The 72089-nt window shown below is 40.2% G+C and overlaps 3 protein-coding genes across 4 annotated transcripts; all 3 read right to left on the reverse strand.

The window, feature by feature from the left end:
• Positions 1-426: 426 nt before the first annotated feature.
• Positions 427-2946, reverse strand: LOC107279698 (ethylene-responsive transcription factor ERF003-like). The gene is made up of 3 exons (XM_066306111.1): positions 2562-2946; positions 1564-1696; positions 427-547 (listed from the first exon to the last, which is right to left on the reverse strand). Exons 1-3 carry the CDS (start codon positions 2944-2946, stop codon positions 427-429), a joined length of 639 nt encoding a protein of 212 aa, XP_066162208.1.
• A 19772-nt stretch (positions 2947-22718) lies between these two features.
• Positions 22719-36164, reverse strand: LOC9270132 (ethylene-responsive transcription factor ERF023). 2 transcript variants are annotated; one of them, XM_066306160.1, is made up of 3 exons: positions 35694-36164; positions 32960-33636; positions 22719-22916 (listed from the first exon to the last, which is right to left on the reverse strand). In XM_066306160.1, the coding sequence occupies exons 1-2, from the start codon at positions 36001-36003 to the stop codon at positions 32975-32977; spliced, it is 972 nt and encodes a 323-aa protein (XP_066162257.1). In that variant the 5' UTR covers positions 36004-36164; the 3' UTR covers positions 22719-22916; positions 32960-32974. The 2 variants fall into 2 exon arrangements, with proteins under 2 accessions (XP_066162257.1, XP_015619473.1); XM_015763987.3 differs by lacking the exon at positions 22719-22916 and having other exon boundaries at positions 32826-33636.
• Positions 36165-62182: 26018 nt separating this feature from the next.
• Positions 62183-63885, reverse strand: LOC4352728 (CBL-interacting protein kinase 4). Its single transcript, XM_015763216.3, has one exon. It carries the CDS (start codon positions 63636-63638, stop codon positions 62274-62276), a length of 1365 nt encoding a protein of 454 aa, XP_015618702.1. The 5' UTR covers positions 63639-63885; the 3' UTR covers positions 62183-62273.
• Positions 63886-72089: the final 8204 nt, after the last annotated feature.

Below are 72089 nucleotides of genomic sequence, written 5' to 3' on the forward strand. Positions count from 1 at the left end.
CTGAGCTGTGACGCGGGCAACAGAATCGACCGCTCCCTCTCCGAACTCAGTCAATCGGAAGAAGGCAAGTTGCATTTTCGCGGAAAATTGATCCGAAGAACAATTCCCAATCCTTCTCTGGAAGGCTCTGATACCAGATCGTCGACTACTCGGAGAGCTAATTAGAGAAAATAGAAAGGGAAACAAGAACAAGAACGCACACAGATAATTCAGGCAACTATTTAGTAGATATATTGCTCCAATCCATCAGGATTGAGCCATCGCCGCCAAGTTGCCAAGCCTGAGTTCATCAAGCAGAGTACTCTCTTCTCTTCTTATATTACAGTCTCACCAACCATCGATCCTTCTCTCTCACGCTAGTGCCACAGCTAATGCAAGTCTGTAATATAATGGATCTATTATAAGGCCCATTCCGGCGTGGTGGCGCTAACTCTGATTCTTCTTGTTCATCATCTGGCACGCCTTGCTTCCCAGTCTCCCGCCCTTCTTCTTCAGATCAGCAGTTCTTGTCGCTCCTTGTCCATCATCAGTCTCCTTGGCATAGGCTCTGATTAGATGCAAAGAACAGATAAGTTACTGATCAAATGCAACGCCACTTTACATATTCGACAGCAAAGTAGAGACAACTGCAAATTAAAGCTGTCAGTTTGGATTCTCTTCTACAATCGATGGAAAAATGAAAGCTCTTAATTATTTTCTAGTGTTACGTTCACTTGTTGAATTTTCCTTTTGTTGCTTTAAACATAGTGCTAACAACAAGGCTGCGGTCAAATGCAATGGCAACACATGCATATTACGGGGGTGTTACCTACTGATGATGATGCATGCGCCCTGAATCTGATTGATTTTTTTTTATTTCTCTTCAGTCTATAAATAATTAAACTAGCTAGCTGATGAACTGAGGTTCTGATTATTTTTTTCCGTACGGCCAACTGAAGTTCTGATCATTTGATGGTTCTGATCGAATTGGAGTGAAGAGACGCAAGCTGCAAATTCAGTCGAAATTCCTCTGGTCGATCATTTGTTTATATAATATATTTCATGAGTCTGAAAGAAATTAAGAAACCAATTAATTACCCTTTAGCACACAGCTTATAGTATATATCTCTATCTCTACTATTATAAAAATTGAAAATGTTTTTTGCCGGTATTTTGGTACATCAGCCGTGTATGAGTCAGTTTTTACGTTCGTTTGCTTTTAGAAATATATATCCGTATTTGAGTCAGTTTTGAAGTTCGTTCGCTTTTGGAAATATAAAAGGAGAAAACTCTTAAAAAAAACTAGCATGCTAATTTAAGACGATCGGATTCTATCGACGTTTGAGATCGCGACTACCGTATTTGGATGGTATAGGGATCGTCGATACCATGGTTATACGAGATTGAGGTAAAAGAGATGGAGACAAGGATTTTTATACAGGTTTGAGCCCTTTATCTGACAGGTAATAGCCTTACTCCTGTTGGCCGAAGCAGTTGTTGCTCTATATTCATCTGAATCACACAAGTACAATATTGGGGATAATCTATCTAGCTGTCGTCGACTTAGCGGCATAGATAACCAACTCGTAGTCGATGGCAAGGTAGTCTTCCTCCTTGAATGCGAACTCGTCGAGATCAGAGATGGCACTAGATCCCTTTTGCCGACCTTCGCAGGCACCGGATTGGGTTTGTTTAGGCTTATCTCTGATGTCGATATCTAGTGATGTATTAGTTTGTGTATATGTTGTGTCTTGTGGCTCTGTTCCCTTTCCTCCTAGGGGGCTTGTACTTAAAATCATAAATGCCACTTTTCAAGTAGAGTTAGGGAGACCAATATGGATACAATAGGAGTAGTCCTTATCATTTCCATATAGAAATTTATTCGTCATTCCTTATCCAGAACTCCTTCTACACACGAGATATGATTCCGTATAAGACATGGTATGTGGTCGGTCATACCAAACTTAGTCAACTACTATTAAGTATGTGGTATCCATAACCATGATAGAATCTTAATTGCAGCTCATGATTTTTTTCTAAAAACAGAATATATATCCAAGCGAATTCCCACAATGTATTTCACCCTAACTAAACCGTATAATAACAATAATAAGATTAAAATATTGTTCAAGCGTTGCAATGCACGGGCATTTTTCTACTTATTATACATAAAAAGAGATAATATATACGTACGTGATGCATAAAAAAATATACTCCCTCTATTTTAAAATGTTTGACATCGTTGACTTTTTAAGTATATGTTTGACCATTCGTCTTATTCAACAAATTTAAGTAATTATTTGTTATTTTCATATCATTTGATTCATTGTTAAATATAATTTTATGTACACATATAGTTTTACATATTTCATAAATTTTTTTAATAAGACAAACAGTCAAACATGTAAAAAAAAAGTCAATGGTGTCAAACATTTTGAAACGGAGAGAGTACAACTGATGGTTTAATTAATTAATACACACGCGATGAGTAGATAATTAATCTGCAGGTAGCACGTTAATATATAATTAAATCACTTAACTTAATTAGTTGCACATCATCAAGAGGAGATGGTCAAGGCGACATCCGTGGTGGTGCTGGTGCTGGCCTCCGGCCTGATCATCGCCGACCTGGCTCTCCGGCGGCGTCTCCTGATCGCCGTCCAGCTCCACCTCGCTGAGGAACTTGATGTGCGCCTCGAGGTCCACATGGTCGTCGTGCACGGCGGTCGGCGGCGGCGGCGGGGGGAAGTTGGTCTTGGCCTTGGCGCCGTGCAACCTGCGGGCCTCGGCGTCGTAGGCCCGCGCCGCCTCCTCCGCCGTGTCGTACGTTCCGATCCACAGCCGGCGGCGGCGGCCCCACGCCCCTCTGGACCTGATCTCCGCCGACCACCGCCCGGACTTGCGCCACTGGACGCCGCGGAAGTGGGCCCGCACCCGCGCTCCGCCGCCGCTCGGCATCATCGTCATCACGCCGGCGATGAGATGATTTTAATTTGCTAGCTAGCTTAGCTACTGATTTATAAGCTCAGTGCTGCTGTAATTTCTTTCCCTCCTCCTGCCCATGTATTTATAGCCGCGCGCGGACATGACTACATCACGCTATCAACTTTATTTCTAAAAAAAGAAAGAATTAACGCTCTTTCCCCTATCTTTGTGTTGCCTTCCTAGAAAAGGAAGCGGCGTTTGAGTGTCCACCAAGCGCGACACAACATCATGTGCCTCCATGGTTGCTACTAGTACACTCAAATAGTGCATATCTTTTTTTTCTTCTTACATAATTTTATCTTCAATTACTTATCCGGTCTATAATCCGACTGTACAGTTGTGTTAGTTGCGATTAGATATTTATAACAAGATCTTACATAATTATATTCTGATAAAAAACATCTATGTTGCAAATTACTTTTATCATATATACAAATTACTTTTAGATTTATCCTCTTTAATAACTTATATCTTTTAAATCACATATTATTTTCAAATCTATTTGCATCATTGTACTCTACATAGAATATGTGACAAAACAAGATTCATGTTGAATATATTCAAATATTTTATCAATTTAAAAGTAATTTATTTAAATTATAGAAGTAACTTAGCTATATAATAGAAGTAGTAGAAGTAATTACATTGTAACTGAGTTGAAAAAAAAACTATGTAGAGTTAATTCACACGTAAAGTGTAGAGAAAGATTTTTAAGCAAATGCATTTATGAAAGTAAATTTAATAAAGTTTAAAATTAATTTACAGCAATCATAAAAGTAACTTAGCACACAGTGGAAGTACGTTTGTCAAGGATACGAATAAGAGAATTTGTTCTAGTGAGAAATATATGGTTTATCTAAAAATTAAATTTAAAATCCATAAATTATAGAATTGATTAAAAACAATAATAAAAATAATCAACTTAGAGCATTATGAATGTAAAATCTATAACAGTAATATATATATATATATATATATATATATATATATATATATATATATATATATATATATATATATATATATATGATAAAAGTAACTTACGTATATAATAAAATTAATTTACAAATATAAATATTTTTTCATCGTAATATAATCATGTAAGATCTCGTTATGAAGATTTAATTGTAACGAATACAATGGTATAATCGGATTGTAAATCGGATAAGTAATTTGAGAGAAAATTTTATAAGAAGAAGAAAAAGACATGCATGTCTAATAGAAAAATCGCATGCAGGCATCTTCACCGCTCCCCCGATCTAACAGCTATGACACAGGTGCACGATCGGACGAATCTAAGCAGCGTCGCATAATAAGATAATATCGAGAGGCCTCGCTGATTAGTACATACAATATACGCATAACATAAATTCCTATAATAGAGGTAGAGAGCATTCTATATATGGTACTACTCTACATGTACACTAATTAAGAAAGAAACAGGCACTACTACGTAGTACTAGTCCACAACAGTCCTCGCCAATATCCAAAAGATGTGCGACAGTTACTGCCGAATATATACTCACTCCGTTCTCGCCTCCATCCATAAGAGTTACGTATATTTCATATTTGAGTTTTTCTAAATAAGTTATTCCTGTTCGTAGTCTATATGGATCCAAAACCTAAATATAGAGGTAAATTAAATGTTTGATCATAACTTGATGAGTTATCTTAATATTCATTGGTTGCATGTATGTATGCACTCGTCGATCTTTGTCAAATACAAGATGAATTAATTTCTTCTTGATTTTGATGATAAAAGTAATAGGTACAACTTTTTTAAAATGAAGGAATACCAGATATAACATATTCCGTTCAATTTTATGCTATTAGAATATATCAATATTCAGAACGAATGATAGAAAGATCCGCAGCAGGTAGACAAGTTGAGCCTGCAGGCAACATCAATCGATCGTTTTAATGGGCAACTTGATCATCGGATCAAATGTTCCAAAAAAAAAAGGGAAATTTGGTTTTATAGTATCGAAAGTTCACAACTTTAAAAATATAGCACTCAAAGGTTCTGGTTCACTTTAATAGCACCGAAAGTTAACTTCCGTTACTCTATTTAGCATTCCGTTAAAACTGTGTCGTTATCTCTTGAAGTGTCACCCCTTTGCTTTCCTCCTTCTCACATCTCCTTTCTTCTTCCTCCGCCACACAAGCAGGAGGAAGCATCCTCGAGCACAAGATTGATGGAGGAGCTCAACTGCTAATACTGTGGTGAAGTTCGAGGGCATCATCAGGCAAACTCCAAGACAACTTAAGTGGCAGCCACAGGGGTAGGTCGACGGCGGCGGCCGTGCAGCTCGAAGCCGATGGCTGAGGGCAAGCTCGATGACCAAGGCAGCGGCGGAGCTCAAGGCCGGCGACAGAGGATAGCTCGAAGATCACGTCTTGATGGCATCCGAGCAGGCAAGTTTGGGATCGGTGGCTGACGGTGATTTACCCATGGGCGTACTGAAGCTACAGAGTGCTAGACACCATGGAAAGAATAATTCAGATTTTTTATGTGTATTTTCTGGAAAAAAAAAAGGGTAAAGTAAAGAAGTTAACAGAATTTTGGATGGAATGCTATATAGAGTAACGGATGGTAACTTTCGGTACGGTGCTATTAAAGTGAACTAGAACCTTTGAGTGCTATATTTCTAAAGTTGTGAACTTTCGATGTTATAGTACCAATTTTCCCAAAAAAGAAAAAATATTACCTCTCCCTTCCAAATTTTATAAACTTACTGTTTAAATAGCGAAAATGCTACTTACCGGCATCCCATCCGGATGGGACTAATCTTCTTGTTCCACCTGTGTACCGCTTTGCATCTATCTCATTTAAGGCACCGATACTGTTGGGAATTTTTTATTGTTTCAGACAAAACTTAGACAAGCTTTGGAAGGAAACACATGGCTGGCGTGGGGGAGGAATCGGCGATTCCTACGGCAGCAGCGACAGCGCCAGCGCCAGTGGTCATTTTTTCTTCCCACGGTGCACTCTAGGTTCTTCTTCTCGCTCTTATTTTGGTCCCCACGGATGCAACCTCCAACGACGAGCTCCGGCGTGGCCACTGGTGACCAGCTCCCGGCGTGGCATGGCTATAGACAGTGGAGGATGAAGCCTCCGGCGACGAGCTCCGGCGCGGCACGGCGCATGGACAACGGAGGACGTGGCCGCCGGCGAGACGAGCCCGGGGTGGCACGTGGTAGCGAAGGACGTGGTCGCCGGTGATGAGCTCTGACATGGGGCGTGGACGACGAAGGTCGCGGCCGCCGGCGACGACCTCCGACGTGAGGCGTGGACGACAGAGGACGCAGCCGCCTGCGACGACCTCCAACATGGGTCGTGGAGGGTGGGGTTGCTGGCGACGGTGCCTCGGTGCTCAACTCGTGATACCTAGTAGGAATCACCTGATATCTGGTAGGTATCATCTGATATCTCGCAAGTATATCACCCAATACGTGGTAGAAATCATTTGATACCTGATAGGTATCACATGATACCTCACGAGTATCACTTGATACATGGTAGAAATTATCTGATACTTATAGGTATCACTTGATACCGGTTAGGTTTCAGGACATGATACTTTAGAGTTATCATGAGCTGATACCTAATCGGTATCATCCCGTTCAAAAACGGGATTCCGTTGTATAGCAGCCCTCTTAAATAAGGTAGTTGTTACAAATAGGTCAAAGTAGGCAAGGAAAGCTAACTTGCTCTCTCCGAATTTCTACTTTTCAACTTTTATCCCATAAAAATTACATTTTTAATAATTTAGGACTCAACAAAATGGTTGCATTAAAATTAAAATACGTTTCCTCCCTTCATTTCATCCCATCTCTAACCTGTTGTCACAACCTTCTTTTTAATTAAGTTTATATATGCAATGTGTACATGTAATGTGTTTATTAAATATGATTATTTCGGTCATTTGTCTATCTTCCTAATTTATCTTTAAGTTCCTATTTTTTTGGACCAATGTAGTCTTTAATGATTAAGGAGAGGTATCGAATCAAATGGGAAAGACTGTGATTGACTGAGATAACAAATTCGGTGGATAAATTAAATGAAAAAAATGGTTGTGATTGGTTATAGACTTAGGGTAGGGGAGTAGGTAAAGATCAAAATAGTTGTAATTTGTGAGAAACTTTAAAGTTAAGAGCAATTAAGTTTAATATTATAGCTAACTACTAGCCATAAGTTCATATTAGATCTAACGTCACGTCGGTATGACCGGCGCGGGTATGACCGGTACACATGGGTGTTCGACATGGATGTGACGATAGAGGCACACAACATCGAGATATCGTTTCAGAACGATGAGCCCGGCTGCCGAGTCACCGGACGAGATGGCGTGATAGTGCTCCGCCCTGTATTATGCAAACTTTGCAGTAAGATTGTAATCCTATTGTCTAATCAATAAAGCTCTCTGTTCCTTAAAAAAAACTAAGGAGTAGGAAAGACAGACTTAAAAAAAAAACGTCCTCCTACTGGCTTGTTAATTTCATCGCTCGATCAGCTCCAGAGGTTGGTTCTTTTCGGTGCCGATTTAATTGAAAATAAATTTGCCACAGTACCTCCTATGTTAGTGTGGTTTTTAAATTAAATCACATCTAACAATATCGGTGTCTTTTTTTTAAGCAGCATTGATAAGATATATATTAAAAGTATCGGTTCTAAATTTAAATCATGCTCAGGGATCTTGTGTGGGCTTAAAAATGCCTCATATGCGCTGGATTTTGGAACCGGAACATACGAAGAGGGTGTCACATATTGAGGAATCTGTTCTCTAGTGATAGTCTTTCATGCTGCTGGCACGCTGAACATTAGATACTCCCTCCGTTTAAGTCATTCTAGTATTTTTTATATTCATATGTCTAGATTCATTAATATCAATATGAATGTGAGAAATGCTAGAATAACTTACATTGTGAAACGGAGGAAGTATTAAATTGCATGTTTGCCTCTCTGTTCTTTTTTTTTCATGATTTCACTAGTTTGTTATGAGTCGGTCGTCGCTATTTCCAGCATCGTGCTGCGTATACGATCAGGCCTTCCTTCTTCAAACGTCGCCAAGTTAGAACATAGATCGACGAGATCAGTTCTAATCGAATACGGAGGTCGCTCCGTTTCACAATGTAAGACGTACCTTTTATTTAGCATTGTCTATATTTATTATATAGGTGATAACGTATTTAGATGTATAGATACATTATCATCTATATAAATATAAGCAATGTTAGAAAGTTTTATACTGTGAAATGGAGGGAGTACTGATTAATTTAGCCAAATGTTATCGCTCTAGCGACCGGTCAGATATTGCAAAGGATCGATACTTGCAAGTGGCCAACCAAGAGATGCAATGCAAAGCAAAGCAAAGCATATGAGTGCCAAATTATTACAAATGCATAGATAGACGTACGGATATATACTAGCTATCTGATGGATCGACCGCCCGGCCATTGTTGGGGTTTAAGCAAAATGTTGTCGCTCAGCAGCGGTCGGTCAGATATAATCACTAATGGAGAAAGCATTTTTACACCCGGTTTGTAACCCTCCTATAGTCCCTATTTTACAACCGGAGTAAAAATCCAGTACTAAAGATAGGTATCTTTAGTCCCGATTGAAATAATCGAGGTTGAAAATCCTTTTTTAATCCCGGTTGGTGTTACCAACCGGGACTAAAGATAAAGTCCGGCCAAATACGGCTGATAGTGTTTTTTTTTCTTTTTTTATCCTTGAATATTGATTTCACTACATCCCCAAATCATCCAAATCATGAAATCCCCAAATCGATCATTACAGAACAAAAAGGATCATCTCCAAATATCCAAATCAATCATCTCCAAATACATCACAAATTCTAAAAAAAAAACCATCACAAATACATCACATATTCACATCACACACAGATCAAATACATCACAAATTCTCACAAAAAAATTCATCACAGATCTTTAAAAAAAAACAAATTTCCGGCCACCGTCGCTCCATTGCCGCTGCCGCCCGGCCACCGACCCCGCCTCCATCCGGCTGCCCTCCCTGCTTCCGATCTGCTGCACATTTGAGAGGAGAGGATGAGAGGAGGAAAAGGAGAGGATATGAGACAGAGGAGAGAGATAGAGGAGGAAAGGGATAAGGAGGAAGTAGTTGCGATTGTTGAGGATAGGATAAGTGCGAGGGATTATATACTACGTGTTGAACTAAAGATATAGATATTTTTTAGTCCCGGTTGATATTAACAACCGGGACTAAAGTGGTGATTTTTACTCCCGGTTGGTGGGACTAAAGATCCTTAGCCCTCTAACAGGCCACTGACAGGGGATGAACCGGGACTAAAGATGATTTTTAGTCTCGATTGGTGTTACCAACCGGGACTAAAGATCATAGAATGGCTGTAGGGTTTTCAATTGGAGCTAAAGATTATTTTTAGTCTCGGTTCTTTTTGGAACCGGGACCATTGTGGTTTTGCGTCGACCTAGTAAAGATCAGTTCTCCAGCAGTGAATTATATGTATGCAATGAAAACTCTTGCAAATTAGAATATGAGTGACAATTAAATCATATATTACAAACAGACACATGCAATGCATAGATAGACGGATACTAGCTAGCTTAATTAGAACATCCAAAGGCAGTCGTTGGCGGCGGCGGCGTTGCTCGTCGACCCCCCCAGGCCCAGCGGCTGGACGTCGCCGGCGTACGCGTAGTTCTCAAGCAGCTCCAGCCCCATGCTGTAGCCGTAGCCGTACGCCTCGTACTGCCAGCCGTTGGTGGCCTCCAGTTCATGACAAAGCACCACTGGACCCAACTCGCCGGCGCCGGGGTCTGCGGCTACTGTCTCTGCCGCCGTCGCCGCCGCCGGAGCTACCTGCTTGTCCATCTCCTCGCCGGCGAAGGCGGGAGCGGCAACGACGACGACGGCGGGTTCAGCAACCGGGAGGCCGTCGTCACCATCGCCGGTGGTGGTGGGGAAGTTGGTCACGGCCTTGCTGCCGTAGAGCCATCGCGCTGTGGCGTCGTAGGCCAGCGCCGCCTCCACCGCCGTGTCGAACGTCCCGATCTACACGCGGGTGCCTTGGACGACCGTGTCTCTTATCTCCGCCGCCCACCGCCCGTAGGGGCGCTGGCGGACGCCTCGGAAGCGGTGCCTGCTCGCCGGCCGCCGCCGTCCGGCTTTATTGCCCTTCTTCGTCACCACCTCATCATCTTTGTTCATCTCCCCGCGAGTTTTGCCACCACCTGATATTTTATTATTTTTTGTCGTTATACGAAAATGAAAAGAAAATACCACAAACTAAAAGAAATTTGATTATTTGACGAATAAAGAATTATAAGATAGTAAGATTAATCGAACTTTTTTTCCCTTATATACCGCATATGCCTGCTCAAATAAATAAAGAAATAAAAAAAGGGTAGAAAGAGCCGTCGATCCTTTCCTTCCAATAAGACTGGAAAAGGAGTCATATATAGCAATCATTACAACGAGTCTGTACAAAAACATAGTACTTCTGAATCATGCTGTCCGGGAAACTCAGGACACCACGTGATCCTTGCTACGTTTGTTTCTTTATGAAGAAAGAATGTGCAAATATTTTTTAAATAAAATAAAAGACACTCACACACTGGTGGAGAAACCATTTGTAGTCCCGGTTCGTAACCCCCCTTTAGTCCCGGGTGAAATAACCGGGAGTAAAGATCGATCTTTAGTCCCGGTTGGTAACACCAACCGGGACTAAAGATGGCTCAGCCACGTGGCCGGCTGAGCCATCTTTAGTCCCGGTTGGTAACACCAACCGGGACTAAAGATCGAGCTGACCTTTTTTTTTTGCATGGCCCTGTTGCTGCATGGTTTATTTATATATATATATATATATATATATATATATATATATATATATATATATATAAACCATGCATATATATGTATTTATACATATATATGTTATGCAAATGCATATGTATATAGATATATATATATGACCAAAATATATTTACATTATAGAAAATGTGTACACATGCATATAGAAACATATGTAGTCATGTATTAATTACAATCTATTATATGTCCTAGCTAGCTACGATTTCGACGTAGTAGTACTCGCTGCTAGCTCAGAAGCTAAGGACCGGTGAATTGTGTTTCCGTCGTAGTAGAATTCACCCTTGGGATCAAGGATTTCTTCGTTGATGAATCCCATGAGTTGTTCTTGAACCGCCGCGATAAATTCCTTGTGTGTGGTCAGGTTATCCCTCATGCGAATAAACTATATGAATGTATGAAATTGATTAGTAATTAAACAAGAAATCGCTACGTAATGAAATTTTGAATTTATTTGTACGTACATCGAGCTCTCTTGTGGTGATGATTTGGTCTGCAAGGCAGTGGCAATACTCGCACACGTAATAACCGCACAAGTTAGTTCCCTGCTTTTGCTTTGCGCACTATAAATAAATGACAAACAACGAGAGATCTAATTAATATACACTTGTATGTATTTGAATCGGAGAAATATAAATGTAGAGCATGTGTACTCACAGGAAATTTGAACTTCCGCCTAAGTCTTTCTCTCCATTTGCCGCGGACCACATGGAGTTTAAAGCTATGATTCGTAGTAGCAATTAACATAACAAGATTTTCTTAATTAACAAAGGAACTTATGACGGTACCTGTCTATAAGTTCGAAAACCTTGTCAAACGTAGACTCTTTTTTATCCATTGAGTCATATACGTTGACGGTGCAGGCCTCCAGGTCGATGAGTAAAAGCACCCAGTGGAATCTGCAATGTGCGTGGGATGCATTACATATGAAACACTTAGCAAGTTCGTACGGGAATGAAATTTGGTATGTAGGAAGACAGTAAAATTAAACTAACTCTGTGTTGTATGGCAACAGTATGAACGTCTTGTAATGCTGCGCCTTCAGGAGATGGACGAGATTGTCCTCTGTTTCTTGTGGATATTGGTCGAGCATTGCGACGTTTACTTTCCGAGGGTCGATGAATCCAGTATCGAAAACCCTCCGCCGTCGGGCCCTTTGAATCTCCATTCTACAACGATAAAAGGGAGTATATTATTTTCTATGGTCTACTTATATACAAGGACCTAATTAATTAAAGGAGACGTATAGTAAGAAATCTAACTGAACGATATACTTACAAAATCCAGCAACTCATAATAGAGACGTCGAGGGCGTCTAGCTGGTATAGTTCGTAGATTCCCCTGAAATTGATCCAGAGAATGTCATCTCCTTGCAAGAAGTCCGTGTCCCTGATCCTCACTCCGATCATCTCTCTACCGGTGGCGCTCATCTCCATGTACAGCTGATGGAACTTGTACATTTGTGTGGGTAGGGACTGCAGCAGCTCAGGCTTGACAAGCGGTTTACCGAGTTCGTACATGTATTTCACTTCCGCCTTTTCGATTGGTGCGACTCCTAGCAATTGATCCGTAGTTAGACCGGTGTCAGTAATAAATTGTTCTATCGTCATTTCTTTACCGGTCACCAACGGCTCGATCTCCTGGTTTGGTTGCTCTCCAAGCTGAGGGACTGGTTTGGACTTTCCAGAAGATGCTTTCTTCAGCGTTCGCTCATAGTCCGATAGCTTGATGGCCTCTTTGACAGATGCAGACATACCCCTGAAGAAGTTCCTGACACTGGGGTCTATAGGAATCTTCTTTTCTGGACTTCGAGGCTTGAATTGTCTCTTGATTTCTGATGCAACGTAAGCGTCAAGCTCCTCTTGCGTGCAATCGTACCCCGGGTCCTTGTTCTTGGCGGCGTCAACTTTCGCCTTCTTCGTTGCCCTTGTGTGGGCAGGCGGTGGAGCTGGGGGGGCCCTTGACTTTGAAGGTGCCGGAAGAGGAGCTTGCGGGGGAGTAGGTGTAGGAGCACGAGGAGGAGTCGGTGCAGGATCCTGAGGAGGAGTCGATGCTGGAGCCTGAGCTGGAGACGGTGCTGGCGGAGCATGAGGAGGAGACGGTGCAGGATCCTGAGGAGGAGATGGCGGAGCCGGAGGAGATAGTGCACGAGACGCCGCTTGTCGCCCAGGGAGGATGATGTACCGCCTGCGCCGTAGAATAATGGCATGGCATGTGTCTCGTAGATGCGTCTCACCGTCTCCTCCAGGGTAATCCAGCTCGAGGTCCTCGTACGCGCCTTCGACCAACTCAACTTCGACCTTCGAGTATCCTGCTGGAATCGGCCTGCAGTGGTAAGTACCTGAAGGGTCCGTTGGGATGGCCATGCCCGACGCCACCTTCATGTTGTGAGAGATTATTTATTAGTAATCAACATATATAAGCAGCAACTAGCGGAATGGCTAAATCTTACCTTTATTGATAAGTTCTTGAAAGGAATATGCAGCTCACATGGTGTCCGCTGAGTGATGTCATCAACGGGACGGGTCGATTCGTCCTGTGTTTGCATGGCGTCCATGCTCTGTGATCCTACCTGCCCCATTGAGGCGCAGCTGCTACGGTTTCCTAATGGGCTCACCATTGCAGGAGGAATGGTCGGCTGGGGATCATGGGACCGATGTGCGGCCATGCGTTCATCAACCTTCCTTGCCACCTCCTCTTGCATGTTGAGTTCGTAGCTCGATACCCGGAACTCTAGGTCTGCAATCTTCGCCTCGGTATCTCTCTTGCTCCTCATCCGACTCCTGTACGTGTAGATGTCCTCCTTGAAACCAATCTTCCAAGGAATCACCCCTTTCCCTCGTGTTCGTCCTGGATGCTCTGGAGTCTGCAGGGCGAGTGTCAGCTCGTCCCTATCTCTGTCTGGTCGGAACGTGCCCTGAGAGGAGGCTTCCACTGCATCTGTTAGTCGTCGCGCAGCCTCTCGCATCTGATCGCCGAAGACCAGTGAGCCATCAGCTGGGTTGAGCGTTCCACCGTGAGCATAGTACCAGAACTTCGATCGTTCCGGCCAATTGGCTGTTGCCGGTTCGATACCCCTCTCAATCAAGCTAGCCTCCATCTGCTCCCAGTTCGGCATCGCGACGCTATAGCCTCCTGACCCCAAGTGGTGATGGTACATCTTCTTGGCTGCATTTTCTTTGTTTCTTTCCATCATCGCCTGCCCTTGTTCACCTGTCTTATATGCAACGAACTCGTCCCAGTGATCCCTTAGCTTTGGGAATGTGTCGAAGTTCGGTGTCTGCCCCTTCAGTATATACTTCTGATACAGATCTCCCTTGAAGCTCTGAAACTGTTCTGCCATTTTCTTCAGAGTCCACCTTTTCACTTTGTCCTCTGTACCCGCAGGAAGGGTGAATGTCTCGAGCATTGTGGTCCACAGCATCTCTTTCTCCGAATCTGGGACAAAGCTCTCATGATCTCCGCGTGCCCTTATTCTTCGCCAGTACACCGTACTGACAGGCACGTTATCCCGCACAACCCAACCGCTGTGACGTACATAGTTCTTGGCGGCTTCGGCCGGGGCACTAGGACGTCCATCTTCTTCCACTTCCGTTATGATGTGCCGACCCTCAAGCTTCTTCGCTGCACCTCGTTGCCCGCGTGCCCTCTTCTGTCCAACGGAGGGTTGACTACCACTAGCCTCCTCCTCCTGGTTCCCCTCCACATCCCTTTCCACGTGCCCCTGCTGGTTCCCCTCCGCATCCCTCTCCACGTTCCCTTCCTCGTTCAAGTACTGGTTTGGATCCTCGTTCCCCTCTTCTTCATTCCAGTACTGGCTGCTTCCCTCCGCGATTGTATCGTACAATATCTGTTCCTCATCGCGGTCAGCCATCTGTTGATACAAGAAACATCTGCTAAGTCATGAGACATTTATGTTTTAATTATCTAAGTCATGTATGCTAAGTGTAAATGTCGTACATTAGAACCCTACACAACCTTACGTGCTAAGTCTAATTACAAATCGTGATATAAGCTAAGTCTAGGTGACGTATATTATACAACCCTAGCTAGTAAATAATTATATACTAAGTCTAATTACAAATAAAATAATCTTATATTAAAACTCAAATAATATTACATGCTAAGACTAAAATAGTCATGTATATGCTAAGTGTTTCGTGCGTATATGCTAAGTCTAATTAAGACTACAATAGTCAATTGCTACTTGTCGCACCAATTCCGTAGTCAATAATTACATACTAAGTCTAATTACAAATAAAGTAATCTTATATTAAAACTCAAATAATATTACATGCTAAGACTAAAATAGTCATGTATGCTAAGTGTTTCGTGCGTATATGCTAAGTCTAATTAAGACTACAATAGTCAATTGCTAGGAGTCGCACCAATTCCGTAGTCAATAATGTCATACTAAGTCTAATTTGCAATAAAATAATCTTATATTAAAACTCAAATAATATTAGAACACTACACAATCTTATATGATAAGTCTAATTACAGGTCTAATAATCTTAATTAATTGCATTACAAATATAACAATCATTTATATTATTACGTCACTTGCCTGCTCCAATTCCTTCTAGGGCTAGCTCTTCCACTCAGGCTTGACGGACGACTCCGACAACACGTCTTTTCTGCAAGATACAAAAAGATGTATTAGGATAAATGCGAAGTAACATATATATATATATATATATATATATATATATATATATATATATATATATATATATATATTTCACGTTAACGTTCGTCCTCGTTCGTTCGCTCGTTCACGTTCCCTAGCTCGTTCATGTTCGTTCGCTCGTTCTCATTCACGTTCGTTCGCTTGTTCTCATTCACGTTCGTTCCCTCGTTCTCGCTTGTCTTCGTTCGATCGTTCTCGTTCTCGCTCTCGTTCGTTCGATCGTTCTCGTTCTCGTTCACGTTCTCGCTATTTCGAAATTCTTTTTAAACCCGGTTAGGGTTAAGAACCGGGACTAAAGATTATAGCACTGCATATGATTTTCGCTTACATATGTGTTTATAAAATAGAAGTTAATGCATTAACATTATTTAAAGTACAAAGATTAATGACAATTACTTCGAAAAATTATTTTTGTCTGTAATAAATTAAGTGGATAAATCGTAATAAGCAAATATAATTAATAAAAATTCCAATAATCATATATACTTAGCATATATATGAATGATATTATTATATTGGTAAAAACTCTAATTAAGATATGTATGTACATACTGCATGATTTAAAATTAATAAAAATTGTAATCATCATATGTACTTAGCGTAGGAATTATATTAAATTAAATGCTAAAAACTCTAATTAACATATGTAAATGCCACATGCATGATTTAAACCTTTTAAAAATTCGAATAGTCATATATAAGTAGCATATGAAAGATAGTAAATTAAATTGTGAAAAACTCTAATATATGAATGATAGTTTTAAAAATATATTAAATTTAATACTTTTAAAAATTCTCCAGTCAATTATAATTAGCATATGAATGATAGTAAATTAAATGTTAAAAACTCTAATTAACATATGAAATTGCCACTTGCGTGATTTAAAACTTTTAAAAATCCTCTAGTCAATTATAATTAGCATATGAATGCTAGTAAATTAAATGTTAAAAACTCTAATTAACATACATATGAAATTGCCACCTGTGTGATTTAAAACTTTTAAAAATTGTAAGTATCACATATAACTAGCATATACATGATTTAAACTTGTGAAACCTCTAATAATCGTGCGTAATTAACATATGCCATACATCAATTGATTTATATGGATAATCAATACATCCAAAATAGTTTACATCGTGTACACAATAATTACGGCACGTACTTTCTCCTCACTATTGTTCCCTCCTTGTGATCGCTGCGTGAGTAAGGGGTGTCTTCATTTGATAGAAGGATGCTAGGGTCAATCGTCACCGTGAAAGGGGTTGCCCATCCAACTGATCGTAATCCTCGTCAGTCTTGTCCTCAACTCCGACGATTTTTCTTTTGCCTGGGAAAACCACTTGACGCTTAGGCTCATCAGGCCCTCTGCCCTTCTTTCCTTTGCTAGACATGTCCTTCACGAAAAAGACTTGCGTTACATCATTGGCAAGGACAAAAGGTTCGTCCGAGTATCCAACCTTGTTAAGGTCAACAGTTGTCATCCCACTGTCATCAATCATTACGCCTCCACCAGTCAACCTAACCCATTGGCACCGGAACAGAGGAACCTTGAGAGGACCATAGTCAAGTTCCCATATGTCCTCGATGGCACCGTAATACGTGGCAGTTGTTCCATCGTGTCCCATGGCATCGACACGAACAGCGCTGTTTTGGTTCGTGCTCTTCATGTCTTGGGCTCTCGTGTAGAATGTGTACCCATTGATCTCATATCCCTGGAATGTCGCGATCGACCCAGACGGTCCCCTCGCCAGGAAGGCAAGTTGTTGGTTGATCGACTCGTTACCCATGAGATGTTGTCGTAGCCACGCGGGGAAAGTATCAATGTGATGCCGTGTAATCCATGCATCGGACTTACCGATGTTCCTGGCGCGAACTAGAGCCAAGTGCTCCTCGATGTAAGGAGCTACCAATGAAGAGTGTTGCAGAACAGTGAAATGGGCTTTACGGAATAAATTGTTGTCTACCGTCGTTATTACTTTCCTTCCGAGAGTTCCCTTTCCCCGTAGTCTCCCTTCATGGCGTGATTCAGGTACCCCGATTGGGCGAAGGTCTTCGATAAATTCTATGCAAAATTCGATGACCTCCTCTGTTCCATAACCCTTGGCGATGCTTGCCTCTGGACGAGCACGGTTACGAACATACTTCTTCAGAACGCCCATGTACCTCTCGAAAGGAAACATGTTGTGTAGGTACATAGGCCCGAGAATACGGATCTCTTTCACAAGGTGACAAAGCAGATGCGTCATTATATTGAAAAATGAAGGTGGAAATATCAACTCAAAACTGACGAGACATTGCACCACTTCATTCTGAAGGGCTTCTAATCTATCCGGATCGATGACCTTCTGCGAAATTGCGTTCATGAATGCACATAGCTTTGTTATTGTTGCCCGGACATTGTCTGGAAGGATACCCCTTATTACAACTGGTAGCAGTTGTGTCATCAACATGTGACAGTCATGAGACTTTAGGTTTGTGAACTTCTTCTCCTTCGTGCTTATTATTCGCTTGATATTCGTGGAGTATCCAGACGGTACCTTTATGCTCTCCAAGCATTCAAACATACTTTCCTTCTCTGCCTTGCTAAGAGTGTAGCTGGCTGGACTCAAGTAATGGCTTCCTTTCTCCTTTGGTTCCGGGTGAAGGTCGCCGCGTTGTTCCATATGCTTCAGATCATTACGTGCTTCCAGTGTATCTTTCGACTTTCCGTATACACCTAGGAAGCCAAGAAGGTTTATGCAAAGGTTCTTAGTGAGGTGCATCACGTCGATTGCGTGGCGTACGTCCAAGAATTCCCAACATGGTAACTCCCAAAATATAGAGTTCTTTTTCCACATCGCCGCGTGACCATCTTCGCTCTCTATATGCTGGCTTCCAGGCCCCTTTCCGAACACTACTTTAAGATCTTTAACCATAGCAAACACTGTTTTCCCGCTGCGATGTTTAGGCTTCGTACGGTGGTCGGCCTTATGTTCGAAGTGCTTGCCTTTCTTCCGTACCGGGTGGTTTGCTGCAAGGAATCGACGATGACCCATGTATACAACCTTCCTACAGTGCTTAAGATACGTACTTTCTGTTTCATCCATACAGTGAGTGCAAGCCTTGTACCCCTTGTTGGACTGTCCGGATAGGTTGCTAAGTGCAGGCCAATCGTTGATGGTTACGAACAGCAGCGCTCGTAGGTTAAACTCCTCCTGTTTGTCCTCGTCCCACACGGGGACACCTTCCTTCCTCCACAACAGTTTAAGATCTTCGACCAGTGGTCTTAGGTACACGTCGATGTCGTTACCAGGTTGCTTGGGGCCTTGAATAATAATCGGCATCATTATGTACTTCCTCTTCATGCATAGCCAGGGGGGGAGGTTGTAGATACACATCGTAATGGGCCAAGTGCTATGGCCGCTGCTCATCTCTCCAAAAGGATTCATGCCATCCGTACTCAAACCAAACCGTATGTTTCGTGCGTCCTTTCCAAATTCTTTAAATTTTCTGTCGATGTTTCGCCACTGCGAACCATCGGCGGGGTGTCTCAGCATCCCGTCCTGTTGACGCTCTTCAGCGTGCCATCGCAACATTCTAGCATTCCCCTTGTTCCTGAAAAAACGCCTTAGCCGTGGTATTATAGGGAAATACCACATCACCTTAGCAGGAATTCTCTTCTTTGTCAGCTGCCCGTCAACTTCTCCTGGATCGTCCCGTCTAATCTTGTATCGTAGTGCTTTGCAAACAGGGCATGCTTCTAGGTTCTCATACTCCTCACCGCGATATAGGATACAATCGTTCGGACATGCGTGAATCTTATGAACTTCCAGTCCTAACGGGCAGACTATCTTCTTAGCCTCGTACGTTGTCTCGGGCAATTTGTTTCCCCCCGGAAGAATGTTCTTGACGAGTTTCAATAAATCGCCAAATGCCTTGTCACTAACCCCATTTTTTGCCTTCCATTGCAACAACTCCAGAGTGGTATCCAACTTTTTGTGCCCCTGCTCGCAACCTGGGTACAACGAAGTTCTGTGGTCCTCCAACATCTTGTCCAATTTATGGGCCTCCTTTTCACTTTCGCAGTCCTCCCTGGCGTCCTGCAACATCTGACCAAGATCATCCGCAACGTCGTTACCATCAGCAGCTATTTCCTCCTCGCCCGTTTGATTTCCTTCAAATCCAACATACTGAGCAAAGTCCGGAATATTGTCGTCTTCCACTTCATCTTCTTCCATTTCAACACCTTGCTCTCCGTGGGATGTCCAACAATTATAGCTTGGTATGAACCCCGACTCAAACAAGTGGAAATGAATAGTCCTGGATGCAGAATACTCCTTCTGATTCTTACACTTATTGCATGGACAACAAATAAAACCCCTTTGCCTGTTAGCTTCGGCCACTCTCAAAAAATAGTGCACGCCGTCAATAAACTCTTTGGACCGCCGGTCAGCGTACATCCATTGCCGATCCATCTACATGAGTCAAAAAAACCGTACACAAATAATTATTCTTACAATAATGACAGTCATACAATAATTATAAGATATCTTTATTCATACAAAAATCATAAAATATTACACCAAATAATTCTTAAAAACTATTTGTAAAGTTTTAAACTAATTTTAATGTGTTTTACTTCTTTTAATTTTCATTTTAGTTTGTTTTCTATTATTTAAGATTAACTTTCACTAGAGTTTTCCTTCTCAACTATTTTATAAAACCTTGTTTAGCAAATGAACTAAATTTCTATATATTCTTTCTTCCCCACACACATTTTCTCTCTCATCAACTTACAACTAAATTTTGGAGACAAAAAAAGTGTACAAAACATAGGTGCAAATGTAGTATGACAAAAAAAAACATTGGAGGATGAAGTTGCAAACCTTTTAGGCACCTCCGATTTGTATGTAATCACCAAAATAAATTCAATAGAAATTTTGGCATGACCTCCCCTCTTTTTTGAAGAAATTTTGAAGCTTGCTCGGGCAGCTGGAGGAGGAAGAAGACATATATATATAGGGGTGGGACTTTAGTCCCGGTTGGTAGCACCAACCGGGGCTAAAGATCACCGGGATCTTTAGTCCCGGTTGGTAATACCAACCGGGACTAAAGTTACGATCTTAAGTCCCGGTTGGTGTTACCAACCGGGACTAAAGATCCCGGGGGGGCCTGACAGGCCCTGACAGCATTCGAACCGGGACTAAAGTTACGATCTTTAGTCCCGGTTGGTAACACAAACCGGGACTAAAGATCAAATATGCCCGTTACCCTTTTGAACCGAGACTAAAGATCATCTTTAGCCCCGGTTTTTATTGCATCCAGGACTATTGTGGAAATCGGCCGACCGACGAAAGATGGTTTCTCCACCAGTGACATAGACACACCTTAATTAGTTTCATCTTTGAGGCAACATATATGTTTATACATATACAGACAAAAGACATTATACTAAATCCTGGATGTGTGTTATAGTAAGTGTTTCAGTGTGTGTACACACACACACAGAGAAAGTAAGTGAAACATTAGAAAGAAGAAAAAGAACACTATACAACGATTGTACATACTTATAAAGATAGTCCTAAAATACCGATTGAAGATTTTGTATAGAGTATTAGTTAGTCAACCTATGAACAACTTTACACGGCTTAGAGCAAGTTTAACAGTATACCCCACTACTAGCTCCAATTCATCTATAGCCGATCTAATAACTAATTCATACAATAGTTGCTTACTATACTATTAATATATGGTCCCACATATCATACACACATTGCGTCTTAGAGACCGTGCTACAGCTGACTATAGATCTGTAGTCCGCTGTTTTTCTCTCTCATCTTTTATCTTATTAAAATATATTTATAGCTGACTAATAGTTTGTTATTGTACCTGCTCTTTATAGGACCCAAAACGAAGATTCTAGAGGTAATATAGTTTATTAGTAGTAGTAGACTCGATTTTTTGGTTATTAACTCCATGTAGAGACAAGAGCAGAGACAAACCGAGATGCATCAAAAGAAAGAAAAGAAATAGTGAACTGTATACGACTACCAGTAGTAGTAGCAGCTCGGCGAGTTGCAGGGACGACTATTGTCTTTGGCTGGTCGTCGCCGTCGTCCAACACCGGCGCCGCCGCCGCCGCCGGCAGCCGAACGACGGCGCCGCCGTCAGCGTATCTCTTCCTGCACATCCTGCTTCGGCTGGCTGTTCCTAGCTTACACTTGGAGACTTTGGAGTTGGGATCAAGTTGAGGAGAGCAGAGATAGCTAGCAGCTGTTCTTCCTACTCAAGCTAGTAAAGCTCCTGCTTGCTTGCTAACACAGGATATCAGAAGGAGCGAGGAGCCTTTGCTTTGCTGATTGGGGACCTTGCATTGGGAGGGCAGGCAGAGCGACCGCCCTGCTGCATATAATGCACCCAAGTTTAGCAGCTTGCTAATTCGTTCCAAACCAATCGTTAATTCGCTGAGAAACTGATTAAGAAGTAGTATTAATTATTACAGAGTTAAAAAGATAGAACTATTTTATATTTTAGAAAAATAAGTTTATATAAAATGGGTTTAAATTATATTAAAAAAAACTATTAATCACTGATGATTTAGCGAATGATTCAGTGCATTTTTGAAAATTTGTTTTCTTCATTGCACCAACGTTGTTGGGGCCGTACTCCAACTTGATGGCATTAATGATATTGAAGTCATCACCCTAGCCTCCTTGCAAAAGCTAAGTTACTTATGTGAAGAGGATTGTCACCAATGACATAGACGTCGAGGACTTATTTGTAAAAGAATCAAACATGACCTATTTGTAAATTTTTTTATCACAAATATATCATTTTTTGATTTTTTTTTTTTACAAATAGGTCCTCGCTACAAATAACATTGGTACCGACCCTTTTATATAAGTGACTTAGCTTCTACGAGGAGACTAGGGGGAGTGTCAATGCCATTGACACGTTCCGTCATGATGAACAATGGTATTAATGACATAGGTGCCGCGAAAAGGATCATTCATGGAAGAAGCTTTTTTAAGATCTATTTGTAATATAAGTTTTTTTTAAGATCTACTTTAATTTTATTCCTATAAACCAAATATAATTATGACTACATGTAATATTAATGATTACTTTAAATAAACCTCTAACAAAGTTGCTCCACTACTATATTGTTTAAAATGAAATTTATTGTTTTGTCCGTGTATCACAATATTATGTTACAATAGGCACTAGTAAGACATATATGTGTGTTACAATATTTTTGACAAAAAATCTGCGCTCGGCCGATAGTGCCGGAACTGTGTTGGCGCGAACTAAGTCGACGAATACAATAACCTGGGAGATTTGCTTAGCTCCAGTGCAGGTCCAAAGGTTGATGGGATGCAGGTGTGCCACTCAGTTTGATCCTGCAACTGACAAGATAATAGCATATTAATGAGGCAATCAGCTAACAAGCCGATGGAGTAATTCCAGCTGATGCCGATACTAGCTGATGCCGATTGGATTTGAGCAATCGGCTATATGTCTAATGCAAAGTCTCATACTTGAGTAGATAAATAATATAAAGACAATCGGCTGATAATAATATAACAATATAATCCAGTAGAAACAAATCGGCTAATTATGATATGATAGATAAGCATTTATCCGATAGTTTGAAAGCATACATCGGCTGGAGGTCCGATGTCATAAAATCCACAAGATTAGATGAACAGTAAAACCTTTGTTGCGATCGGCTAAAACCAACTTGTATACAACCCTTGTAAGCCGATGCAACATCCAGATAACTCATCGGCTGAAACCCCGATGAACTTTATTGGCAATCAAGAAGCAAGCTAGAGATTATGGTTCTAAGTACGACTTAGTAGATCAAACTTAACTGATGCAACACTAAGTATGAAAAGAAACGTAATATCTCGATAATCAAGCTTTTGACTGATTTTCAGGGTGGTAGATACCTTAGCTAATCTAATCTGGTAAAGCGATTTCGCCGATACCGGTATAAACCCTAAAGCGAATCTCAGTAGATACAAGTAAATCGAACTACCAAGCTAGCTTAACTAAGATATATGATAGATAGGTGTTTACATTGACAAGATCAGAGCGTCGAAGCCCTAGCCCCACGAATGCAAACAATCATAACAAATCTTACTCCTCGTTGGAGCATGAACTTGTTGAAAAGGTAGAAAAGTAAAACGGTGGCGATGTGCCGAAGTTGTATTTATACTAATCTTTGCTGGACAAGAAAGAAACTTTCCTAAAAATAAAAGGAAAACATAAAATCCTTATTGGATACTGAACACACTTTCCTAAAGAAAAAAAGAAAACTAACAAACTATTCCTAATTAATAGATAAATTGTCATGCTGTATCCTCCTTGAGCTCGGTCTCTTCTGGATAAACTTCGTTTAGTAGATTAATTTCCTTAACCGGATATAACAAGAATTAGACTATTGGTGATTTGATAATTCCCATCGACCGATTACAGGACTCTGAAGCCAATAATGATTCTGGGCCGATGATAACTTCGGGGCTTACCAATTTTCACTGTTAACAAATATATAATCCTATTGTAACGATTGTCTGTAGTTACAACGAACCGCAACCATTGCGTACGTTGCTATATCGTTCTCCTGTAACGCATGTCCAAATGTGTCACAGAATGTTGGTTCTGACACAGTGACTGTAGCAGGGGATCAACAGGACTTTTTACTTTTTGATTCATTTTGAAAATTTATTTTATAAATAGGAGACTTGCTAGTCCGAACTCTGAGCTCGGATTAACGTAGTAGCGCGTCTTTAAACAATATGCAAAAGGCATATTATTACAATCAGTAATTTTAGTAAAGCATGGTATTTTAACAAACACATGTTCTGTACAGTAACATATGTGGTGGTGGGCCAAAATCCAATAATTCGGTTCACCACCGTATTAGCGATCGGCCCATGTGGGTGCGGGGGACGTGGCCTGACGAGGAGGGGGCGTGTGGCGTCGGGCCAAAATAGGTTGGTGGCGTCCTGGGCCTGGGCTATGGATGCGTGCAGTTCGGCTCAGTGGCGCCACCAGCCTGGATAAGCCGAAAGGGTGGGGGGAGAGAGGGGTTACGGTTAGGTAAACCCTAACCACCCTGCGGTTATTGCACAGTCGTCGCCACCGTCACATCCACTGCCTTTCCACCACCGCTGCCGCCGTCGTTCCTCCTTCCTTCCTCCGTCGGCAGTTGGCAGGATAGATCTACGCCGATGACTCCCACTCCTCATTGGAGTCGGAGGCCAACTGGGTGCGCACGACATTCGTGAACCGTGGGGAACGACATGGAAGGTGGCAATGAGGCCAGGGTGTCGTGCGGCGACGACTCTGCCATGACGGTGACATGAAGAACAGCAGCTCCCTTGTGCGCATGGCTAGGGGTTCTGACCCCGCCAAAACTTGGCAGCATGAGAGTGGGCGAGCAACCTCTCCTTGTCTCCATGAGATCCAACGGAGGTGGTTGCGATGTTGGTGACGGCGTTGTGGCGCCTCCAGGAGCCGGTGGAGACACCATCTGCACAGACTGCAAGCAAGGGACACTTCCTGGCAACACCAGCGCTGTCCATCCATGGATGGTACATTATTGTACATCTTGGACTTGGACACGGCGGGGTGCCACAACTTCTGGCGAGGGGGGACCAGTAGAGTGGGAGCCAGCAGAGCGGTGGCCAATCCAACATTGGGGACGTACCACACGAATGGCGGGGTTGGTGGTGGTGGCCACCTATCCGAATCCTCGCTCCGTCACGGTAGCCCCAACACAGCCTGACCGATCAGCGAAGAAGGTGGTGGAGACGGCGAGCGCGATGCCAACGAGGGAGGGCGGGAACGGCATCCAAGATCATAGCGAAGGTAGGCATTGTACCCTTGCAATTGATTTCCTTCTTTTTCCTCTTCTCTTTCGCGAGCAGTGCTGATTATGTGTTGATATTAAAGCGAGAGCGAGAGAGAGAGAATGAGCGAGAGGATTAGATTATCAATTATCATCGGTACAATAAATACATGGAATTGGTTAAGGCCTTGTCGGTTGAAATGGAGCGTCGTGGAGAGGGCAAAGGAGGCGTGCCCAACCTTTTGCTGCCAATCCCATCAATTTCATAACATGATCTTTATATGGTGGACGATCATCTATATGATCACTCCATGGACCTGCGCTACTTCGCTCTCAAACTTTAACGTGTGAAAGATGATCGATTTGCTTTCGATAATGATAAGCAAAACGAGGTGAGTAGTTAGCACATTACTAATTCAGCGTTAATTATTTAAAACTTAAAAGTAAGTTAATATGATTTTTTTAAAGCAACTTTTTATAGACATTAATTTTTAAAAACACACAAATTTAGTAGTTCGAGACAAATTTAGTAGTTCGAGATATATGCATGTGCGTGGAAAACTAAAAGTTTTTCGTCTCTTTATCGTCCTTCTGTTTATCGCAGCAGGCATGGTGGAATTCACTGTTTTAATCGTCATAGTTCAGAACTGGTGCATTATATGACACTATAATGCCAAGAACACATTATTAAGCAGATGACATATATTAACCTTTCAGAGTCAAAATTAAGCAGAGGATTCAAATTAAGGGTTCATTAAAACAAATGATTGGAAAAAAATCGATGAATAGTAAGAAAATGATTTTTACTAAAATGCCGGTGCAAAACAGAGTATTAAAGAACACATGAAAAAAATAGGAATAGTCGTTTGAGTCGGTCACATAAAAAATGCATGAACTGGATCAGTGAGATAGATTCAAATAATTTTCTTTAGAAGGTTAGAGTTCTTGTTGACTTTCCTGTAAAATCTAAATAGAACTATTGTCCATTCTGTAGAAATTTTAAAAGAAAGGATGGAGTTTAATTCTTTGTTTCATATACCTTCGTATAGATTTCTCCTGTATGTACCTTCCTACTACCAACGATTAAATTGACGATCATATGTAAATATCCATGAAAACCGGAACTAAATATTTTTGAAATTTAACAAAGAACAATTATAGGCATAAACTATATTACCACCAAATCTCAAGTTGGAACTCAACTTCTTTGGAAGAAAAAAAATTAGGCTAGTAATGTCCCCTTACAATTTGCGTGAAACCGAATGAACTTCAGATTTGTTCTTTTGCATAAACTTAAAAAAACTTTCAAGCCTGATTTTCATAAGTTCTAACTTATCTAATTGTTTTCACCTGATATTTTGTCACAATATATAATTACAATCCTCTAAATTACCTATATTTTTGCTAGGAGACTAAGGGGCCTAACTATATGAATGGTTTAATTAAGGAAATCAATCAATAATACAATTAGGAAAGAGGGACACGAATCCGACGTTGAGTGCGATGGATTGGCTATCTCTGTTGGTGTCACAGTCGACCTATATGCAAGAATCTTCACAACAATCAGGGAGGGGATCAGTAGCAAAAAGCTAGGGTGATTCCTCCGTGGATATGTCGTCGTACAGTGATATTACTTGCTATATGTTTATGTTGTTCTAGGTTGTACCCGTTTGCATCAACAACATGCGCCACTTGTGCAAGTTGGCCACTTGTGCAACCTGTCTTATGGCTCATTTTCATGGCACATTATGGCTGCCCTGAGAGTTTTAGCGACATACATGTTTGTGCTTTCTAAGTGGGATATTTACATTGTCCTTGTCCATATGTATTAGCTGTATTATGATTCCGCTCTTTTTTCTAGAGTTTGTGATTTTGTTTTAATTACTTTTTTTCGAAAGAAGCTTCAGTTTTCCCTATATTGATTGAATGGCTGTTGAGTAAGCCCAGATTTGGTGGGTTAAATAAATGGAAAATAAAGCAATCTATACTACTTGTAAAAAGGAGTAGTGGTGTGCTAGGATCTCGCAACTTTTCTTTTTTTTTCAAAAAAAAAAGATTTGTGAAGTTAGAGGGCAAACATGTCAACAACTCGCACCAATTCTATTTTTTTTGTAATGAAAATAGATTAAGGCCCTGTTTCTTTGAGGGTCTAAAAAAGAAGTCCCTCCACTTTAAGTCCCTTTAAGTCTGTAGAGTCCCAAACAGAAGGGACTAAAAAAGGACTAAAGTGCTTTAGTCCATAAGTCCTAAGGGAGGAGCTTATTGGGACTAAAGTAGCTCTTTTCCACCTGCTGCCCTTATGCATGGGCATGGTGCATTTCTCTTTACATGGTTTTAAGGGTAACATGGTCATTGTGCAGCGCATTTAATGAACTTTAGTTCCTTTTAGTCCCTATAACCAAACAGCCATAGACTAAAGTGATTAGTCTTAGAACTGAAATAAGTCCCTATGACTTATGGATCCAAACACCACCTAATATGGGACGGAAGGGTAGCAGTGTAGGCGGCGCCTCCGGCTCCGGTGGCAGCGCACGAGCGAGGGTGCTAATGAGCAAGGCTCACGTGGTGATGCCCAAGCATGTAGTTCATCAGATCATGTAATGTTAAGGTCAAGGCCACCGGTAGCGACGACGGCAAGCGACGAGCATCATGATGTTGGCACCAATTCAAATCACGCTGCTTCACCTTCAGCATATTATGTGTAACCCATAGCAATATATCTAGAGACGCGCCGTTGCGGGGGAGGCGCAAGTCATAGAACGAACAAGCGAGAGGGATCCTATGAATGTTAACACACGTCGGTTCATTGTCTTAGGTGGTGTTTGGATTTACGGACTAAATTTTAGTCCCTGCCACATCGGATGTTTGAACACTAATTTAGAGTATTAAACATAGACTACTTATAAACTAATTGTATAAATGAGAGCTAATTCGCGAGGCAAATTTTTTAATCCTAATTAATCCATAATTAGCACATGTTTACTGTAGCATCACATAGGCTAATCATGGATTAATTAGGCTCAATAGATTCGTCTCGTGAATTAGTCGAGAGTTATAAAATGGGTTTTATATCATTAGTCCACAGTTAATACTTCTAATTAGTGTCCCAAACAGTGCCTTAGACTCCGCCGCAGGCTAGCTATAGCTACAATAATGTTCCCTATCAATTTAGGGATTAAAGAAAAGAGAGTACGGTAGTTTTGAAATTTTATCCTGATTCGGAAAATGTTTCGGCACCCAAATCAGACACAACGTACACATCGTACACTGTACGCGATGGAGCCCGTCCCGTGGCTGGATATATATATATATATAAGCTAACGTGTGTTTGCTTTGCATTATTGCCCTCACACACTGTGGGCCACTCACAGCGCATAACCGTCAGTGATCAATCGATCACAACTACTACTAGACAACTTCATGCCGACAGGAATAGTACTGTACTCCTTCCATCTATTTTTTATAGTCATATTTCTAAATCTGAAAAATTTATTTTTTGATAGTCATATCTCAATCCAACAACCTATCATCTTCATGATTTTCTCGGATTTAATGCATGACTCTCCATTCTTCCATAAATAATTGGCTACATGGGCATTGAGAAATGTAAATATTAATGAATCGCTTGTTTACGAGGATTGACTAGTAGCATGTTTAAATGGATGATAAGTAGAATTACTTATCCTTCGTCTGTGTGCCAAAACGAAACATGACTATCAAAAGTAGATGGAGGGAGTATTAACTTTTCAGCTATATATATAAATCCATATTATACGGACTCAGCTACCGCTTTGCCTGGTTAATCTATTTTTCCTCATCTTTAAAAAAGACCTTTCTTAGGACACTATCATATGGCCCTCAAGCACAGGAGGAAAGAAGGCCACAAGAGAAAGCGATCCACTTTGTTTTTTTCTTTTTCAAGCGGGACCCACATTATATCATATATTCACCACCAGTCTCACGCACTTATATTGTGGAATCCATCAAAAACTAATACCATCTGCAGCTGAGCCACTAATACGGAGTAGTTCGGTAATACTCTCCATCTAATTTTGATAGTCATATTTTCAAATCTAAAAAAATTATTTTTAATAGGCATATTTCAATCCAACAACCTATCATCTTAATGACTTTCTCGGATTTAATGCGTGACTCTCCATTCTTCCACACATGATTGGCTACATGAGCATTAAAAAATGTAAATATTAATGAATCGTTTGTTTACGAGGTATGACTAGTAACATTTTTAAATGAATGATAAGTAGAATTACTTATACTTAATCTGTGTGCCAAGATGAAATATGGCTATCAAAAGTAAATGGAGGGAGTACTATACATTAAGGATACCCTTATGGCTATTAAATTAATGGTGAGGGCAAAATACTAATGTTTCTCTCATCTATGCAAAAGTAGTATTATTATGGAGTAAGAGGTAAAATGTAGGGCGGCATATATAATAACAAGATAAAATATCTTGATTTATGGACCAAGAATAGATAAGACGAACTAAAAGAACACTGTTTTAGATAAAGACAGAGAGTATCCCAAAACAAATTTAATTTTAGCCTCAATTACCTATCTAAAATAAATAAGTTTATTACTTTCGATTTCTTATACTCCCTCCGTCCCAAAAAAAAAAAGACAAACCCTGATTTCTGTGCCCAACTTTGACTGTCCGTCTTATTTAAAAAAATTATGAAAAAATTAAAAAGACAAGTCATGCATAAAATATTAATCATGTTTATGCATCTAACAACAATCAAAATACGAATTATAAAAAATTTCATATAAGACGAACAGTCAAGTTGGACACGGAAACATAGGGTTTACCTTTTTTTGACGGAGGGAGTACACCCTTGGTCCGCAAAACGAGGAGACCCCTTATTAACCCTTATTTATCTGTAAACAAGGATTATTTTGTTTTCTACCACCATGCTTTGAAAACCGAATGTAGAAGATGAAGTTGTTCTAGGATGGACTGAGTAGAAACAACAACATAAGATTTTACCTCATTTTCCGTTAACACGCTTTTCAAACTATGTAACACCAAGCTTTGTGTGAAAATTTTCTATATGTAAGTTGCTTTAAAATATCAAATATATTTTTTTTAAGTTTATAATAATTAAAACTCAACTAATCATGTGTTAATAGCTTCCTCGTTTTTGCGTGTCCACTTTTAATCTTCATCTCTGGAAGATTCAAACGAGACAGTCTTTTCTTGATGGAGGGATCAAATCTTTAAACTACCAAGATGCACTGTATAGTACTTGGGTAGGAAGAGTCGTCTATCCAAAAGCTGGGCAGCCAATACATTACTCCCTTTGTTTTTAATATATGACATTGACTATTTAAAATATGTTATATAATTTGTTTTATTAAAAAAATAAATTTATATAGTTATTATTTATTTTATTATGATTTAATTTATTGTCAAAGGTTTACTTAACTTTTTTATATTTTGTACACAAAATTTAAATAAGATAAATAGTGAAACATTTGTAAAAAATCAACGGTGTCATATAGTAAAAACGGAGATAGTATATAACTTATCTTGATTCTTTTGTTAAACATTTTAAATTTAATTAAATTTATAAAAGTTATAGCAAACTTCCAGCACAAATAGACATACTAAAAATATATTTAATGTTATATTATATATTAATTAAATTAATTTGGTATTACAGATGTTGTTAAATTTTTTTATATAAACTTGACCAAACAAAAAATTTAACTAAAAAGAATCCAAAAAGGTCCAAGCAACAGTAGCTGCGAAGAAAGAAAAGTACGAACCTACTACTTTGGCAAGATATATAAACGAAAGAGGAAGATGCGCAGAGAAAGCGACTGTACGTACTCCAATAATATGGAAAGGGGAGCTTTCTGGAGGAAAGCGAAAGGTTTTCATCACAGGTCTGGGCCTGTCCTTTTGCTGCTGGGTTTTAAGCTTTGCTATACAGGGTTCTAGGCTGCACAAACACATGGCTGTAAGAAGCTGCTGCTTGTTGCTGGATAGCTGTAGCTACTGTAAGAGCAGGTACAATAGCAGGCTATAAGCCAGCTGTAAACATATTTTAAAAAAATAAAAAAAGAGAGAGAAGAGCAGCGAGCTACAGATTTATAGCCAGCTGTAGCACGGACTCCAAGATGTAATGTGTGTATGACAAGTGGGACCATATATATATATATATATGATATGCGACGGAGAAATTTTACGGTTATTACGAAAGTACATCGAGATACCTAAATTTTATTTGATACCTTAATATACCTAGTGACTAACAGATTAGGGTAACTATTTGATACCTAAGTTTTATATTAAAAATGTAATAATACCTTTTGGTATCTTTTCAAGCATGATAAAATTATATATCCGACGTGACGAGTTGAAATAGGCCTCCAACAATCTTTTTCTCGTGAGCGCGCAAATAGATTGCACGTTAGTACATTAGAAGAAAGCAATTTTTTCGATACACAACGTAAACGGCCAGACGGCCATTGCCTGAGTGAAGAACAAAGAAGGCCTCCAGCAATCAAATTCTTCACAAGACATCCCATACATGAGTTAATAATACTACAAGCATTTATATAATACAAGAAGCAAGGTTCATAATTCATATATTTGGCGCTAGCACCGGTGATAGTCATAGTATGATCGATCCAACCACGAATCATACACTCATAAAGCTAGATACTACTAGCTAGCAACTAGCAGAGGCAGTACACGTACACACTTAATTTAACTTGGAAGCTAATCTGCATACACATGGCACTAATTAACTAACTAATATCTCATACTAAGAGCACCCGCAATGGTAAAGTAGGGTGCTCTCTATAAAACATGTACATCTCAGCAATAGACTAGATTAATAGTAAATCACCTCAATAGTATGTCTACATAGGTATCTATAGCTCTCTCATGCATTGCCTCGTTTTTCTCTATAGACTATCTCTAATCTAGTAGATAGCTTTGCTCTCTCTCTCTTCATTTAATATCTTCCAAGTAGGAAAATATGCTGACATGGATCTCTTGTAGATAGCTTATAGATAACCATTGTGGGTGCCCTTAGGCTGTGTTTGTTTCTAATGATTGGGAGCGCTCCCCAACGGCACGAAAAACGGAGCAGTTTAGTAGAGGGTGATTAATTAACGAAAAATAGATTAATATAATTTTTTAAAACAACTTTCCTTTAGAACTTTTATGTAAAATAGACACCATTTAATAGTTTGAAAAGCGTGCACGCGAAAAACGAGGGATAAGAGTTGGGAACGGCAAGAAACGAACTCAGGCTAACTCACTAAGCATAACTGTTGTATTAGGATAATTGTTAGCAAAGGTTTACAAAGCTTGAAAACTTTTATATAAATGGGAATCTATATTAACCAACAGAGGGACTAATTCAGGTCGTTGAGAGTAAGGTGGTGTTTGAATCTCCTAAAGAGTGTTTCACGCAAAACGAGGTGGTAATAATGTGTGATTAATTAAGTTTTAATTATTACAAACTTGAAAAATAATTAAGTTTTAATTATTACACATGGCACTAATTACCACCTCGTTTAAAACGAGGTGGTAATCTGCATACACATGACACGTACCTTTGCATTGGTCGATCAGAAGCTCCAGAGATCGCCGACGGCGGCGCCGGCGAGCTCCTGGCCGTTGAGGTAGTCCAGCGGCGAAACGCCGCCGCCGAGGAGGAGGAGCTCCTGGATGAACTCCCACCCGTCGCTCACCTCCTGCGCCTGCGCCGCCACGCTGCACAGTAGGCTTGTCAGCTCCACGCCAGCTGCTGCCGCCGCCGGAGTATCCACGGCTTGCGGCGGCGCCGCGGCGGCGCCAAGATCGCCACTGGTGTTGCATTTCTTTGGCCGCTTGGTGGAGCTGCAGGGCTTCGCCGGCGGCGGCGGCGGAGGGAGGTCGTCTTCGCCGGCGGCAGCGGGGAAGTTGGTCTTGGCGTTGAGGCCGTAGAGCCTGCGGGAGACGGCGTCGTAGGCGAGGGCGGCGTCGAGCGCGGTGTCGAAGGTGCCGATCCAGAAGCGGGAGCCCTTGATGACATTGTCCCGGATCTCGGCCGACCATCGCCCATACGTGCGCTGGTGGACGCCCAGGAACCCGTGCTTGCTCCTCCTCTTCTTCGCCGCCGCCGGCTTCGCCTTTGCCCCGCTGTCGCCGCGCTTGCTGGCTTTAGTGCCGGTCTGAGGCACCACCGGATTTGGGAGAGGTGATGTTCTTGCCTGAAGGTTTGTGACAGATTCAACAGCTGATGTAGTACCTGCATTTTCCATGCAAGATTATATTTCGCACAAATTTCAAATCCAAATACAAATACTGAACGAATTTTGGGGGAAAACAAGCGTGGATATGTGTTCATCAATGCAAATAAAATTCATTCAGAAACCAATTGGAGAAATACCATTTTGATCCCATCTCTTTCCAGAATACAACACACACATGCATCGATTGATTGTGTTATGGAGAACACTGAATAATTAATTTCGCAAACAATCTAATATGGATGCATGGTAACTAATGAGACTAATTATCCTCATTTTACTTGAGTTTATCATCTTCTGTTTTTTTTTTTGACAGAGTAATTCATTCATATTGATCAAGGTGACTCTGTACCTATCTGAATAGTAGAAGATCGAATCGATCCTTGATTTCATGGAGAGCAATTCATATCCTCATGCGTCACTTAACTATTTTCTCTGTTTCATATTATAAGACTTTCTAGCATTATCTACATTAATATATATGTTAATAAATCTAGACATCTATATATGAATATGCGCAATGCAAGAAAGTTGATCTTATAATATGAAATTATAATATGAAAGGAAGGAAGTAGCTATTTATTTTATACGGAGTGAAAATTGACAAGGTTTCAGCTTAAGTAAGATCGATGCCAGATTGATCATGCATGTGCACGTGTGCCTCATGCAGGATGAAATTAATCATGAAAATTGTCGGTGATCCATATTATCAGCTGTGTATAATAACCAATAGAACAAACGTCATTTCAGAATTCAAGTTGAATTTGGCATTTTGGCTAGCTAACGATGGGCTGGTGATTAAAGTCGGTAAACTGTGTGAGCTAGCTGCATTAGGAAAACTAACTGCGGTAGCTAGAAGTAAAAGGAAAATTGACTAGCAGTAGTGTGTGTAGCTGAACTCAGATTATATATTATGAGTTGTACTAGTATATTTTATATACTACAATTTTAGTTGTATAGCTAGAATGCCGTTTAGTATTTGTTTTTCTTTTCTTAAGGTAGAGAGAGCGGGTACCATGTCGGTTTGTGTTTTCTTTTTCTTTATATTTTTTAAAGATAATCAAGGAGAGGATAGTTACAATGTCGGTTTGGACTTTGGATGGCTAGCTGTATAAAAGGGTTTGGGATATTGGATATGCATGAGTTTACATATATAGTGTATCCTTTGTAACTCATAGAGCTAGCTCATGAGATCAATAAGAATACAAGTTCTTGATCTATATATATGCATAGTTTCTTGTGAAAATAAAACACCACATTGGGAAGTAATGTTTCATTTAGTTGTGTGTTGGAATGGATCTCAGAATGGAAATGATATTAACTTTGTATTTATAATGGAACTTTCAAGCTGGAACATGATATATATATATATGAAGGTGGAGGTCGTAGTTAGAAATGTCAAAGTATGCCCAACCTGAAATACTTGCTGATTTTTTTCAAAGATAGGGAGGATGGTTACAGTGTCAGTTCTCTATATAAAAGGGTTTGGGATCTTGGATATGCATGCAGTTTACATGGAGCTAAGCTCATGAGGTCAATAAACACACAAGCTCTCGATCTATGTAATTTCTTGTGAAAATAAAAATATCACATCGGGAAGTAGTAACATTATTTCATTTAGTTGCTTGGAATCGATCTCAAAATAGTCAATATTTTAGCTTTGTTTTATAGTGGAACTTTCAAGCTTCAATAAAACAATAAAATATGAAGGTGAAGATCATTATATCGTAGCAAGAAATGTCAAATGTCAAAGTACATATGCCCAACCTGAAGAAGCTATAGTACACCCTACCCAACTTAATCTAATCTGTAGAACTGTAGATCGATTCCAAATCTAATTAAAAAAAGCAAACCCATTCCATTCCCATGCATCAACTAATTAAAGATTGCTAGAAGGAGAGAATATATGCAAGAAGTTGGGCGATTTGGGATCGATGCCGCCACCAAGAAAAAAAATATATATTTGAAGCATCAGAGAAGTGATTAAAACAGCAAGTGAACACACAAGCAAACGATGTATAAAATGGCATGGAGGAGACGAGGATCAGTGCTATACCTCTAGCTCCGACGAGAGGCCGGTGCGGCGGCGAGACGACGGCGATGATCTCCACCTCCACCTCGTCGTCGTCGTCGCCGTCGTCGTCTTCCTCATCCACCATCATGCTGAACCTGAGGAACTCCTCCTCGAACTCACGGCCGTCGTACTCGTCGTCGTCGTCCTCCTCCTCCTCATTGTACTCCACCTCCTTCCCGGGGCGGTGGCCGCGCGGCGGCGCCATCTCCACCGCCACCACCGACGGCGGCGGCGGCGGCAGGTCGGCGGCGACGGTGATGGCGTGGTGATTGTCGGGGCCTCCTCCACACATGGCTGGAATTAATGGATCGATTGGATTCTCCAATGCCGGATGGAGATGTTGCAGCAGCAGCAGCAGCAACAGTAACAGTGGAGGTAGCTAGCTAGCTGAAAAAAGCAAGAGAGCTCACTCTCTCTGTCTGGCCTCTGCCGACTCAAGTGAAGAAGAGACGAGACAATGTCAATAAATAATAATGGACCAAAGCAAGCAAGGCAAAGCTTCACCGTCACAGCTGCAGATTCACAAGAGGGACACGTGATAGAGACACGTACGGTGTGTGTGGAGTAGCAAGTTGTAAGCCTATTTTCTCTGTTCTAAAATCTATCTAAAATATCAAATCACATCATATATATACACGACGACTAAGGGTGTGTTTAGTTCATGTCAAAATTAAAAGTTTGGTTGAAATTACAACGATGTAACGAAAAAGTTGAAAGTTTACGTGTGTAGAAAAGTTTCGATGTGATGGAAAAGTTGGAAGTTTGAAAAAAAATTTTGGAACAAAACTCGGCCTAAGATGCATCAGATCCCATTTAGATAGTGATATTTTGAGACGAAGGTATCATTACCTAATAGTAGCGCTACTATAGTATTCCCTTCGTTAGAAAAAAAGGAAAAACTTAGCCTATGATAAATGTGATCAATCTCTTTTAGTACAATAAATCTAGACAGATAATTGTTCAGATTTGTTATACTAGAAATAGTCACATCATCTAGTTTGAGTTTTTTTTGGACGAAAGAAGTATGTAGAGGAGAGAGGAGAGTCTTGAGATGAAAAGTGTGCTATAGATTTATAGCCATTTACAGTACAGGGCTCTAATATATTATACGTCTGAGAGATAAATCAAATATTAATGGAGTAGTATATATTTATATTAAACTATTATGTAGATAGTCGCTCTAAATATTATGTTAGTTTTTAGAGTTATTTTTAGTTAACTACTTTCTTCGTTTGAAAATAAATTAATTTATAAGGGATATGATAAATTATAATATATACTACTATTAATTAAATTTGCTCTAGTGCAAGCAGCAACGAGCCAACGCAGCAGCAGTAGCAGCACAGGGCGGAGGCAACAGACCAGACGGCACACATGGCTCAACTTGATTTGGGGGCTCGCGCACGCACACACCCCTGCACACTGTTAAGAGCACCCGTAATGGTTATCTATATGCTCTCTACAAGAGATCCATGTCATCATATTTTCCTACTTGGAAGAGATTAAATGAAGAGAGAGAGTAAAACTATCTACTAACTTAGAGATAGTCTATAGAGAAAAACGAGGCAATGGATGAGAGAGCTATTGATACCCATGTAGACATACTATTGAGGTGATTTACTATTAATCTAATCTATTGCTGAGATGTACATGTTTTATAGAGAGCACCTTACTTTACCATTGCGGGTGCTCTAATATCAGCTTTACCTTCTACTACCTCCATTTTTTTTAAGTGTAGTTACACGGCTTTCGGTTAAACGTTAGATATAAAAATTCACTACTATATTTTAAAATGAGACGAAGGGAGTACTGACAATAACAATAAGTAACCTAGCTGTAGCTTTATAGCTTGCTTTGCCATGTGCGGCCAAAACCCTGGGCGCACTCAGGCAGGCAGGACCAACAGTCCAAGGTCCCTATTAATATAGCACTAGTTCGGTATGAATTATCATGCTTTAATATATATGTAGTAACTGTTATCCATATTAATTGTCATGCTTTAATATAGTACTAGTTCGATATGAAACTAACTTGAGTGAGATTAATGACGTGTAGATTGTGGTGCCAGTATTATTATAATTTTGCTCACATAATAGCATATATATATATATACACGTTAAAATAAAATAAAATGATAACATAATTTTAAACTCTGATCTAACTCGATCCAATTGACCGATTCCTGGTACTTTGTAATTCATATCTTCATAAAACCAACGTATTAGATCGTTTAACACTAGATCTCTCTTCGTAAAGTCGGTATTGAAAGCCATACGGAATTAACACGGTAGCCTATCATCTATATTATCACCTATCATATAGAGCTTGCTTGCTTTCAAGCTAATTTTTCACTGCCAAAACCTTGACAAATTTTGACAATACCAAATTTGTTATAATAGAATTTGTACTTGTGTGTATAAAATTTAACATCAAACCAAACATCCATACAATACTAATGGAGTTGTCAAAAAAATTAAATATAATTCAATGAGGATAAATCATCTTGTGATTGAGCAATGTCTTCAGCCTGGTGGAGATCAGAGAGGAGACGTGCGATGACGGCGGACCTCGGGAGGATAGAAGGGGTAGCAGCGGAGGTCGGGGAGGAGAGGAATAAGTGGCGGATGTCGAAGAAGAGGGAGAGTAGCAGCGGAGGTTGGAGAGGAGGGGGAGTAGCGATGGAGGTCGGGTAGGAGACACATGATGGTGGTAAGCCTCGAAGTGGATGGAAGGGGCAGTAGCAATCCAAATCCACCCGCCCAACCATCCTAATCTTCTTCCCTCTTCTCCTATATATTCTATCTGACTACCTCCTTCCCCTTTCTTGAAGGGTGACGCTGATGGTCCCGATGAAGAAGGTAGCAGTGTCAGCAGCACCATTGGTGGCCTTGTGGAAGGTTGATATATGGAGCTGGACTCAACAATAGCACGATTCCATCGGCCATGCGGCATGTGGGGAAGAAGGGGAATGGTTGACGGCAGCAATAAGTAGAGGTGGACCTAGAGGTTGGTTGTTGCCTCTTCATCCTTGACCAATCGTCTTGCACCATCGCCAACCAGATATTTGCTCCCCCACCCCCTCCCTTGACTTAGCTATGTTGAAGAAATGTGGGTGAGGTTGTCAGATGTGCCTCATTTACACATAGGTTTAAAAATAGATTTAATTGTCACGTTGGATGCCATCTAATCGAAACAGTACGTAATGTATAGGAATAGAGGGGATTATTCGTCCGGTTTGAAAAGTTTGGACCTATTTAGATTACTGTAAAATGAACCTTTCCAAAATTTGGGAACGCTAAAATTTTACCATGTTGACAGTATTACCAAGCTTTGGTAGGACAAACTAAATATGATGTTATCAAAATTTCCTAAACACTACCAATGTTTGGTAACAAACTAAAAGCATCTACATGCTTATCAATTTTACCAAATATGATACGGTTTAAATTGGTATCAATCTGAACGGGTCCTTCAGAGTAGTTTGTAGTTTAGTAGCTTAATTCGGATGATCGCAGTAGTTAAGGGTAAATTTAGACATTTCCCTTAATTAAATTGAACCATATATATGAGATTTACTTTGTTGTGTTTGTCTCTGTTTCCTCGACAGAAGGTACGTACGGTTGATGCAGCAACAGCAGCAGCTGCTGGCGCGGCACGTGACATTAATCTGCACCCATCGTGATTAACAACCTGTTGATCCGTACATCTCCCTTTCTGTCCCAATCGTACACACAGTAATTAATTAAGCACACTGCAAGTTGTACAAGTGGCCATCAAAGGGAAATGACCCGTGAAGGGCACCTCGCCAAAAAACAGGAATCGATACTGTAAACAACGACCCTGCCCAGCTGGCCTGTCTGTACATACTATATATTCAGAGATTTCATCAGACTATCAAGCTAGCCAGTGTGCCACACAAGTTACATTGTACCCCCCCCCCCCCCCATCGTCCTTGTGTGTATCTGTGTTCAATGGTTTATCGTTCATCTTATTTTAAATTTTTTTTATAATTAATGTTTTTATTATTATTAGATAATAAAATATGAATAGTATTTTATGTGTGATTTATTTTTTTTATAAATTTTTCGATTAAGACGGACAATCTAATTAATGTTGGACGCAAAAACTCGTAAATGAATTTATTTTGGGAAGAAGGGTGTATTGTACATAGTACAGTACTCCGTACTATGTTAAGATCAAGTTGAGGGTAGATGTGAGGATGAGCATGAATCTTTTTGCACGACCCTACACGCATATATGGATGATCGATCTTATCTATAGCTAGTTTTGCACACTGGAATGAAACGATCGACTAATACTGCCGCTGGTTTTGAACGGTTGGCGTGCAAACCAGGAACGAATTTCAGGGGCCGTTTGATGCATGCCAACCACACACGTTTGCCACACCTTAACAAGTAAAAATCACATTACTCACGATTTGAGTAGGAACCGGGACTAAAGAATATCTTTAGTCCTGGTTCAAAAGCCCGTGGGTACTTTTTGATCTAACCGGGACTAAAGATCATTTTTAGTCCCGATTGAAAAAGTTATTAGGGTGTGTCAGGCCCCAACCGGTTAAGCAGTATACTTTTTCATAAAAAAATATATATTACTTTAAAAATCATATTAATCGATTTTTAAAGTTTCTAGCATCAGTATGTTTTGCGTGCGGGGAAAAAAGTTTCCAAATACCCTCACACTTATAAACGAGTACACACATCCTACCCCTACGAACAATTCCGAAAATCTGGACTGGATTATTTTGATATTGATAAAGTCATTACCACCGTCTCGCAGTCCAGACCTCGAGGGTACGTCATCTTCAATAAAAAAGATAATTAGCAGTAAATGTAAGCACTCGTCCTCATGATAGATCACCTCAGATCGAGAGAGATGATAGACACGTGGGGACAGTAGAGTCAGTACTAATAGCCCGCTCTGTCAGCCCAGATAAAAAGGAAAGGTGAAAAAATCGTGGAGAGATCAATCAATGAGTAATACGATTACAGTGCCCCTTACTTTGTGGGTGGCTCGCCCGGAAGGCCAAGAGCCAAGGCCCGGAAATAGACAGACTATATGCAGAGCGTGCTGGCAGGACAGCACAAGGCCACAAGCTAGTGGAGTACTACTAGTAGTACGTCCTTGCTCTCGACAAACTGGGCATTTAACTAATACTACCTGTTTATTTTTTACTCATTTCACACATTAAACATAATAGAAAAATCAGAATACCCCTACTTTATCAAATTTTGAGGAAACTATGTTTTACTTAATCGTCTCGTTAACATGAAATAATATTTTTAGATATGTAGCATGTCTTATTAAAAAAATAAAATTTGATTGAAACCTGTTTCCTACGAATATATATTCACCTATCAAGGTTGAAATCCTACTTCCTACGAATATTATGCACACACATGTATAAGCTTTTAATATGACTTTAGTAAGATCAGAAATGTATCACTGGTTTTTGTCTTTTTAAACGTATGTTACTGAGCATATTCATAAGAAAAAATTCATGGACAAGATAACGAACAAAAGTAGTCATAGTTCTTTTCGTGCAGGGCTTAGCAGGATGAGAATCCTAATAATAATAATGATCACAATTTCAATCGCAAAATTGTGCGAGAGCACCGTAGTTGTCCTTCCTAGCCCCTCATTTATTTTGTGCTGATCAATCTTTTTTCATCCCTCAGTACGTCTTCAAGTTGACCAAGCTTGCAAGTTTGTGGGGGCTAATACACTACACATGCATTTATATAATCCAACAACAATCAAGATATACATATATATTCTTTACTTCCAATGATCATACTTGTCTCCGGTGATCGTATGATTGATATATCGAGTTCGAGACACAAAAATCATGAAACATTAATCTAACATGGAATCAAGTTGATTTGCATATATAGTCCATATATATCACTAATTAATACTACTTGGTACTAGTAGTAATTAATTAATCTGGATAATAATGGCAGCAAATATATACACCGTGTTTAGTTGCAAACTTTTTTTTCAAACTTTCAACTTTTCCATTACATTAAAACTTTCCTACACAAATAAATTTCCAACTTGTCCGTCAGATCGTTTCAATTTCAACCAAACTTTCAATTTTAGCGTGACCTAAACACACCCATAGTTTAGTTTTCGATAATGGCGATCTTGCACGTAATTAACTTGCTCGATCGATCAGAAGCTCCAGAGATCATCGCCGACGTGCTCCTGCCCGTCGCCGCCGCCGAGCAGGAGCTAGCATCTCCTGGATGATCTCAGGAGCAGGAGCTAACATTATTCAGAAGCCAAATTGGATTTGGGCGTTTTGGCTAACAATTAATGGGCCCCTGGTGAATCTGAGACGGTAAACTGTGTGAGCTAGCTAGCTGCATTTTGATAAGGAACATATATATAGGAAAACTAGCTGCTGCGGTCGGTATAAGTAAAAGGAAAATTGGCTAGCACTTAATTGGCTGAACTCAGATTATTTATGATTTGTATTAGGTATATATTAACTAATTATATACTACAATTTCTGTTGTACAGCTAGAATGCCGGTTAGTTTTTTTTTTCATAAGAGATAAGGAGAATTGCCATACAATGTCGGTTTGAATTTTTCTTTTCTTTATATTTTTCTTCAAACATAGGGAGGATATGATGGTTACAATAAATATCTCTGTTTGGATGACTCTATAAAAGGGCTTGGAATACAATCTTGGATATGCATGAATTTACATAGTAGTGTACGTGTATCCTTTATAACTCAGAGCTAGCTCATGAGATGAGATCAATAAGAATGCAACTTATCCTCCATAGAACTTCTTGTGAAAATAAAATACCACTTCCTATCTTTCATATTAAAAGTTGTTTATATAAAAATATTGTAAGATTTTCAATACAAAACAATCATATTATCAAAATATATTCAATGTTAAATTTAATGAAATTAATTTGGTGTTACAGATGATGCTAATTTTTTTTATAAACTTATCAAACCAAAAAAAATTTAACTAAGAAAAAAATCAAACAACTATAAAAAAAATTAGAAACGGATTGGAGTTCTACACTTCTACTAGCTATCTCATTGGGAATGAAGAAGTACAATATTCCATGCGTGGAATAGATCTATCAAATTAAAATGTTAATAGTAATTCACTTTGCGTTTCTAATGGAACTTTCAAGCTGCAATAAAATATGGAGGTGAAGAGATCCTAGTTACAAATGTCAATGCTAGCTAGCATGCCCATCCTCAAGTGTGTGTGTATCCCAACTTAATCTAATGTGTAGTAGAAAGGAGAGAATGGCCGATTTGGGAGAGAATTTTTTTTTAAGGATGATCAGAAGAAAACGCATGCAGAAGAACCTTTAACTCCGATGAGGCCGGCGCGGCGGCGAGACGGTGATGAGACCTCGTCGTCGTCGTCGTCCATCGATCATGCTCACGGTGGTCGTCGTCCTCTTTCCCGGGACGGCGGCCGTGTGCCATCAACGCGGCGGCGGCGGCGGCGGCGACGGGGCCGGTGGTGGTTGTCGGGCCGGGGCTTCTTCCACACATCTTTCGATGGATGGAGAGGTCGTCGTCGTCGCAGCGGCAGCGGCAGCAGCAGTGACAGTACTGGAGGTAGCTAGCTACTCTACTGTCTACTCTATGGCCTCTGAAGAGGGAGGAGGAAGCAATATACAGTACTACCTCCGTCCTTTTAAGTTTTTATTTATCAATATTTGATCATTCGTCTTATTTAAACAATTTTAGAATTATTATTTATTTTGTTTGTCATTTGCTTTATTATCAAAAATACTTTACATATAACTTATCTTTTTTTTATATTTGCACTAATTTTTCAAATAAAACGAATGGTCAAATGTTGTAAATAAAAAGTCAAAAACATCACTTATTATGAGACTTGGAGGGAGTACTAAATTAATGGTGACCCTAATTAGGAGTAGAGAACAAGGGTCTTGTTTAGTTTCAAACTTTTTTTTTAACTTTTAACTTTTTCATCACATTAAAATTTTTCTACACATAAATTTTCAATTTTTCCGTCACATTATTCTAATTTCAACTAAAATTTTAATTTTGACGTAAACTAAATACGCCTAAGGAAAACCAATGGATCGATGAAAAGCTTTTGCTTCACACAGGCGCCCTAGCCACAGCTGCAGCTTCACAAGAGGGGACACGTATACAGAGAGGGGAGTAGCTACCAGCAGCAGCAGTATCCGTGGACACGGACACGGATTGGACCAAATCGACAAGACGACACACAACACGCGGCTGATCATCTTGATTTGGGACCTGCACTGCTACTGCTGCTAGCTTTACCCCCATTTCTCTCACCTGCGAGGGCAGTAACAACAATAGTTCCAAACATTTTTGTTTGAACTTTCAACTTTTACATCACATCAAAATTTTCCTACACACGTAAGCTTAAAAAACAAAACAAACTCTCTCTTTTTCTTCTGCTGCCGAACGTAGCCTAAGAGATTATGCAGATTGTTACCAAAATAAATCTTACTAAATTTTATCAATTTAGTAATATTATCAAGTTTTTTATGATTTCTAACGTATTTACTGAAGTTTAGTAAAAAAAACTAAATGGATACGCATCTTGATCACTTTATCTAAAAAAAAATGGTAGGATTTGAAATGACATCAGTCTAAACAATCTCCCTAAGTATCCTAGCTAGCTTAAGGTTGAGTTTAGGAGTGAGGGTTGGGAATACCTTCACTCCCGACATGCAAAACGGAGCAACGGTTAGTGCATGATTTATTAAGTATTAGCTAAAATAAACTTGATAAATGGATTAATATATTTTTTAAAGCAACTTTTCTATAATTTTTTTTAAAAAAATATGTACCGTTTAATAGTTTATAAAACGTGAGTTAGAAAAGGTGTGGGAAAAACACAACCTAAGTTTAGCCAGTGCCATTGCCATTTCCGCCCAAGAAACCCTTGGGCGCACGCAGGACCGCCAAAGTCCAAGGTAAGTAGTCCCATCCATCTCTCTTATTCACTAGCAGTACATTACAACCTTTAATTTTTAATAGATGACGTCATTAATATATGAACCATATTTATTTATTTGTCTTATTTAAAATTTATGTAAATGTATAAGATATAAATCATATCTAAAAAACTTTTAAGTGATAAAACAACTCACAACAAAATAAATTATTATTAAAATATTAAATAAAAGATAAATATGTGATAAAAAAATCAACGGTGTCATATATTAAAAAACATAGATAGTACATCAGAAATTACAATCCATGCTTAACTATAATTACTTGAGTCGGTACAATACCTCTACATCAGCCGGGTATAAGGGTATTATGTTACACATCAAGTTTGTTCTGAGTTGGTTCCAAATAAATTATATGAGAGAGCAAAATTAGAATCCACTAGCAAGTTCTAGACTTCTAGTACGTTAAAATCCGAAGAATCATTTGTTTAGCTATGCGGGTCTAGGTCTGTGATCCCTCACATGATTTTGTCAGCTTGCGTAGCCGACAACTAATCTATGGAGTACATTATTACTTTCTCTTAATTATGTACACTTAATAATATCATGGTTACAATTGTCAGACACACCAAAATTAAATATGGTCCCTCTCGGAGCTTGCAATATTGGGAAGCATATTCCTTTAGCTTAGCTAGCTAGGGCATAATGCTATTCGATCGATTTTTTCAGTGGCAAGCAGATATCAATCGTTTTGCTAGACTTGCTCGGCTGAGCTGGAGCTTCTCTGCCAGTTAATCTCTTTGATGCTGTTAACTTTGATACCATTTTTAACCTTACCAAATTTTAATAAAGTTGCTAAAAAAGTGGTTACATTTAGTTTGCTGCTAAATTTTGGTAACTATATAGGAAATCCTGCCAAAATTTTGGTAAGTTGCCAAAATTTTGACAACTATATTAAAATTTTGGCAATGCTAAAATTTGATAAGGTTTTTTTTATCAAAGTGAACAGGAGCTGAGATTTTACTGACCCTAGTAGCTGCGCAGTAACCATAGCTAGCTACAGCTAATCCGAGCAAAGGGTAGTAATATTTCGATTATTTATTAATTGATTTAATTCTCTCAATTTGAACTCATCAACCCCACATGTACATATATTGAGCTTAGCTTCTTATATATGTTGATTATGCGCAGTTTACTGTTGTTGCCGTTGTCATTGCACCTCCCTCCATATTTAGCATCGGGATTCTCTATAATACTGTTCACTAACATGTGGACATGAGGATCTATAAGACCCACATATCAGTGAGTGTGTGCAGTACGGCAGAGGAATTGCTTCCCATCGCTTAGCTTCACTGCCAGCAAGTTCATGGGCCTTTTTCACAACCTAAAATACTCCTTAATTTATCCTAAAATGTACTGCCCATACTATCCCATATTCTCCAATCCGGATTTATATCTTACCTTTCCTGATAAGGCAAACAAGTCTTTCTACATTTCTCTCCTTAATTAATAACCATGTCATTTTCTAAAAATTGTTAGTACTGCATCTTAGTATGGAGGGAGTAGATTGATGAGCCTTCATGTTTCAAGCTATAATGTTCCACCACCAATATATCAAAAGTGTGAGCCTAAACCAACAACATAAATTTCCTCGTTACCATTAGCCACGTATCACATAATTATGTGATCTTGAAGATATTTTAAATTTCAAGAGACCATTCAAACTGTATAACACCTGCTATCTTGATCAGCCTTATAATATAATACTAGCTAGATGAAGGCAGTTTAACATTTGGTGGCAGTTTAACATTTGGAATTTGTTCTAAAATATAATTAACTTATTCACCAGCATTCTCTTTCTAACCTACGATTCAATTTCTGCACTTACCTTCCCTTCTCAACTAACCACAATATTTACTATGTAATTTTATCTACCTTTTTAATTAATAACTAGGACGGAGGTACTATATATATTAGCCAAACAATAGGCAGCTAAATTATACACGTTGTACTATTAATTATGTCAAGACTTAGGAATAATATATACTTAGTATAATTTAATTTAATCACATGAGATTTGTATATACTCCTAGTATAAGTTTGGTTGTTTTCTGTCGCTGTTGCAGAACAGAACGTACGTACGGCTGCTGCATCTGCATGTGACAATTCATCTGCACCACTCGTGTTAATCCCAGTCATGTCCTTTCCTCTGCCCCAATCGTACACTAATTGACCATAGTACCACAAGTTGTGCAAGTGGCCACTAAAGGTAATGACCCAGCGAATTGAAGCTCACCTCGCCAAAAACAGAAATTAATATAAACAACGACCCTGCTGGCCTGCTCTGTTCCGTACCCCGTCGCCTGTAACAAAATTACTTAGGCTGTGTTTAATTCACATCAAAATTTGAAGTTTGGCTGAAATTGAAACAATGTGATGGAAAAGTTAGAAGTTTATGTGTGTAGGAAAATTTTGATGTGATGAAAAAATTAGAAGTTTAAAGAATTATTTTGGAACTAAACACGGCGTTAGCCTAGTACTCCTATCCTAACATACTACATACTATACGATCTTTTAGTGTGTGTTTAGTTCACGTTAAAATTGGAAGTTTGGTTGAAATTGGAACGATGTGACGGAAAAGTTGGAAGTTTATGTGTGTAGGAAAGTTTTGATGTGATTAAAAAGTTGGAAGTTTAAAGAAAAAATTTAGAACTAAACTCGGCCTTATATTATAATGCTATGAATCTAATATCCAGATTCATAGTATCAAGATATGTCATATCCGATACTATTAAGTTATTTTGGAACGAAGAAGGTATGTATATTTTTCTGATTCAATGATATTCAGGGGGTGTCTAGATACAGAGGTGTAAAGTTTTAGCGTGTCACATCAGGTATTATATAGGGTGTCGCATGGGGTGTTCGGCACTAATAAAAAAACTAATTACAGAATCCGTCAGTAAACCGCGAGACGAACTTATTAAGAATAATTAATCCATCATTAGCAAATGTTTACTGTAGCACCACATTGTTAAATCATGAAGCAATTCGTCTCGCAAATTAGTCGTAATATGTTCAATTAGTTTTTTTTTAGCCTATATTTAATACTTTATATAGGTGTTCAATAAAGTTTTAGGATGGGATGTAAACATGTAATCAATTTTATAAATAAATTAAGCACCATCCATCAGGCTACTCCAGCTATATATAGCTAGGGCACACAAGTTGCATTGTACGGTAATACTGTATACTGACTTACAGCCGAAGTAGTATGATGAGGATGAGCATGAATCTGCAGCTAGTAAATTTTGCACACTGGAAAACGACTGCTGCCCTGGTTTTTGCACGATTCAATTTTGTATGACCATGATCGGGGAAGGTGACGCTGTGACAAGCATATATGCACATATATTCACTGCTAGTCTGTAGTAGATATAATAGGGCTGTGTTTAGTTTACGTTAAAATTAAAACTGGAACGATGTGACGTAAAAGTTGAAAGTTTATGTTAGTAGGAAAGTTTGATGTGATGGAAAAAGTTGGAAGTTTAAAGAAAAAATTAGGATCTAAACACGGTGTAGGTAGATGATTTTGTAAATTTCAAGCTCTTATTACTAGTTAGTATATTATATCTTTATTATTACTTTCATTATTACTTTCGTTTTGGTTGCCGATTATTACACGATGTTCGTCATAACGACGTTTAATTAGCAGCTGACGCCCTAGCTAGCTGCAGGCCTTGTTTTGACTTTCTCATCCCACAGCCCGGCCCAAATAGTTCTGATCCTCTCAGATGGGCCTGTCAATAGCAGAGAATTTGGCCCATGAGATTTCTCTTTCTTTTTTCTGCGGGGACGGCCCATGATATTTAACACGTGTGGTTACTGGGCCGGACTATGTATTCAGAAGAGGACCATTTTTCTTTTTTTTTTTGCGCAAGAAATTATTTTGTACCCCATTCTGCCAATTTAACTCTGCATTGAAACTTTGTCCATCCGAGTTCAAGTCCTAGACTCAGCTCACGTGCTAGCATGTGCCAGGACTTGTCCTCGTTGTACTATCTTTATGAATAAAAAGGGACATTTTTTTTTCAGAAAATAATGTACCCTTCATTTGTTTCCCCCTTTTATTATGTAAATTAAATGGTGGTGCAAAAGAATCTTCATGCAGATACCATATGCTGCTTATATTTATTCAGATATCAGGGGGACTTGTAGCAGCAGCTGAAAGCCTGAAAGTGATCATATCCATGATGTGTGTGGAACTGTTCTTGAGTGACGACGACATGTTGTCGCTGCACTTTTTGGAGCATAGTGGAGATAACATATTCTTCTGTACTTCCAATGAGGAGAAAGGAGGATGGTCAAGTTGATAAACTAGTTTAATATAATGCAAGAGATTATGGTTTCAGATCTAGGATATCTCATGCTCTGGATCTTTCCTGGATTGTTGGCACTTTCTTCAACCACAATATGATCCCTTGATAAGCACAAATCTCTGTTAGATATATGTCTAGGAAGTTGATATGTTCATCACTTATCCAATCTTTGTCTTTGTTGGAGTATATGTAGTATATCCCTATTGTCATATGCTACTCCCTCGTTTACTGTGGGCACACTTTTTGAACCGTTACACTGTGTTTTTTTAAAAATTCTCTATATAAAAGTTTTGTTAAAAAATCAAATAATTTTTTTGAGTTTATAATAGTTAATATTTAATTAAATGGTGCACTAGCGGTCCCGTGCCTAAGTCAAATAGTGTGCTTTCGTTTTCACCTTTTTACTGATCAATGAGGTTAGAGTTCAGAATGGCCAGCTTGGTTCAGAAAACGAGCCTTTATAATGTCATGAACCAATTAGGAGATGGGCTGAATTTATAGGCTACCTGTTTTGGCAGTACTACCGGTTTGTTTCTTAGCTGGTTTTCAGGTCAAATCACAGTTTAATTTGCCATAACTATTTCCAAGTTGCATCTCCTATGAGTTAAATCTTTGGCAACTTGTGGCATCTTGAAAATTTAATAAGTAAAGGTCACTTTGATTTTATTTAGGAGAGCTATCATGACATGACATGTATATATGTGTGTTCTTGTTCATTAATGGGTGTTATTGACAGCAGTTAACGTTGGGTTTCAGATTGTGAACTGATCAACACTCTTTGAGCTTCAAAGTGTCCATGTAACTTCTCTATGCTTTTCCAGAGGAAACTTGCAATTAGCTTTAGTATAACTAACAATTTGCAGTTATTAATGGGTGGATACAAAATAGTACTCTGTTATCTTCACAACACTTTCCAGGAAATAATGGTTTTTTTTCTTGTCAGTTCCTGCAATTGGCTGTATCATGTATTTTGCTTGATTACCAGTTGATGTGGTTGTTAACATCTGTAGTCACACTCATAGTATGTCATGAACTCAAGGTGCCAAGGAACCTGTCATTTCAGACCCCTGAACCAACGGCTGCCATGAACTCTACCTCACAACCTTCACTCTCACCTTATTCAGGATATCGATCAAATCATTCAGAAAATCAGTCAACAGAAAGCTTCATTACATTACATGGAAAAAACTGAACTCATACATACATGGAAAGTGACCCTCTTATAATTTCTCTCCTCACATACATAAAATTAGTCTTATTCAAGGTCATTAATTAACAGACTAGTGTTTCAAATGCTAGGATCAAAAAGGGAAATATGCTCGTCCTTGATGCATGAGCATTTCCTGTGGTGTAGTGCTGAAACAAGTCCAGACATGACATCCCAATTGATTGAGTGATCCATCTGAGTCTGAAATCTGAACAACCATTTTATGTAGTAACAGAAGGCCACAAGTGAGCCAAACATGTCAGTGTATTTTGGAGTGTCTTCATGCTCTAAATTTAACTCACTTCATTGGTACATGAACATGTCAGTTAACAATAGCAGATACTCATACTACTTGGACTGTGACTGCAGCTTGTCTTCTTGTTGAAAAGGAAGGAAAGGATTAGTTGCAGGATAGCAGGTGATCAACAATTAGCTTAAGCTCTACCTTTTCAGCCCAATATGGGAGCCAGCTTGATCAAACCCAACATCTAATGCCCTTGTTTAAGTAGGGTTTGTTATCAACTTATCATAATCTCTTCTTGGAGAGGTTATAGAATGATAAAGGCATCCATGCAGTGATGGTGGCACCTGAACTTTAAGCCGAGCTTTTTCAGAATGAGAGTAGGCACACATTTTCAATATCACACAATTCATCCTTGAATTGATGGTGACATAGTGTTACTGTTCATGTACTGAACAGAGCAAGATAGTCTCTGAATTGTTAATACAGAACAGAGCAAGAATATACTATCTTTTGTTAGAATAATTGGGCTAGGCCCAACTATAACATTAAATCTCAAAGGCCCATAATAAGTGTTGAGGATAATAATACCACCTCAGGATTTAAGCGAGAAATATCTCAACCTAAATAAGGAGTTATTGGAGGCTCCCTGTTGACCAGTTGAGGTAGGGGTCGGAATGCCACACGCGCGCGCGCCGGGCCGGGCGTGGGCGTGGCTGGCTGGCGGCGTGCGTGCGTGCGTCACGTCGCTATCCTTTTGCAGCCACTAACCCACGTTCCCACGATTCCCTCCGCAACAGCGCGTCCACGTTCTTTCTCCTGATAGATAAGGAGGCCGCGAGTCCGATCCGTCTTCTTCGCTTCTTTCCCGGTGTTAGTTTCTTCTTCTCCGCGTCTGAGTTGCTCTCGCTTCCTCGCTTCTGATCTCTTGCGCGCACGAGAGATTGGAAGGAGCAGTGCCTCCGAAACCACACCTTCGCCTGAGATCTGCACCGGGTAGGCGGGTGATCAGGTTTTTGGGGAGTGCTTCCCGCACGACTGCTCATCGCCATGTCTGGAGTTGCCGCCGCCACTGCTGGCGGAGGTGGTACGCCGCCGACAGGAGCTGGATCCGGAGCTGGTGCGCCAGGAGGTGCCGTGAACGACAACAACAACGGAGGCAATTCTGCCACACCATCCAGCGGAGGGCCATTCTCGGGGTATAATCTTCTCCTCCTGCTACTGTTGTTAGCGCTATTCCTGTTCCCTTTGTTAGCGCTATCGCTATACTATGTGCGCTATGTTCTTGTTCCTGTTCTACATGATGCCTCTAGCATGTTATCGCATTACTGGTATGTTCCTGTTCCTGACATTCATGATGCGCATAGTATGCTACTGGTTATGTTAAGATCACCCTACACTGCTTATGCCATGATCATTGTTTCAATTTCTTGGATTAAAATATGCCGATTAATGACTATATTTCCAACAATCCAAAAACCTGATAGGTCATTTTCGGTAGTTGGCTTTGCTGCTGCACTGAAACCACATGCTTTTGATGGTTCAAACTATAAGAGATGGAAAGCACGTGCACTATTGTGGTTGACAGCGATGCAGTGCTTCTATGTTTCACGGGGCAAACGAAGTGAACCACCTCTTTCTCCTGAGGAAGAGGCTAAGTTCGAGGCTTCGGATTGCCTGTTCCGTGGAGCATTGATCAGTGTACTCGCTGACAACATAGTGGACGTGTACATGCACATGCCTTCTGGGAAGGACATGTGGGATGCACTTGAGGCCAAGTTCGGAGTTTCTGACGCCGGCAGTGAGCTGTATGTCATGGAGCAGTTCTATGACTACAAGATGGTCGATAACCGTTCTGTAGTAGAACAAGCTCATGAGATTCAGATGCTGGCTAAAGAACTTGAGAACAACAACTGTGAGTTGCCGGACAAGTTTGTGGCGGGTGGCATTATTGCCAAACTACCACCTTCTTGGTCGGACTTTGCCACTTCTCTAAAGCACAAGAGACAAGAGTTCAGTGTTTCTGATCTCATTGGCTCTTTGGGTGTTGAGGAGAAGGCGAGGGCAAAGGACGTGCGGGGCAAAAAGGTTGAGGGATGTTCTAGTGCCAATATGGTACAGAAGAAGAACCCTCATGCATCCCACAACAACAAGAAAGTCAAGCCTGATGTCAAACCCAAGGCTGCAACCAATTTTAAGAAAAAAGGCAAGGGAAAGGCAAAGGGAGACTGCTTTGTGTGTGGCAAGTCTGGGCATTGGGCCAAGGACTGTCCTGAGCGCAAAGACAGGAAGTCTGCCAACATGGTCATTAGCGAGGGCGGAGGAACATCGGGGTACGGTAAAATATTACCTACAGTTCTCTCTGTTTTTCATTCACCTGATTGGTGGGTGGATACTGGTGCTAATATTCATGTATGTGCTGACATTTCTCTGTTTTCTTCTTATCAGGTTGGGAGAGGTTCCTCCTTGTTGATGGGAAACGGGTCGCTTGCGGCTGTTCATGGTGTTGGTACGGTCGATCTGAAGTTTACTTCGGGAAAGACCGTGCAGCTGAAGAACGTGCAGCATGTCCCTTCAATAAAGAAGAATCTAGTTAGCGGCTCTCTATTGTGTAGAGAAGGTTTTAGACTTGTGTTTGAGTCCAATAAATGTGTCGTTTCTAAATATGGGACTTTTGTTGGAAAAGGTTATGACAGCGGAGGCTTGTTCCGCTTTTCTTTGAATGACATGTGTAATAATCATAATGCTGTGAACCATATTAGCGAGAATGATGAGTCAAATGTGTGGCATTCGCGACTCTGTCATGTGAATTTCGGTTGTATGACGCGCTTAGCTAACATGAGTTTAATTCCAAAATTCACTTTGGTCAAAGGTTCCAAGTGCCATACTTGTGTTCAATCGAAACAACCTCGCAAGCCTCACAAGGCGTCTGAGGCGAGGAATTTGGCACCTCTAGAACTTGTTCATTCCGATTTGTGCGAAATGAACGGCGTGTTGACTAAAGGGGGAAAGAAATATTTCATGACACTGATAGATGATTGTACTAGATTTTGCTATGTGTATCTATTGAAAACAAAGGATGAGGCATTGCATTACTTTAAAATCTATAAAGCTGAGGTAGAAAACCAACTTGAAAGGAAAATCAAACGGTTGAGGTCTGATAGAGGTGGGGAGTATTTTTCCAATGAGTTTGCATCCTTTTGCGAAGAGTTTGGAATTATTCATGAGATGACGCCTCCCTATTCACCCCAATCAAATGGGGTGGCCGAAAGAAAGAACCGTACTCTAACTGAGATGGTGAATGCCATGTTAGACACTGCGGGGCTTTCCAAGGAATGGTGGGGTGAGGCAGTTTTGACTGCGTGTCATGTCCTGAATAAAATTCCAATGAAGCATAAGGAAGTAACACCATTCGAGGAATGGGAAAGGAAGAAGTTAAATCTCTCATACCTACGAACATGGGGCTGTTTGGCCAAGGTAAATGTACCTATAGCCAAAAAGTGGAAACTTGGACCAAAAACTGTTGATTGTGTGTTTCTTGGTTATGCTATCCACAGTGTGGGTTATAGATTCTTAATAGTAAACTCTGGAGTACCCGACATGCATGCTGGTACAATTCTTGAGTCCAGAGATGCTACATTCTTTGAGAATGAATTTCCTATGAAATATACACCTAGCACTTCTAGTAAAGAAACTGTCATGCCCCATGAGCACTTTGCACCGATAGAACACAATGATCAAACGCCTGAGGAAAATCCTGAGGAGGACAACATTGTAGATACTCGCAAGAGTAAGAGACAAAGGGTTGCAAAATCCTTTGGAGATGACTACATTGTATACCTCGTGGATGACACCCCAAGAACCATAGAAGAGGCATATTCATCTCTTGACGCTGACTACTGGAAGGAAGCAGTACGCAGTGAAATGGACTCGATTATGTCTAATGGTACTTGGGAAGTCGTTGAGCGTCCATATGGGTGCAAGCCCGTAGGATGCAAATGGGTTTTCAAGAAAAAGCTTAGGCCTGATGGTACAATCGAAAAGTACAAGGCAAGGCTTGTGGCCAAGGGTTATACCCAAAAGGAAGGCGAGGACTTCTTCGACACATACTCACCAGTTGCTCGCTTGACCACGATTCGAGTACTACTTGCTCTGGCAGCCTCTCATGGTCTTCTCGTCCATCAGATGGACGTTAAGACAGCTTTCCTAAACGGAGAGCTGGAGGAGGAGATCTATATGGATCAACCAGACGGGTATGTACTAGAAGGTCAGGAGGGAATGGTGTGTAAACTATTGAAATCCTTGTATGGCCTCAAGCAAGCACCTAAGCAATGGCATGAGAAGTTTGACACCACGCTTACATCTGCAGGCTTTGTTGTGAACGAAGCTGACAAATGTGTATACTATCGCTATGGTGGGGGAGAAGGGGTGATCTTGTGCTTATATGTCAATGACATACTGATCTTTGGGACCAGCCTTAATGTGATTGAGGAGGTCAAAGACTATCTGTCCAAGAGTTTTGAAATGAAGGATTTGGGAGAGGCTGATGTTATTCTTAACATCAAACTACAAAGAGAAGATGAGGATGGGATTACACTTGTGCAATCCCACTATGTGGACAAGGTTTTAAGTCGCTTTGGATATAGTGACTGCAAGCCAGCTCCTACTCCTTATGATCCCAGCGTGCTATTAAGGAAAAACCAAAGAATAGCAAGGGATCAACTGAGATACTCTCAAATCATTGGTTCATTGATGTACTTGGCTAGCGCAACGAGGCCTGACATCTCATTTGCTGTAAGCAAGCTGAGCCGGTTTGTCTCAAATCCGGGAGATGATCATTGGCAGGCTCTGGAAAGAGTAATGCGCTATCTAAAGGGCACTATGAGCTATGGAATTCACTATACCGGGTATCCAAAAGTACTAGAAGGGTATAGTGACTCAAACTGGATATCTGATGCTGATGAGATAAAAGCCACAAGTGGATATGTGTTCACACTTGGAGGTGGCGCTGTTTCCTGGAAGTCTTGCAAGCAGACCATCTTAACGAGGTCAACAATGGAAGCAGAACTTACAGCACTAGATACTGCGACAGTTGAGGCCGAGTGGCTTCGTGAACTCCTGATGGATTTGCCGGTGGTTGAAAAACCAGTGCCAGCTATCCTAATGAACTGCGATAATCAAACAATGATTATTAAAGTGAACAGTTCAAAGGACAACATGAAGTCATCTAGACAAATCAAGAGAAGACTGAAATCTGTCAGAAAGCAGAAAAACTCCGGAGTGATAGCATTGGACTATGTCCAAAAGGCTAGAAATCTGGCAGATCAGTTTACCAAGGGGCTACCACGTAATGTGATTGACAGTGCATCGAGGGAAATGGGCTTGATACCCACCTAAGGTTGCATAATAGTTGAAACCTGTGCATTATGATCGGAGATCCCGTGAATTTGGATGGTGAAACAAACTATTGTGTGACTAAGAGAAGAGACCCTTGAAAGGGGCTCATTTTCATGATGTGCTTCTCTTCTTTCATGCATGGTAGGATGGCTTATGTCTTAATGTGATCCGAGTGGCTTTTCCAAGCAGAGATGTTGACCTGCAGAACATCTCAGAAGGAACACATCTATATGAGTTCGACTGCTAGTCACAGTCTATGAGGTTTGGGCGATCTCTAGTTACTCATGAAAGGCCTGGAGTTTGACTTATATGCTCCAAACAGAGGGGATGCAAACGGCAGCCCAGTACCAGTCAAGGTTCTGAGTGAAATCTGATCACACAAAACTCACAATTCAAGGCATAGTCCATTGTTAAGTTGTGGTCTGATGTAGCTCATTTCCTAGGTGGAAGTTCAACTTAACAGTCTCCACCAAAACCCTGGTATATCAAACAGGCACAACATTGAGAACATTTCTTATGAGCCTTGAAATTTGGTGGGGATTGTTAGAATAATTGGGCTAGGCCCAACTATAATATTAAATCTCAAAGGCCCATAATAAGTGTTGAGGATAATAATACCACCTCAGGATTTAAGCGAGAAATATCTCAACCTAAATAAGGAGTTATTGGAGGCTCCCTGTTGACCAGTTGAGGTAGGGGTCGGAATGCCACACGCGCGCGCGCCGGGCCGGGCGTGGGCGTGGCTGGCTGGCGGCGTGCGTGCGTGCGTCACGTCGCTATCCTTTTGCAGCCACTAACCCACGTTCCCACGATTCCCTCCGCAACAGCGCGTCCACGTTCTTTCTCCTGATAGATAAGGAGGCCGCGAGTCCGATCCGTCTTCTTCGCTTCTTTCCCGGTGTTAGTTTCTTCTTCTCCGCGTCTGAGTTGCTCTCGCTTCCTCGCTTCTGATCTCTTGCGCGCACGAGAGATTGGAAGGAGCAGTGCCTCCGAAACCACACCTTCGCCTGAGATCTGCACCGGGTAGGCGGGTGATCAGGTTTTTGGGGAGTGCTTCCCGCACGACTGCTCATCGCCATGTCTGGAGTTGCCGCCGCCACTGCTGGCGGAGGTGGTACGCCGCCGACAGGAGCTGGATCCGGAGCTGGTGCGCCAGGAGGTGCCGTGAACGACAACAACAACGGAGGCAATTCTGCCACACCATCCAGCGGAGGGCCATTCTCGGGGTATAATCTTCTCCTCCTGCTACTGTTGTTAGCGCTATTCCTGTTCCCTTTGTTAGCGCTATCGCTATACTATGTGCGCTATGTTCTTGTTCCTGTTCTACATGATGCCTCTAGCATGTTATCGCATTACTGGTATGTTCCTGTTCCTGACATTCATGATGCGCATAGTATGCTACTGGTTATGTTAAGATCACCCTACACTGCTTATGCCATGATCATTGTTTCAATTTCTTGGATTAAAATATGCCGATTAATGACTATATTTCCAACATCTTTTTCATATTTTTTTTACCAAAGATTGTTTTTTCTTAATCTTCTCCATTATTATACTCCTATTTGTCTCTGTTTTTTGCACTGATAACTGGAGCAAATCTGGGCCGAGCAATTAGTAGTATATGCAGTCAAATGAACGGGGAAAAATGAGAAGTACATGAAAGGAACTGATTTTGTGACTCACCATTTGAATGAGGAAGGGAGAAAAGTATCAAATCTGGAGCTTGATGCATGAACAGTTGTATATATGATGAGGAAAATGGAACTTTGCATGCCACAACTGTAGCCTCCTATAACAAAACTTTTATTGTTTACTCGTTTTTTTTCCTCTGCTTTCGTAATGAGGATCTGGGCGTATACTTCGAATCATATTTCATTACGCACATAATTGACTATTTCTGACTGCAGCTTGTCTTATTGTTGAAAAGGAAAGGATGATTAGTTGTAGGATAGTACATGAGCTATGATGTTTTAACTCTACTTTTTTCAGCGCAATATGGTAACCAGCTTAATCAAACCCATCTAATGATTTAGTTTTTAAGTAAGAATATTTGTTTGAGAGATAGTATAGAATGGTAAAATGGCACTTGAACTTTAAACTGAGATTTTTGGGAATGAGAGTTCTATACATTATCAAATATGGCACAATTCATCCTTGAAACGATGTGACATAATATAACAGTTCATGTCCTGAGCAGAGCAAGCTAGTCTGGATGGAAAATACATAACAGAGCAAGCATGGTATCATTTTTATTATTTTTTTGTCAAAGAGAACTTGAATACTCTCTAATTCAACATTGTTTTCTTAACCTTTTTCATATTTATACTCCTGTTTGTCTCTCGTTTTTTTGCATTGAGAATGGAGAACTCTGGGATCAGTAGATGTAGTCAAATAAATGGGGAAAAAAGAGAAGTACATGAAAGGAACTGATTTTGTGTGACTCACCAAGAAGCGTGTGAGAAATGGGAAAAAGCACACAAATCATGCATGAACTTCTAGTTGTATACTTGTATATGAAGGGTAAAATGGAGCAGTTAAAAGTAGCACCACATAAATATCATCTGCTATCACCAAACTGTGTTCTTTGCATCTTCCTCCTCGCTTTTCATGATGATAAACCAGACTAAATTAGCTATTAGTATACTTTTACTTGGTGATAAAGAGATTGGAGAAAAACTAATAAAATAAAGTTATCATGCAAAATCCTAAAATTATTTTAGAGAAAAAATTGCACACCAGCATTCTTCCACGCCGGTTGAATTCAATGCATGTACTTCTATGCATAGATAGAATCTGCATTATGCGAAGTAGACCAACAATCGCTGCCCAAAAGACTTGGTAAGTTAAGACATAACTAACCATGTTCATACATGTTTAAATCACATTGCATTTATCACATGTGAATTTAATTCACAACAAAATCAATTATATTTATTTGTTGCAGATGTACATAAGTGTGAGCCCAATTGGTCGATCTATCTACACTCGAACATGTCAATGGCAAGACAATAGAAGTGTGACAGGAGTAGGTCGCCTCCACCTCGTATGTGATGACCAACTTTAGGCTGCAACTGCTCACCTCTCGCCACCAACCAGCATGGTACCAAGCGTCCCAAATGGAATTCACCATGTCTGCCACTTCTACACGCTACATGCTACAACTGCAAGATCTATACTCCATATATGCGAGAGCTATAGTTTATGGAAGTTAGACTTTAGGAAATGTATATGTGATTCTTTTAGATAGGTAGGACATGTATATGTATGAACATTACGCATATATTTGTTCTTTCTATGGACTAAAAGAAACAAGGCTAAATATCTATCACAACATATGTATTTGTAGGTACTAATTAAAGATTGATTCTCCACAGCAAAATAATGAGATGCGTTTACCCTGTCAAGCGAATTAATAGCTAGCTAGTATTTGGTCTGATAAATCCTAATTATATAATTTTAGAAAAAGAGAAAATAAATTTAGCATTCATACATTACTATATTACAATTACATCTCCAAACTACAAAACAGTCCCTTGCCATTTACAAACACCCCCCTAAACTTCACACAAATCCTCACAGCTATGCCAAGCCCTAACTACATCACCTAGCTCCATTCTCAGCTGCTCCCATCCGAACCCCTGCACCTCGCCGCCGTTGCCGTCGACGTCGACGGTGACCTCCAGCCTTAGATCGACGAGCAACAGCGGTGACTGCCTAGAGACTTAGTAAGTTAAACTAAGTTACTGAGATTAACAAATTAAGTACATTTCGTACATGTTTGAATCACATTATCTATCTTTTCTTTCTAATTAAGTTTGATACGAAGTGAAATTAATTATATTTGTGAATCACCTGAGGTCGTTATTTATTTGTGGCTATGGTATGTTTCCACTGTCCTATTTGTCCCCTAGTTCAGGTAGAATTCACCATGTTCTAACTCTGGGTGGATTTGCAATATAAGTGCAACCGATCTAGATGGTACAAGTGCACAAGATTATTATCAGCATAACAAATCAACAACGCATACACGCATGGAGCTAAAGATTATGGACATACAGGTTGCATTGAGTACGTACAGAAGTCTGGAGACGTATCTTTTTTTTTATTTTCCATTTCTCAAAAATTAATTGGTGCTTGCCTTAACACCTTATTATTAGATTTGTAGGACTGATCTAACACCATATGCCATTACGCATATAATTGACTATTTCTGACTGCAGCTTGTCTTATTGTTGAAAAGGAAAGGAGGGTTAGTTGTAGGATAGTAGATAATCAGCTATGATGTTTTAACTATACTTTTTTTTTAATGTTAAAAAAAAAACTATACTTTTTTTCAGCGCAATATGGGAACCAGCTTGATCAAACCCATCTAATGATTTTGTTTTAAGTAGGAATATTTTTATTATAATCTCTTCTTGATTGAGAGAGATTATAGAATATAAAGGCATCCATGTGGCACCCTGAACTTTAAAGTGAGCTTTTTTGGAATGAGAGTTGCTACACAATATCAAATGTGACATAGTATAACAGTTCATGTCCTGAGCAGAGCAAGATAATCTGGATGATAAATACAGAACAGAGCAAGCATGGTATCTTTTTTTTCTTAATTTTTTGTCAAAGAGAACTTGAATAAACTCTAGTTCAACATTGTTTTCTTAACCTTTTCCATATTTATACTCCTGTTTGTCTCTCGTTTTTTGCATTGAGAATGGAGCAACTCTGGCGGCAGTATATGCAGTCAAACAAATTAATGGGAAAAAAAAGAGAAGTACATGAAAGGAACTGATTTTGTGTGACTTACCAAGAAGCGCGTGAGAAAAGGGAAAAGCATCACAAATCATGCATGAACTTTTAGTTGTATACTTGTATATAAAGTGTAAAATGGAGCCGTTAAAAGTAGCACCACATAAATGTCATCTGCTATCACCAAACTGTGTCCTTCGCATCTTGCTCCTCAATTTTCATGATGATGAACTAGACTAAATTAGCTGTTAGCGTGATTTGGTAATGAGAAATTGGAGGAAAACTAATTAAATAAAGTTGTCATGCAAAATCATAAAATTATTTTAGAGAGAAAATTTCACACAAGTAGTAATCTATACTGGTTAAGTCAAATGCATATACGTCCATGTTAAGTCAAATGCATATACGTCCATGCATTGATGAATTTACATTCTCGCTAACTGCCCAGAGATTTAGTTAAGACAGAACTAACCACATTCATACATGTTTAAATCATATTAATTTTATATCCCGTGAGCTAATTTAGGTATAAGAAGTAAATCATATTACTTCTATATGCCGTGAGCTAATTTATGTATAAGAATCAAAATCAATTATATTTATTTGTTTGTTACATAGACCAAGTTAGAGATGTTAATAAGTGTGTGTCCCAATAGCAAAGATAATCGATTCCACGTTACGGGGCTAGGTCGCCTCTACCTCGGACATGATGTCAACTTCTGGATATAGTTCTTTGCCTCTGTTGCCCTCATCGCCGCCAGCGTGCTAACTAAATGAAATCATCGCCGCCAGCGTGCTAGCTAGGGGTCCAAATGAAATTCACCATGTTTGTAGCTTCTCCAGGCTACATACTGCAAGCCCAAGGTTACATGTTAGGAAATTTAGACCATGGAAAATGCATTTATAATTTTTTAGATCTTTAGGACATGCATATGTACGAGCATTATATGCATTAGGAAGAAGGGGTAATTGTCTACACATGTATTTTAGATTTGTAGGTGATTGTAAAGATTATTCTCCCCAAAAGAAAATATTGTGTTTAATCTGCAAACTAAGGGAGTTAAGGTAGCGAAAATAATGAGTTGTGTTTGCGCTGCAAACTAAGAGAGTTGTAGCTAGCTAGCACAGTAGCACAGTACATAGTACCTTCTCATAAATCCTAATAATTATATATCTCTACTATTATAAAAATTGAAGATGTTTTGCCGGTATTTTAGTACGTCATCCGCATTTGTGTTGGTTTTTAAGTTCATTCGCTTTTGGAAATACATATCCGTGTTTGAGTTGGATTGTAAATTCGTTTGCTTTTAAAAATACAAAAGGGGTCATATAAGGAATCTCTTTAATAAAACTCGCATGCTAAATTGAGATGGAAGTCGGACTTCTAAATGCAGCTAATAATTTTCTAAAAAATATCTAAGCGAATTCCCACAGTGAATTTCATTATAGCTAAACCGCACAAATATAATAAGATTAAAATAGCATTCACCACCCGTTGCAACGCACGGTCATTTTTTTAGTAATTATATAATTTAAAAGAAAAATGTTGAGAATAAATCTAGCATTCATACATTGCTATATTATACAATTACATCTCCAAACTACAAAAGAGTCCCTTGCCATTTACAAACACCCCCCTAAATTTCACACAAATCCTCACAACTATGCCAAGCCCTAACTACATCACCTAGCTCCATTCTCAGCTGCTCCCACCCAAACCCCTTCACCTCGCCGTCGCCGCCGTCGACGTCGCCGGCGGCGACCTCCAGCCTCAGCTCGACGAGCAACAGCGGCGGCGCCACCTCCGACATCTCCACCGACATCGCGGCGATCCCCGACGACAGCCGCCCCCCCGCCAGCGGCAAGCACTCCACCCCTTTCTTCCCCACCACCACCACGTACCCGAGCTTCCCGCCGGCGAGGCCGAGCTGCTCCAGCGTCTTCTCCGGCGACGCCGTCGTCGTGAACCGCTTCTCCCTTAGGCTCTTGTCGTGTTCGCCGAACAGCCCGGACAGGTCGAGCCCGGGAGACATGGAGATGATGTCGAACGCGTTCAGCGGCGGCGGCGGCGCCGCCTGGAACGCCACGGCGCGCTCTGGCTCGCCGTTGAGGAGGCCGTCGAGCTGGGAGTCGACGCTGAGCGAGCGCTTGAACCACGGGTGGTGCGCCGCCAGCGACTCGACGGCGACGCGGGTGTCCGGGTTCGGGTCGAGCAGGCGGCTCACCAGGCGGCGCGCCGGCTGGGACACCCACCGCGGGAGCTCGTACTCGCGGCGGTGCGCCTTCCGGCACATGTCGGCGATGTTGGAGTCGTCGAAGGGGAGGTGGCCGGCGAGGAGGACGAAGAGGATGACGCCGCACGACCACGCGTCGGCCTTGGCGCCGTCGTAGGCCCTGCGGCGGAGCACCTCGGGCGCCGCGTACGCCGGCGTGCCGCACGCGGTGTGGAGGCGGCCGTCGTCGCGGAGCGTGTCCGGGAGCGCGGCGAGGCCGAAGTCGGAGACCTTGAGGTTGCCGTCGCCGTCGAGGAGGACGTTCTGCGGCTTCACGTCACGGTGCGCCACGCCGCGCGCGTGGCAGTAGGACAGCGCGTCGACGAGCTGGACGAACACCCGGCGCGCCGCGCTCTCGGGCAGGCGCCGCCGCGGCAGCGCCGCCAGCCTCGACAGGAGGTCGCCGCCGGTGGCGAGCTCCATGACGAGGTAGATCCTGGCGCGCGTGGCGAGCACCTCGTGGAGGCGCAGCACGTGCGGGTGGCGCAGCCGCCGCATCGCCGCCACCTCCCGGAGCACGCGCGGCGCCATGCCCGCCGTGCCCATCACCTCCGCCTTGTCGATCACCTTCACCGCCACCGCCTCGCCGCCGGCCACCGCGCGCGCCAGGTACACCTTGGCGAACGTCCCTCGCCCAAGCATCCGCCCAAGCTCATACTTGCCGAGAAGCGGCTCGCCGCCGCCGCCGCCGCTCTTCTTCTTCCTCGCGTCCATGGCAGCCATGGCCATGGACACCAACCACAAACACCTTCAAGATTTGGTGTCTTAGGTTTAGTTTGTTGAATGATGAGTTGTGTGTGTGTGTATGTGTGTGTTGGGTTTATATGATGGAGGTGAGTTGGCTGTCTTAATTAGTTTGGTTAGTTAATTAACCATCTTAGTTGGGTTAGTTAACCATGGTTAGTGTCATCTTAATTATAATTGGTATAAAGGACACATTGCAACCAATAGAGTGATGCAACATTGGAGTAGTTTCTGGGTGGAGTGATCATGTGTAGGGGGTTTATGTGTACCAAAGGGTGTCGTCTAACCATCTGATATCGATAAATTATTATATTTTATAACATATATTATTTCACGCAATTTGTTCTTAATTAGGCGTTTTCTCGAACATAAACCTTAATTTACTATACATACGGAAAAGGAAAATATGTGTATGATTCAACTGTATCATACTCCCTCCGTATTTTAATGTATGACGCCGTTGACTTTTCGACTAACGTTTGACCATTTGTTTTATTTAAAATTTTTGTGCAAATATAAAAATATTGATGTCATGTTTAAACAACATTTGATGACGAATCAAGTCATAATAAAATAAATGATAATTACATAAATTTTTTTGAATAAGACGAATGGTCAAACGTTGGATAAAAAGTCAACAGCGTCATACATTAAAATATGGAGTTAGTACTATTTGTGGTTGTTTTGAGGTGTGGGGTTGATGTGTCCATTCTGGTGGTGGCATTATGTTGCAAATTGGCCATTGATATTTGCAAGCTGGTGGGCCATGCTTGAGCTGCAGCTGCTACCATAGTGTTGACAATGGCCCTCCATGGGCCAATATATATGTATGTTGGCAGATGGAATCTGTCACCAAGATGCCTTTGCCTGAACCTCAAGACAACAGGAAAAAATATCACCAGGTTTAATTTCCTCTAAGTGGCCACCAACCCACTTTATTATAATCTAAGGAATTGTTTGGAATACAGTGATCATTCTGCAGGAATTAAATAGAAAAAAAAATCAGTAGTGCAAGGTCCCTATTTTGTGGTCAATTCTTTGGGCACGTAAGTTTTCAGTTCCATAGATCAAACTGCATATGTTTGTATCTGCTATGTTTGGCTCAATCTGATTCAATCAGCTTGATTATTTCATATATGAAGGTTCCTGAGTAATGACCAAATATCACTGTTGAAGGAAAAGGGAAAACTGAAGAAGAAAGCTGAGAACAGTAGAGGTAAGAGTGTGAAAACAACTGACACATATCATTGTTGAACTCTGATCTTTTTTCTCGAACGCGCAAGTTGAACTCTGATCTAGTATTAGACTTAATGAGCAACTAATCAATCACTTCTCTCCATTTAGCTATCCTATTTCCTATCAGTATATGTCTCACTTGGACAGTGATACAACATTCTCTGATAGTAGATCGCAGGTTAAATTGTTCCTAGAAATGAATATTCAGTTTTTCTTTCTAATTCTTGGATGCATGTGAATTGTGGTTCAGAGTTTCAGACAGCACAACTTTAAGGGATTTGTTGGAATAGCAAAATAGCGTCCCAAAGATTTGCAGTCAGTGTCAGGTTGGTCGTTTTCTAGTATTAATTATAGCATATTTCTGTTTTCTTGCAAAAATTTATTAAGGATTTGTTGCTACCTCGTATGTAGTTTTGTGCAACTTCCTCTCATTGGCAACCATTTTTCAGATAAACTCTCATTGGAACATATATACCAGTTTGGTTGCTTCAGAGCAACTAGTACTTTATGTTGATTTCTTTCATTGAGGAAGAATTAACAATGTTTCAAGCAAAAGCTTTTGGAAAAGAAGAAGACTTCCATTAAATTGTAAAATAAAAGGTGGCATATCCTCATTCTTTGATTAATCTCTAAATGTGCAACAATAAAGATGCTAGGGCAAAAGCATCGTCTTGGCTTTAATCTTTACATTTGGCTAAAGATCACCACTAATCATCGTCTAAAGAAAGATCTCTTCTGATATCAGTATACATTGCAAAGCAAGACAAACCCATATTTAAAGCAAATAAGCAATACAAGATGATCTTCTCCACAAGCACTCAGATTTTCTTTTTCCAACTAATGGCAAATGATTTGTCCTTGCTCACTAACTAATATTCTGAGAGCTAGACCTGCATGCTCTGAATCCCAAGGATAAGAACAGAGTATTAAATTGAGCACATGATCGATTGAATGCATTTGTCACATGGCATTTCTAAATGCATACTCCGTCCATCCTAAAGAAAACGAGAAGGATATGTCCAGATTCGTAATCAGAAATTGGTTTTTTTCTAGGATGAATGGAGTACCAATGAATTATAAAACATGGACTAGAACACATTTCTTGTCTTCAATCTTACCATGCTGAATTGATGCTACAGTTGGGCCTACAAATTTAGCAGGATCTGTTGTTTGTTTCAGACATTAAGACCCATGCTTTGGCCAGAGCATTGATCACTGCATTTGTCCATGTTGTTTAATTAACAAGTAGGAGTAGAATAGAAGCTGATTGGTGGCAGAGGTAGATGAGATATTTTCAGAGAAGGCATCAAGAGTGCCTTATGTGAGCAGGCATAAATGTATATTCCCCAGCTTGATTGGTTTGACAGGTAAAATTATTCTGCTGTTGATTGGCTCATATGAACAACTGGGGAAAACATATCACATATATTTTTTGTTATCTTCTCAGTAGAAGTATCCTGACAACCATAGTTGTGACCTTCCAAGTTTGGCCACCTAAGAAAATATTTTTTATTAGGTGATATTTTTGCATGAAGCTTTGAGGGAAAAAAAAGGTTTTTTGTTCTTTTGTCAGAAGTATATAATGGATTTAGGTCCAACCTGGCTATAAACATATGTTCTATTTTTTAGATACATCTAACATTTAGTTTTCAGCCATTCCGAAAGGCCTATTTCTGTTTGAGAGTACTCCATGCCATATTTTGCGAATGTGAACTGATATTTTTTTTATATCACCCAATTTCAAGTGACAAGTGGAAAACAAGCAAGAGAGTGACCCAGAATATGTCTCTTGATCTGTCGTCCATTCACTGAAACTGACACCAAGGATTCATATCACAACTTTTGTAGGAGAGCATGCATCTTCCACTTACAAATTTTTACATAAAATTGCACATTCAGTCTCTAAACTTATTCGCGAGAGGAATTTCTACTAACTAATAAGGTTGGCTGAAAATCTGAGAGATGTTTTCTTATTTGGGTGACTTACTGATGAGCTCTAAGGCCAACCAATATATATTTGGGTATATTTTGTGATCATTTTCAATGTCCATTTATGGTGATTGTCAGTTTCTCTAGATCGCCGTTTCTTGATAAATTGACATACTGGCAGGTCATGGTTTTCAAAGCACAAGTGGATGACAAAAGTAGAAGGCGACTGAAAAGTGAAAACACCAGCACATCTATTGTCCATTTCAAGAAGTTGTCTTACCTTTCAAGCAAAGACCAGCCATGACATATATATCTACCAAAATCAAATTTGGCGAAAATTCACGCATGCCCGTATCGAAAAACTTCGTCGAATACAATTGAATACACTTTGTCCACAACCAAAATAGTTATACTGAAAACCACATTTGCATCAGCCCTTCCACATCGATCATTGATAACATGCTTCCTGAACTTTTCTTCAGTATCTGAAATTCTGAACTCTGAACTTTCTGAACCGAAAAATGTTGGACAAATTAGTCGACAGGAAATTGACGACAGCCAAGCAACCCAGCGATGCGTCAGCTTCCAGGGCGGGGCCGAATGATTGGTGGGCCCCACATGTGCGCTGCTGTCCACACATTCCAGTGGGTGTGGGCCCGGGCGTGACATGCAATGTGGGCCCGAGGAAGGTGCCACGCCAGATTTGGATTCTCGAGGAGCCACAGCCACTAGCTACCGGATCTCTGCCTAACCTGACGAACACACCAAGAACTACTCGAGCATTCGACGAATATGCAGAACAAAATTAAGGTTGCTGCCGATTGTCGTCGTTTTAGGGTTTTGATTATACTCCTGAGTTCTAAAATTGTTGTCCTTTTAGAATTTAAAGTTTATCTAAAATAATTATCTTTATAGAGTACTAATTATCTCACCAATCACTTCCAATTTAAATTTCTCTCAACCGTACTCCCACATCTAACAAAAAAAAATCATATAATGAGGAATCACATAGTTTTTTTCCTGAAATCTTAATCTATGTTAAATAACTTAGAACAATAATTATTTTAAAACGGGTTGAGTATAATGGTTGCAGGTGAAGTGTTCCTGTCGTAATCACTAACTACACTATAACATAGTCGTACTACATATGGATGCATGAGAGCTAGTGGTCCTAATTGGAAGGTGGGGATTAAAATGTGCTAGTTAATTAGTGACTAGTCATATTATAAACATTTGGCGTTTTGCTGATATTTTTGTTAATTAGTTTATTAATTATTTAATTACTAGGGCATTGTTTTTTTGTGTTGCAAACTGAAGTTATATAGCCATTGTTAGTGGTGTGGAAAATGTGCCGCTGAATGGAATTGTTCCAGTCTTTATAAGAAAAAACACACTAACAATTTAGTAGTGTTAAAATTTGCTTTGATTCTGATACTACCAAATTTTAGTAGGGTATAAAAAACCGAAACAGTCGTAGGTTCACTGTGTCTTTGATATAGTGACCTCTCCTTATATATATGCTTTCACTTACACCCTAAATGCATATATATACGAGTCAACTTTAAGAGTTGATTAGCAAAATTAATTAGGCAGTGATCATGCATGCGTGAACTGTAATCTCCGAAGATTACACATGATGATGGCCCTCACAAAATTCCCATCAACGAGTAGGAATGAACGAATGAATGAAGCCATGCATCATCCTGTTGGAGCATAGTATACTTGACTACCACATCAATGTTCATATTTAATTCGGATAATTATATATGTGCACCATATATAGAGATTAAATATATTTCAGTGGGGTCCTTAAGTTTAGAAACCAACGGACGAGAACGATCTAATCATGTACAGGTATATGTTAACTATAATATATAATACTCACCATCAAGGTTAACCCTGGCCCGCCATGATCTAGGTCTGGATCGTGGTTCACTGTCAATGATTTTCTCTCCTTTAATTATTAGCTAATTTGATACCTGATGTCTGATGATATATGTATTAGAGTGAACTGTAATTTGAACCATCTTTTATTACTAATGTTTCACTTTAAACCATCCTTAAAAACTGATCGAATGTCACTTTTTAAAGTTTGGATCGCCTAACTCTCTTTTCTGCGATATTATACCTATCGAGGTGCTCCCCGTCAGTTGTTACAACAACCATGTCTAGCCTTCCTTCTGGCAAAGATATAGCGTGCACGTAGATGAGGAGTTCATCGGTGTGTCAGAGCCGATGTATTTAGGATCATTGATGTTTATAGAAGAAGTCGTTTCGAATGGTTTAAACTGTAATAATGATAAAAAAAATCTGGTCTAAAGCGAAAAGATCGGTTATTTAAAAATGATCCAAAGTGAAACTTAAAAAGAAAAAAGTTGGCTCGTGCTGCAGTTCACTCTATATAGTATTTGGTGGCGAGCATGAGTATTGACTATGAGCAAAAAAAAAACTATATGTATCCTATAAATATAGGTAGAGCTAGCTGGTCAGGAAGATGCTGAGATGATGAAATTGGTTAATCGACAGAATGTAAGTTAACCGATTAATTTTGTCAGGTTTCGTCGTCGGACGTTGGTTATATAGGACTTGCAGGTACATAGAATTATATATATGCTGTTGATTTATAATCTACTGGTTCAGGTTCTCTCAATCTGATGGGATTAGAGCTAGTTGCTGGATAACTACCCTTGTAATACAATCTGCATCTGAAATATTTCTGCGTGGCCAAGTCAAACTCAAACTGCTATATAATTATGTGCAAAATAATCCTAATATATACTCTCTCTCTCTCTCTCCATTTTTAAATATTTAAACTTTTTAAAATATGTTTGACCGTTCATCTTATTCAAAAAATTTAAGTAATTATTAACTATTTTTCTATCATTTGATTCATTGTTAAATATACTTATATGTATACGTATAGTTTTACATATTTTACAAAAGTTTTTGAATAAGACGAACGATCAAATATGTGCTAAAAAGTTAACGATGTCAACTATTTAGAAACGGGGGGTAATATCAGGTCTCGGTGTAGCCAGAGACCCTGTTTAAAGCAAGGACCGTCCCGTAGATATTTTAGGCCCTGAGCTGTGCGGAATTCTAACGATCGAATTTTAAAGATAAAAATGAAATTAGTACAATTTGGAGGAGTCCAGTATATAATTCATAGCAACACAAAATGGAGCGAAACTTAGCAATGTATTGTGCATTGATCAATATTCAATAATTCATTAAAACACTAAGGTATTACTTCCTCCGTTTCACAATGTAAGTCATTCTAGCATTTCCCACATTCATATTGATGGTAATGAATCTATATAATATATATATCTAGATTCATTACCATCAATATGAATGTGGGAAATGCTAGAATGACTTACAGTGTGAAACGGAAGGAGTAAAAGATAGGGACAATGTTAGGGCACGACGACAGGCAGCCGATCGAGCACAAAGTACGGTAACCGTCAAGAGTGGTCGAGCATCATCGATCAAGAAAACAAAACTATACTCCCTAGACAAAGCCTCCTAAGGTACACTTAGAGCTTTGTTCGACCAAATAACATCCAAATCTTTTTACATACGGATGTTCTTTTAGTCCGCCTACAATTAAATAGACGGTCCGTAAAATTCGTTTTTGTACGTAGTTGGGTGGGCTAGCATGTACCAATTGTACTATAGACATTGACCCCTGAGGCCCTGAAGCGATCATAGGATTATTTTCCTATTATATGCATAATATGAAAAAAAATAAAACATATGCTCCTAGATAGAAGATATATAATGCTGTAAATCATTTCCATTATTAAAAGGTAAAAAAAGGATAATTGTGGAAGAGCCTTTGCTGGCGGTGGCTAGAAGGGGCTTGGCCTCCCCCGTGTCTTGAAATTTTGCGCTGATTTTACTGCAGATTTAGCAAATTTTGTTTAAAGAAATTAACACTCTCAGCACGACAGCAAGGTCTCCAGCAAATAAATTGTGTTTGGTGGCTCCGATCCGCCACCTTTGGTTTTCTGAGTGCATGTCTGCATATATATCAGGTGGAAACCAGTAGAGCTCACTAAAACTAGGATGTGGGCCTGCATAAGCCCATTCAAAACACAAGCTGCACCTGATGGGGAATAAGTCAACTTTGACTCTCCTAAATATAGCTCTAATCATATTTGTATCACTCAACCGCAATACCGGATATCTCCAACCCCAACTATCGAAATCGGTGCAACTTGACTTTCTCGTTGATTTTAAAAGTGGTTTTTGCTGACATGACACGTTGACTTGGTCCACTATGCTGACGTGGCAGCCTAGTTACAAAAATACAAGTGACACATGTAAGTGAATAAGAAATAGTTTTAAAAAAATAACTGTAGGACCCACTGGTCAGCCTCCTTCTTCCTTCTCTACCTTTTCCCCTCAACAACTCCATGCCCAGTGTGTTGCTCATGTCGACAGGGCTGACCCGGATTGCTGCCTTCCTCCCTGTTGACGTGCGGGAGAGCTATATTTTGAGGGACACAAAATGGACTTATGCCATCTGATGGAGACGGAGAGAGGCAGAGAGCTCTCTCCACAGGCCCATTCAGCACCGTATCAGATGGAAGGCCCATAATCCTCTGCAGCTCAGTTCAGCCCACTAGAGGACTTCTGCTCGAGTTCTAGTCTTTCATGGATGGGGAAGGTCCACTTTAGTTCTTTCAATTAAGGGTCGAGAGGAAAGAAAAAAAAATGGATGGATGACATTATGTAGACGTACGATGCTATTTTTCATATGTAACGTCCTACTATTTTTATCTACATGTAAACACCATGTAGACGTCACGTCAGATGAAGACAAGTCAACATATCACGTGGGTGCCATATCAATCGACACCACCTTAAACAACTAAACCATCTTGGGACTTATACTGGTTTTTAAAGATGTGGGTTGCGTTATATTCAGTTTTGAGATACTGAGGGATACGATCTAAACTTTGACCTATATTTGAGGGATCTAAAGTAAACTTTTTCCTTCATGGTTTTTTGGCTGTCTCAGGCCCAGAAACAAAAATGGCCCAGCTACCACCTGAGTTTGGAATTCCCGTGAGTTTTGAGGTACTGTAGCAGGCAGGCTCGCTCTTTGTTCGTTTGGACTTTAGAGGAAGCGGCGAAGTCAACGCGACGGGTTGACTTGGTCGGATAGATTTCCTGATTTTTTTTAAAAAAAAAGAAAGTAAAATACGGTGAGGCGCGCGCATGGTTGACGTGTCACCGTCGGATCGGCCGTACAATCGATCGATG

Source organism: Oryza sativa, chromosome 12 (assembly GCF_034140825.1).
Source record: "Oryza sativa Japonica Group chromosome 12, ASM3414082v1".
NCBI classification, from domain to species: domain Eukaryota; kingdom Viridiplantae; phylum Streptophyta; class Magnoliopsida; order Poales; family Poaceae; genus Oryza; species Oryza sativa.

What these genes read in the sequence shown, in the direction of transcription:
- LOC107279698 (XM_066306111.1), bottom strand. Translation starts at nt 2,946, where the DNA reads ATGACGATGATGCCGAGCGGCGGCGGAGCGCGGGTGCGGGCCCACTTC. An exon ending in GCACCAGCACCACCACGGAT is followed by an intron (nt 1,697 to 2,561) that starts GTCGCCTTGACC and finishes ATACATCACTAG; the next exon opens with ATATCGACATCAGAGATAAG. An exon ending in TACCTTGCCATCGACTACGA is followed by an intron (nt 548 to 1,563) that starts GTTGGTTATCTA and finishes GCATCTAATCAG; the next exon opens with AGCCTATGCCAAGGAGACTG.
- LOC9270132 (XM_066306160.1), bottom strand. Translation starts at nt 36,003, where the DNA reads ATGTGTGGAGGAGGCCCCGACAATCACCACGCCATCACCGTCGCCGCC. An exon ending in GCCTCTCGTCGGAGCTAGAG is followed by an intron (nt 33,637 to 35,693) that starts GTATAGCACTGA and finishes TGGAAAATGCAG; the next exon opens with GTACTACATCAGCTGTTGAA.
- LOC4352728 (XM_015763216.3), bottom strand. Translation starts at nt 63,638, where the DNA reads ATGGCCATGGCTGCCATGGACGCGAGGAAGAAGAAGAGCGGCGGCGGC.